At 42.1% G+C, this 58,129-nt stretch overlaps 2 protein-coding genes across 4 annotated transcripts; one reads left to right on the top strand and one right to left on the bottom strand.

The window, feature by feature from the left end:
* Positions 1-8,192: 8,192 nt before the first annotated feature.
* RBBP7 (RB binding protein 7, chromatin remodeling factor) lies at positions 8,193-17,016 on the top strand. Of its 3 annotated transcripts, XM_074605702.1 has the most exons (13): positions 8,435-8,655; positions 8,931-9,075; positions 10,146-10,274; positions 10,973-11,216; positions 11,679-11,852; positions 12,163-12,278; positions 12,892-13,052; positions 13,486-13,612; positions 13,707-13,784; positions 14,367-14,443; positions 14,887-14,944; positions 15,719-15,829; positions 16,626-17,016. In XM_074605702.1, the coding sequence occupies exons 3-13, from the start codon at positions 10,236-10,238 to the stop codon at positions 16,692-16,694; spliced, it is 1,254 nt and encodes a 417-aa protein (XP_074461803.1). In that variant the 5' UTR covers positions 8,435-8,655; positions 8,931-9,075; positions 10,146-10,235; the 3' UTR covers positions 16,695-17,016. The 3 variants fall into 3 exon arrangements, with proteins under 3 accessions (XP_074461796.1, XP_074461813.1, XP_074461803.1); XM_074605695.1 differs by lacking the exon at positions 10,146-10,274 and having other exon boundaries at positions 8,193-8,655; positions 11,074-11,216; XM_074605712.1 differs by lacking the exons at positions 10,146-10,274; positions 14,887-14,944; positions 15,719-15,829; positions 16,626-17,016 and having other exon boundaries at positions 8,427-8,655; positions 11,074-11,216; positions 13,707-13,880; positions 14,367-14,425.
* Positions 17,017-26,642: 9,626 nt separating this feature from the next.
* On the bottom strand, positions 26,643-54,115 carry TXLNG (taxilin gamma). Its single transcript, XM_074605728.1, has 10 exons — positions 53,738-54,115; positions 42,392-42,704; positions 41,600-41,691; positions 38,074-38,244; positions 37,128-37,322; positions 35,610-35,729; positions 34,467-34,541; positions 31,610-31,702; positions 30,995-31,090; positions 26,643-29,958 (listed from the first exon to the last, which is right to left on the bottom strand). The coding sequence occupies exons 1-10, from the start codon at positions 53,900-53,902 to the stop codon at positions 29,638-29,640; spliced, it is 1,641 nt and encodes a 546-aa protein (XP_074461829.1). The 5' UTR covers positions 53,903-54,115; the 3' UTR covers positions 26,643-29,637.
* Positions 54,116-58,129: the final 4,014 nt, after the last annotated feature.

The raw sequence follows: 58,129 nt of genomic DNA on the forward strand, positions 1-58,129 counted from the left end.
TAAGAAAGAGGGCAGAGGTGTTACGTGAACAGTCTTCACTGCTCTACTGTTTCCCCAGTGTACCTCACAGCAGAGACTAAAGGAAAAATACAAAACAATAAAGCCAAACGTTAGCAGTCCGGGCATGTGGCTAGAAACTTGAGCTAAGATTACCAGTCAGCAGTTCTGATTCCCTAAAATACTTCAGCCAAGTTGCTTAGGCCCTGTTTACATTACATTTCTAGCTGTATGGAGAAATAGTTCAAATGTGAAAGCACAGATTTTTCTAAAGCCCCCAGTGTTAGGGATTTCCTCAGTTGATGGATGCTTAGTCTCAGACACATTTTAAAGAGGCTCTCTGCAGCATTTCAAATCACCAGATGCTTTTAAAATTCAGGTTTTATTTAATTTGATCCAGTTGTGCTGCCTCTCAGCAAAGCAGCAATTTTGTTAAAACCTTTTTCCTTTAAAAAACCTCTTTGAAGAGTATTTTAAATGCATGTCAAATAAGGTCTCAACGGTGTCACGAGTCCCTGTACTCATATTTAGCTCAGTTGTCTCCCAGTGAAGTTCTAGTTATATATCCCACCTATACCAGTAACTAAGTAGAAATTTAGAGCTTTCTTCCCATGCCAGCAAATGAAAGCGTGTGAATGGAGTTTTCACCTTCTTTCTCAGTTTCCTCATCCTCAGAAGACAGACAAGTGGCAGAGACAATACTACTAGCTGGCTGTTTAGGGAACTGAACGCTCCGGACAGGGCAGTGAACTAGCAGTAAAGTGCTAACGCTACTGACTTGCATGGCCTGTGGTGCAATCTCACGCTTGGGGCAAACTAATCTGAAACCAGAGCCTGAACGGAGCCGTCCCTGCTCTTGCCCTTGGCCACGCACTCCCCTTCATGCCAGGTGCAGGAAGACATGCAGTGAGTATGCTCAGCTTGATCATCTGGCTAAAAACCAACTTTGCTAAAAAAAATAAATCAATTAGATTGGGGACCTGATTCAGCTCCCCATCGACCATGTGAATGGTAGCGCTGACACAAGAGCAGGGGCAAAAGAGGGGCTAGCAAGAGGGAGACCAGGTCTACTCCTTTTAGCTTTATTATGGTCTTAGACTGGCTTCAGCTGTTCATAAAAACATACTCTGAAATGTATTGCAAAATGGCATTAACAGCATGATGAACTCTGAACTGGCCCATAGGGATGTAAGACAGACTGCTAATTGCAGAACACGTTCAAGTACAGTTCTGACCTGACAGGGCAGCGCCGCTATCTTTCTTTTCTCCCATTTCTGAACGTGTGGCTATGCCGCTTTAGCTGCAGACACCACTGGGAGTAACCTAGCACAAACAGCAGTAAAGTTTATTTGCTGGATACTCCTAAGATTCTTGGGTACCCATCAGTTTTAGAACTGACTGCAGAAATGCAAACAGGCACCAAGCCGGTCTCAGCAGATTTTCTATCTACCTACCTTTTCCTTCTTCCCGTATATGATGTCCTTAATACACTGTGACTCCACAGTTAATCTGGCCCCAGCCTCTGCCTCCCAAAGTAAAAAGCTGTACAGTCATCTGACCTAACACCTATCCATTACTACATACACTGTGCAGTACTGTGATTCTCAGTACTCAAAACACTTGGAAAGAAAAGAGCATATAAAATTCAAGATCTCTAGAGCTTCTGAAGACTGCAGCTGAGGTTGTCCTGCCATAATGACTGAGTAAATCAAGCAGAACAAACAAAAATCTTCATTACCGTAGAAACTGATCAGTGAGCTAAAACTGCTTGTCACGGTTCCTGTCTCAGTGGATTCACCTCTGAGATATCCAGAACCTTGAAGATAAAGCCGTTATCAATTGCTTCAAGTCTTAAAAGAGTAAGAGTGAAGAACAAAGAAAGAAACCATATGGTGACCTCAGAGAAGTCTCTGAAAAAGGCCAGGCAGCTCAGGTGGGGAGAGACATTCCCAAAGATTAGAAGGCAACAGCAGAGATCACTTTCCTTCACTGAATACTTGCAGAGGCTTTTAAGCCCTAGAGTGGAAGATGAAGAGGAAATGGATTACAATAAACATCTCCCTTTCACCTTCTTTGGCACGGAAGGCTTAGACTTTCCTGTGCTTCATGATACTTCGGCACATCGTTGAGAGCAGCAGTTTGCCTCCACTCCTTTCCATACAACTGAAAACAGCAGCTTCTGGATTACAGTCTCCTCTGGTTCCTGTGACCCATGCACAGGCTTGGAACTACCCCATTCCTGCTCCCCAAGTTCCTCTGAGATCACAGGCAGGGAGGCCAGGGCAACAGGCAAAGAGGAACTCCACTGAGCCGCATGCTGGAAGCTTCAGATGTCTCCTTCCATTTTACTGAAAATCCCCCTGTTGGCACTCGTTTAAGCATTTATACCTTTAGGAGAATAGATTGTTTGTTGAACAAATTTGCATGTCTGTTACTTCTGTCAAAAAGCCAAAGTATTTTCTGCCGAGCAAAATATTCTCTGCCATTTCTTTTAATATCCTATAGGTCTGCAAACTCCACATATGGGCAATAATCTGTCCAGGCCAGTAAGCTGCAGAACTACAGCAGACTATACAATGAAAGCACATCTGAAATCCTCTTGGAAATGTATAGCATGCAAAGCAGCACATATCGCAGCACTGATTCATAAGATGACCTGTTAAAAGCTACTCATATAGGCCCCCTGCTCCTCAGCAATTCCACCAGTTCCACTACTCTGTGCAAAATCAATAAAAGCGTACCAAGCCAGTTACGCGAATGTTGATATCTACATCTCAAAGATGTAGAGACACCTGTAGAGGTATCTACCATTCTATATGGAATTATTTAAAAAATGCATAGAAAATGCTAAGCAAATACTGCAGAGCACGGAAATAGCCCAGCAAGCCTAGGTGTTGAGGGAACGCTGCCATGTCCATGGCGAGCAACAAAAAAGTGTTCAGCAGGGGTGGATTTATGTGTCTGGGCTTAGTGGAGTGATGTTGTTATTTTGGGAGGGGAAGGAGAGGGCTTGTTACATGAGAACAAGCTTAGTTTTTAAGTTCCAATGTAAACAAATTCTACATCAAAGGTAAAACACTGTATATTCCTGAATACTAGAGGAACGCTCAAGACTGCCGCAGGATTCCTTCTCGTTTACAGCATGAAGTTCAATACAAGCTATAATGGTTAGCTGAAAGTGCGATAAACGGCGCTAGTTATCCAAAACATGCAGATCATGAGTTCCCACTACAGCATCCCAATAGTGGGAACAATTCCACCTAGAAGGCTGGGTGGGAGCACTCTTCTGCTACTCTAGGAGCAAGAGGAGTATTTGTCTACAATGCTGGAGCAAGTCATGCCTTCCCCTATGTACTGACGTTCCTACGAATGTATTTTATTCGCTGCAAAGCGAAAGCTATCATTTGCACATGGCTATGCAGCATACATATGTTGCATATCAGGACAAAACACAGCCAAGCCTATTTAGAAGTGAACCGCCAGAGACATGCTGCCGTTAGACAAATGCCAAACTGCATGCCACACAGAATAAGAAAGTCCAAGGCACTGCTACACTGCTACAGCTCAAGATTTTCTGTGGCAGCAGGGTATCGGTCAGGAGTGATTTATACTGGGGAGATAATAATTGTTAGGTAAATACAAAGAAATAGTGGATGAGCAGTGGGAAAAATAAACACGGTCACAGTTCAAGAAATTCTGAATGGATGTTTGCATCAGCTAAACTGACATGTGCTTTTCCTATCTGCATGTTTGATGAAAATGATGCTTTATTCCAAACAGGCTATTGAGGCTATGCAATGATAGCAAATATATTAGAGAGTAATAAATGCTGAGGCTGCTACTCTACTTTTCCAATGGGCAATTTTGAGGTTTTGTGCTGTCATGGTTTCAGCTGGGATGGACTTGACTTTCTCGCTGGCAGCTGGTATAGTGCTGTGTTTTGGATTTGGGATGAGAATAGTGTTGGTAGCGCACTGTTGTTTTTAGCTGTTACTAAGCAGTCACAGCCTTTTCTGCTCCTCTCGCCACCCCACCAGCAAGTAGGCTGGGGGAGCACAAGAAGCTGGGAGGGGACACAGCTGGGACACTGACCCAAACTGACCAAAGGGATATTCCATGCCATATGATGTATTGCTCAGTATATACAGCTGGGGGAAGAAGAAGGAAGGGGGAGGATGTTCAGAGTGATGGCGTTTGTCTTCCCAAGTAACCATTATGTGTGACGGAGCCAGCTTTCCTGGGGATGGCTGAACACCTGCCTGCCCATGGGAAGCAGTGAATTAATTCCTCGTTTTGCTTTGCTTGCGCACATGGCTTTAGCTCTACTTACTAAACTGTCTTTATCTCCACCCACAAGTTTTCCTTACTTTTCCGATTCTTCTCCCTATCCCACTGGGGAGGGGGAGAAGTGAGCAAGCTTCTGCATGGTCCTAGTTGCTAGTTGGGGTTAAACCATGACATATGAAAACTTGATTTTCTTTAAACAATTTTCTAATTGAGGTGGTCATTCACAGTAATACCTACACCTACTTGCAGAGTTGTGCTATGAACATCCATCAGCTCTGCATAATGTATAAGAGACATAAGCATCATCAAGCCAGCTAATTCTTTGCAGGGTAATAAATCAGCATATGTGTCTTCAAGCTGAAAATTAGTAAGTGCATATAATTCTTCATAAGTGTATCAGGTGATTTGAAGCATGATGCGACACATACAACTGAGAATACAGGAGACAGATTTTTTTTTGCTGAAATGAGAATGCAATATTTCATGCTTCACTTTAAAGGAACTATAGCTTAATAAAATAAAGCTTATGATTCAAGTCACTCTTTTACTTCAAAACTAATTTATCGTGCATTTTACACATACTGCAAGTGATGAACAACAGCCTGGGATAATTACTTTCCTTACAAAGTGTGGGAATCAAAGGATGCGTTTTAGATGTGTGGTCACAGATATGACTGTGCTGACAAATCGCAAATAACCAACCTAAGAGTCGATGATGTGCTTTCTTTGATCACTGTATTGTTTATAAATTGTCTTTTCCATTACAGTCTCAATGGGAGAAAAGCACTTAATACTAGGATTTTTAGTGTGTGGATTTAAATTGAAACAAAATTTGTCTGTGTGCAAGTGTAACTGCTAGCATGGAGAAGAGAACTGTGCTGGTCACTTACCGACTATTTTGATATGTAGGCGTGACAGGTTTTGTTCACCAACGCTAGTACTAGTCCTGGCAGCCCAGTAGAATCCAACTCAATTTGCAGACCCTAAACAGAGTCTGCAAAAATTTGTGGAGGGCTGGGGAGCAATTCCTCTCTTTGCTTATAATTTAGCCAACCCCTACATGACATCATTGAAGGACAATTTTGTTTATCATTTTCCAAAATTAATTCACATTTTCCCCACCATATTCCAGGTAAGCTGTGTCAAAAAATACTGCTGTTTACAGGAAAAGGCACAAACAGCATCCCACCTAAATGCTCATACAGGCTTGGTCCTTCCAAGGGACATGTAATCACCCTTCAGTGAGAGTTTAGAGAGGTCACTGAGAGCTGGGAAGCCTGACAGAGATTTCTTTTATCCAGTATATGAGGTTTAAGTGATCAACACTCTGTAACAACACACAGACTCTGAAAGGTTCAGTCTTCACTCTCCAACATTTGAGGAAAGCCTCAGCACTTTGCAGGAGCGGACACATACTTGGCAGCAAATACCAAAACAACTAGTAAGCATTGCCAAAGGCAAGCCGGTAACACATCTTGTACGATCAAGGTTCTGCGTCTGTTAACACACTCGTTCGTGCACTAATATGTAATGGATTATTTTGCAGTTTCCAATTAATTTGACAAGATTCCCATTTTGAATAAGTAAGCCATGCATAACTTCAATTCCAATTTGTGCAGGTTTGAGAAGAAGAGTAATATATAGTTATTTAGCTTCTTCACCAAAAGATTTCTGCTTTTCAGCACTCTGGCCAAAAAAAGCAGTGGTTCATTGGGGAAGGCTTCCTGTTTGAGGACCTGGCTGCCTACCTCAGCCTTCTTCCCCAGCTCCCATGCTGCAGTCTTCAGCTGCTATTACCAGCCCCTGACTCTCCAGCCTCGCCTAGATGTAAGCATTTTCCATAACTGCATTCCTTGTTTGAAAAACTGGAGTTCAGACCATAGAAGGCTCAGCCCATGAAGAGACAGCTGAAACAGAAAACGGAAAGCCTGGGCGGGCATGGTGGCAAAGATATACATTTGATTTATGCGTGACTACTGAAAAGAAGCTGTGTCACTCGCCACAGTAGTCAGACAATACCATTGACCCTATTAGACAACAATAGGATTTAAAACTCTTGTAAGACTGACTGATATTATGTGACTGAGGATTCAATAATGCAGTTCAGTGTCTTCCATGCGCTAATTGCAACTAACAAATAGTTCAAACATGCATTTCTTTTAGAAAATCAAGCAACATTCTGTTATCTTCAGCACCATTGATGAAAAATAGTAACTATTCATCTGTTGCCTCTGTAACCATTTTTACTTACAGATTTCTTCACTAGAGGGTGGTGAGACACTGGAACAGGTTGCCCAGAGAAGCTGTGGATGCCCCATCCCTGGAAGTGTTCAAGGCCAGGCTGGATGGGGCTTTGAGCAGCCTGGCCTAGTGGGAGGTGTCCCTGCCCATGGCAGGGGTGTTGGAACTAGATGACCTTTAAGGTCTCTTCCAACCCAAACCATTCTCTGATTCTATGATCTCTAGTTGTAAAGTGCAATTAGTAGCTAAGTTTTTAATATAATTTAGGGTTTATTAGTTAAGACATACTAAACACAGGTCAACTGCCATTCTTTGCTGCTAAACCTAAGTTCGTACCAAATGCAGACAGGCATCTCCAAGAAATTTCTATTCTACTGCCAAAGCCCCAAACCTCCACTTACCATGGAGCATGGATGAGAGAGACAGGTTGCGGTGGTGGGAGCCTGCGCAGCCCCTGCACCAGGGGCTGAGCACAGCCCTGCACCACACCCCTGGCACCCCAGCCCTGCATGGCCGGCTGCAGCACTGCACAGCCCTGCTCCCCCTGACCCTTCTGGGTGCCCCCAAGTCTCCTGGGCGTAGCTGCCTCTGCTTGTTTCCATGAGGCTGATCTCTAGTCTTCACTCATGCCAGAATAATTTTTTAGCTGATGTTAAAGACGTGGGCTGTTCTTCTCCCTTTTAATGGGTAAATTATTGTAATTTCTGATTGGTGGCAAGAAGTATCTTGCATTTTGTATTTTGGATGCTTCTGCAGAAAGTAATTTGTTCTCATTTCCCTCTTGTTGACTGCACTGTCCCTCCTTTCTGAGGGTCATGCTCCTGAAAACTAACAAACTATTTAAGTAATAACAAAATGATTCCTGCTTCCTAATTTCTACTTCAAACGTGCAATGACTGATGGCCTATTTGGTAAATCTGCCTTAGAGCAGCAGTAATAAGTAGGGTAGTTTAAAGAGCAATGTTGTTGTTCTTCACCCACTGCTGAGTGGTTTGGGGGATTTTATTGAACACCTCTTGAATTTTGAGTTTTTATTTTATCCCTTTGCAAGGAAGAAGAGTATAAAGGATACTTGCCGGTAGCATTTTTGGTACTCTGATCTTCCCCAGCAGCACTGATAGGAGTGCTTCCCAGTTTGGTGTGTGACAACACCCCGATGGTAGCACCACCGTCTGTGTAATTAATTACCCGGGGACAGTGCTCTCTGCAGCGAGCGTGCCTGTCCCCGGGGATAGCGTCCAAGCACATAAACTTGTTATTAAGGCCGCTGCGATGTGCCTGGCTCCGTACAGCTCGTGTAGCAGCCTCTCGGCCTCCCTCATGCCCTGCTGCTAAACCGGGATTTTACGGCAATGGCAAAATTTTGGCGAGCGGGTCACGCTCATCAAACCCGGACGCCTAAAGCGTATCCCACGCCTGAGCGTCCGCGGTACGACCTGAGCTCGCTCCGGGTGCCGTGAGGTTTCTGGGCCGGGCTGGCAGGCTGCCGCCGGGGGTAAGCAGCACGAAGCCCGTTGGCTCGCTCACCGCTCCGGTACCCTCGGCCGAGCCGCTTTACCTACAGCCCCACCTGGCGGCACGAACGCGCCCAGGCCCACCCACCTTCCGCCCACCCGCCTCTGCGGCCGCCGGAATCACACCGTGATTCCCGGGGGCCGCCGCATGGGGGCCGCCGGGCGCCGCGTCAGCCCCCTCGGGAGGCCGAGGCCGGGCGCTCCCGGGGCGGGGAAGGCCTCACAGCCGCCGCCGCTTCTCCTGCTCCCGGCCGTTAGGGCGGCCCCGCGTGGGCCCCACGCGCGCCGGCGCCTGATTGGAGTGCCCCGTTGGTGTTGGCCGCCCCCGCCTGGAGCGCGCGCCCTCGCCGCCCGCCCCATTGGTTACCGCTGTAGGCGGCGGGGGGGGGCGCCCTGCGTGCGGCGCGTGCGCGGTGGCGCGAGGCGCGGGTTGGAAGGCGGCGGGTCGCGCGTGGCGGGGCGGTGGCGGCGCCACCGTTAGGGCCTTCGCCGGAGGCTCCTGCACCGGCGCCCCTCGTTGACCCCCTCCTGCTTTCGCCTTCTCCGCTGCCAGCCGTTGCTTCCTGCGCCGCCTCGCGCCTGTGCGCGCACGCACCCAAAATGGCGAGCAAGGAAGGTAGGAGACCTCCCTCGCGCTCCTCTCTCCCTCTCTCCCGTGGGGCGAGGACGTGTGTGCCCCGGGGGCGGGGGTGTGTGTGTGTGTGAGAGAGACTGAGGCCTCTCCGGGCCTCCTCCCCAAGGAGCTTCCGGGGGGATGGCAGCGGGGGCGGGGCAGCTGCAGTTGTACCCCCGCCAGCCGCCCGGGACCCCCTCTCCTACCCCGTCCCCTCCCTAGTGTGTAGCCCCGGCCCATGGCGGGAGCCCCCGGTTCATCTCCCTCCCTTCCCGCAGTGCTGGAGGACACAGTGGAGGAGCGCGTCATCAGCGAGGAGTACAAGATCTGGAAGAAGAACACCCCCTTCTTGTATGATCTGGTGATGACACATGCGCTGGAGTGGCCCAGCCTCACCGTGCAGTGGTTGCCTGATGTGACCAGGTGAGAGAAGGGAAGAGAGGCCTGGAATGATGATCCAGGGAGGTAGAGGGCTCAGCTGCTGGTTTGCTTAGTTTGCAAAGCAGGAGCCGAGGCTGTGTGCAATTGCATGTTCCACTGCTCTTCCTTTCTCTGCTAACCATGTCTGCTAAGTAACGTGAAGATAAAAACCATGCAAGATGAGAATAATTTGTGTTAGGCTGCTCTTTGTGAGCTTGCAACGCTTTATTTTGCTTACAACTTTAAAAACTGTTTGGCTATGCAGGAGCTTTGAGGAAAAAAGTCACAAATTGATACTTTACAGAACTCTAGCTTACCTTAGCAGAAGATGTTATGAGGTGTGAGGAGAGAAACCTTTCTCAATTTATTGATATATAAGAGACCTAACACTCTTCTGTAGTTAATTCAGATCAGAGAAATGTATGTACCAAATTAGCTTTTTCTTGCAGACTCTTTTTCCTCATGTGTGTTACAGGTTACTATTCTGTAGAAGCTATAATATCTGTCTCCAATTTTGTTTTGGTTTGTTTTAAGCCTGGATTTATTTCAGAGAGTATTGTTCTAAGACTGGTGCTTCGTGTCCTGGTTCTGTCCCTGGCTCACTGTTGACTTCATGTATCGTAATTTTCCCATTCTTCCACCTCCCCCTGAAAATTGTAGGCTCACTGGTTAACTTGTTAAATAACTTTAAAGGTGGAGATAGATTCTGTTCACGTGCTAGCTACTATAGAACTTAAATGATCGTAGTAACCACTCAGGGCTCCTTTGACGTAGTGGACAAGAACCAGGTCCCTCACATTGTTGTAAACTGGATACAGCTAGGTTTTCAAATATCTTATGTGTAAAGTTCATGCAATAATCAGAGGATGGTCTCTTTCCTCTTTAAAATTTCGCTTTACATATGTGATGTTATACTTGGTGGTTAGATGGTTTCTTAATTTTATATATGAGAATGTTTGGGGAAGGTGTTGAGAGGTGTGAGCTAACTAGTCATGGCATAGAGAAAATTAAGTGGGGATGTGAGGGTGTGGAGCCCTTATGAGGAACACTTCTGCTTGCCTCATATTTTGCAGATTGACTTAATATTCAATTTAAAACCTGGTATTTCCAATTATCCAGTGTCAAAATATGTAAGCCATTTGAGGCAAGGACTGTCTCTTTGTATGGCACCTGACATGATGGGACACCTGTTCCTGATGCAAGTAAGTGTGTGTGCATTGTGTGTTTTGTTTTGTGTTTTTTATTTTGTTTCATATTTTTCTTTCCCCTTCAAAATGTATGATGATGGCTTAGAAGTGGTGTAGTAATACCCGTGGTGATTGGTGATTGCCCAAATGATTCCTGTTTGCTTGGATTCAAAAAGCATAATTAGTTTGTTTTCAAGAATGCAGAAGTTGCTTAGGTTTGACTGTTCAGATTCTTCCTTTCAGAGATAAATGTCAGTGTCCATCCAGCCTTTCACTTATTGCTAAATGTTGAATTTGACGACCAGAGGAGAAATTTTATCCTAGTTAGCTAGGATTTGTGCAGTGTTTAAAAACGAGCTTCTGAAATAAAATATTAACTGGTGCTTCCGAAATAAAATATTAACTGGTAAAAGCTTCTAAGAGAAGTAACTAAAATAGGTTGCCGCTTGTCCTCGGTATTTGCATTGTATAGCAAGTAGTATTGATTGTTTTCTGATTCAATGCTGTGCGGCTGCCAGTGGAATTAAAGACAGAAGTAGGTATTAATGTCATCTTTAACTACTGTGCAAATTGTAATTGTCCCTTTCAAGCCATAGTGGCAGGGTTTACTGACTTATATTCTTTGGCTTGCGTATGTCACAGTCTGGTTCACTTTATTGCACAAGCCCCTTGTGGCAAGGAAAGGATCACTTAAACTAGTCTCTCTTTTCTAGCTCCCTGAAGAAGTTTGGATCTTCAGTGTTGTTGATGCTAGCTATCGAACTTCTGGAACCAAGCACATAATTTTATTCCATGCATTTATTACTCTAAACAGGCCAGAAGGAAAGGATTATGCTCTACACTGGCTGGTTTTGGGAACGCACACATCCGATGAACAGAACCACCTGGTTGTTGCAAGAGTCCAGATTCCCAATGATGACCAGTTCGATGCTTCTCAGTATGACAGTGAGAAAGGAGGTGGGCAGTGCATGCATTCTTAAATTATATTTTAGAAGTAGCATTAATAAGTGTTCAGTCTAATGGTATTCTAACTTTCTGTTAAGTACTAAAGCTGATATATACTTATCGATTTACACTAATTCTAGGTCATTAATTGTGCCTAAAAAGAGGAGACTTAGAAGAACTTAGGTAACATGATGTACAATCCGTATAGCAGTTTTGCCAGCTCTGTCAGTTGTGGTGAAAACTGATACTTTATCTACCTCAAATAGAGACTAGAGCTCTGAAAGAGTTTGTATCATAGAGGATGCAAAATATCTAAAGCATTAGTGCTGTTGTGTTACATGATGCTAGTCTTTCATAAGCTTCATGATAAGATGCTTACCACTGTTTCTTGGAGTGGGGGAGATGACATGAAATGCTGTTTCACCTGCTTAAAATAGTTGATGTGATAAACTGACTTTTCTCTGACAAATGTAGAGTTTGGTGGCTTTGGATCTGTGACTGGCAAAATTGAAACAGAGATCAAAATTAACCATGAAGGTGAAGTAAACCGTGCTCGTTACATGCCACAGAATCCCTGTATCATTGCTACAAAAACACCGTCTGCTGATGTGTTGGTATTTGATTACACTAAACATCCTTCAAAACCAGGTGGGTCAAACTGCTTGAATTTAAGCAAAATGCCTCTTGTCATTGAGGGATGAACTTGTATTTAACTGTAGTTGGGAGGAGAGGTGGTAGGCTCTGGAATCCAAATAAGAAGGTCCATATCTTCGTTCACTATAATTGCCTGGTTATATTCAATATCATAAGAGAATCCTGATAGAAGCAGCGCTCTTCTAAGAGGCTGATGTATAAAATATGATTATTGTAATGGAAACAAAGTTCTTAGGTGATAATGATGCTCTTACAGATTGATGTACAAGGTGAAGCTAAATGGAAGGTATTTCCTCTCTTTCAGACCCAAGTGGAGAGTGTAATCCTGACCTTAGATTAAGAGGGCACCAGAAGGAAGGCTATGGCTTATCATGGAACTCCAATTTGAGTGGACATCTTCTCAGTGCATCAGATGATCATGTAAAACCCACATCTTTTCCCCTATTTAAAAAAATAAAAAAACCCAACGCTATCAAACAACCCCTCCTAATTTATGCTGTAATAGATAATTAGAGGAAAAACTGGGTTAGTGTAGCTGTATACTGTTATGTGGGGAAGCTCTCACATATTGTAATTATATTTCTAAAGGCTGTCAGTTGACTTTAGGCTGTAATCAACAATCAGTTCTATGTAACGTTCTTGATTAAGAACAGAATGTTTTTATAGTTGTCTGCTGGAAGAAATTGTTGTATAACAATCCTTTAAACTGGCCTGGGTCTGAGACCATAAATTAGTAAGACTCTCAAAGATCAATTGAACTAAAAGCTTATATATTTCTTTGTGGGCTTTAAAAGTGTAAATTGCTTCTGTGACCTTTATAAGTAATCCTCGGACCTTGAATTTGCAGAAAACTGATTGATAACTTAGCTCACTTCTCAGTTACGGCATATTAAGTGTTCCTTTTCAAAAACAAAGAACTGTTTCAGGAGTGTCATCTCTCTGTTTATATGTAGAATGTGATTATTTATTTATTTATTTGAAAGATGATACAGTCAGAGTCTGTGTAACAATAGAATATGACTCTTACTTACAGACTGTGTGTTTATGGGATATAAGTGCTGGACCAAAAGAAGGCAAAATTGTTGATGCGAAAGCAATCTTTACTGGACACTCTGCAGTAGTAGAAGATGTGGCATGGCATCTGCTTCATGAATCTCTGTTTGGATCGGTGGCAGATGACCAGAAGCTTATGATGTAAGTTGGGCTTAAATGGTTTCTGGATAGTGTCTGCTGTGTGCTGACAGTGGACCAGTCCAGAGCACTTGGATAAAAAAAATTTGAATTATGGAATGGTCTAATATAGCTCTCTGATGCAATCAACTATGGTAATGCTGCAGAATCACTGAAATACGCATGTGATTTAATGCGTTCACATGATTTGAAAATAAGATATAATTAATATGTATGTCAGCTTCCTGGTGCAAACTGCTCACGTACAACAGACTACTGAATACTGAAAGGTAATGGCATAAAAACTGTAGCTTCAGACTTAGGTTTAGTGATAATGTAGTCTCTTAAACTAATGTGTAGTGTAGTGAAAAAGAACCTCCTGTGAAAATTAATATTTGTTCACTCTCGCTCTCTCTTCCCTGCCCCTCACCCTCCCCCAAACCCTTCATTGCAACAGTTGGGACACAAGATCTAATACCACGTCCAAACCAAGTCATTCTGTAGATGCTCATACAGCTGAGGTCAACTGTCTGTCCTTCAATCCTTACAGCGAGTTCATTCTAGCAACTGGTTCTGCTGACAAGGTTTTTATTTGTGTATACTTTAAATTCATAAGTATTCTAGATGATAATTCTATAGGCATTGTAGTAAAAAATTATTTCTTGTTAATTCTCCCAGACGGTGGCTCTATGGGATCTTCGAAACTTAAAATTGAAACTCCATTCTTTTGAGTCACATAAAGATGAAATTTTTCAGGTGGGTAAACTTTTCTCACAAGCTGTAGAAAAAACTAGAAGAGTACTGATTTGGACAAGAACATACAGATTTTCATATGATGACCAACCACAGTAAGTAAGTCTGTTCAACATTAAATAGTGAATTTTCGTTCATCAAATACAGACAGTACCACGTACTTGTTTCCCTGCTTGACTCTGAAGCAAGTAGTCAACCTATTGCTAAAAAGATACTGGGACCTTGCAAGTACCTTCAGTGCAGGTGGAAGGTTTCGCTAAAATGTCCTGCTGTAGGGAGGACTTGGGTTCAAACCTAATTTTGTGAACTCTGCCTATTTAGTAGGGTGCAAGTAACAGTGAATTTTAGACAAATAAATTTCATGATACGGAAATCTCTTAACAGTCAAATGATGTTGGCTGTTCAACTTGAGTAATCTTAAGACTTTAAAGCACTCTATTTGAGCTATAGGATATCCTTTGTGGTGGAAGAAACTGATGTATTGAGTATAGTTATTGAAAATTAGTGGCTGGATGCTGGTTATCTAGGATATGCTTTTAGAAATCAGTAACTCTTGCTTCAGTGAAGTTGTTTTTCTCTCAATAGGTTCACTGGTCTCCTCATAATGAAACAATTCTTGCTTCAAGTGGTACTGATCGTCGGCTTAATGTGTGGGATCTGAGGTGAAGAATACTTCCTATCTTTTAGTACATATGGATAGATAGGAAAAAAAAGGGGGGTGTGCAGACCTGCTTTATTTGGTAGACTACATTGGTGCTGTTCTGTATCCTTCCTTGCTTGTTTAACTTGGGACCTGGTCTTCCAGGTATGGAGTAGAAGCAGCGTGGTACTCCTAATGTTACTTCTCTGCAAGGGTTTCTTGCTGGTATAATTGTTTTCTGTTGTCTTTAGTAATAAGTGATTCCTGTGATTTCTGCCTCCATGTGCTTCACAAGTTAGATTCTCTTGATAAAGCCAAACAGTTGATGTTTTATACCTGAGGCTTATGGTTATTTCACAGTAAGGAAGGGCAAATAGTGGAAACAAAGGTTAGGAACTGTTAAGTTAAGCTGATATAGAATGCAATTTTCATTATTAATAAAAAGTATAAACTACTTTCTTACAGTAAAATCGGAGAAGAGCAGTCTGCAGAGGACGCAGAAGATGGGCCTCCTGAGCTGCTTGTATGCTTTTTTCAGGTTTCAATCTGTTGATGTGCTGTGTGGCAGTTTGATGCCTTATGACTGTGCTACTAAAGCTGCAGCAGTTCTTAAATCTCTTCACCTTCCCAGTTTTCAGTCCATTGCTCTAACTTGGCAGTAGGTTTCCTCTGTTCAGTTCTGAAAGCAGTGATTTTTTTCAAAGCTGTTCTGGACATTATTTACACATCTTTATTGCTGAACATATTTACGGTTCAGCCATGTGTTGTCTGTACTCTTTTATAACTAAACACGTATAAAGGCAAGGCCTCAAATTATTTATCTTGCGTTGGACCAGTTAGGTCCCATATAACTAACCTTACTGATGTAGAAAGTACGAAGGCTTATGTGTTGTTTTGCTTCCTTAGGAAACAATTAAAAATGTTTATAGTTTGGTTTCTCCATCATTTCCTGTGTATAAGTGCTCATTTAATGAGATGAGGTAATGGATATAAAATATGGCTGGATTTCACAGGCCAACCTTGTGTGAAGTAGCACCATTCTGAGGATGGCAGTTGCTACAATAAGATGAACTGTTGGCTTAAATGCTGTCTCAGCAATTGCATCCGTGTCCATAAGCAACGAACGGAATGCACTGTTTCACACACGCCTTCTTTACGTCTGTATTGTGAATCTCTAGTAGCAAGCTTTTCTTCTTTCTGTAGTCAACATGATGAATTTAGCTTCTGAATCTTGAGTTTTAACAGATTTCTCTCTAGAGATGAAATGGCTTACTGAGGCTTGTGGCTTTTTTAACAGTTTATTCATGGAGGACACACTGCCAAAATTTCAGACTTCAGTTGGAATCCTAATGAGCCTTGGGTAATCTGTTCTGTATCAGAGGACAACATCATGCAGATCTGGCAAATGGTGAGTGTCACAACAGCTCTTGAGTTGCTCTGAAGCTTGGTGCGTGAGTGAAACCGACATGGCTTGTTCTTAGGGCAGCTTGTGCCTTCAGTGACCGAAAGTAGCCTGTTGCCTATACTTGTCACACTGTTAGGTTGGAGAGTAAGGCTTTCAAAAGAAAACAAAGACTAAAACAACCTGAATAGATGCAACTGTTAGCTAAATCTTTGCTCCAAGTCTTAGGTACTAGTTTTAGTAAGAATAAATGTGGCAGTTGCAAACTTATATCCAATACTAGCCAAGACTTACTCTTTTTTATTTTTTCCACCCCTGCATTTTGACTGTGAAGCAAGATGCCTTTTAACTCTCCAGTTCATATTATTTTACATTGCAGGAATTTGACCAGTTATCTTATAAACATAGAATAAAATCACTTGAGAATAACAAGTTAAATGTAGCAGACTTAAGTAAGCGTCACGAGTCAGGCTTTCAGTTTTTAATACTTGTTCTTTAACTTGTGTTGCGTGTTCAGACTGAGGTTGAGATAAGTCCAAACAACAAGATGTTCATGGTAAGGAGTTAAATGGCTAAGGCTTATCCTGCTGAAATAAAACAACACAAGAAGACAACTGCTGAAGTCTAGCCACTGTATGCACATTCCTAAATTTGGCTGCCCTTTAAGAAGAGGCAGGGAGAGAGTCCCTTTGAGGAGGGGAATGATGTCTGTGTTTTCTTGATATTACGTTTTTTTTCTGTATAAAGCGTAGATCCTTTAAGAACAGTTGTGTCTACCACTTGTAATGTTTTGTGTCTTCAGGCAGAGAACATTTACAATGATGAAGAACCAGATATAGCAGCAGCTGAACTGGAAGGTCAAGGAACGTAACTTTTTGTCTTTAAGGAAATACTGGGTGTGACATAGTAATATAATTTGACTACTGTATACATTTAAGGGGCGGGAAAGAAAAAAAAGGCTCCCCCCCTCTAAAAAACAAACAAACAAAACAAAAAAAAACCGCAGGCACTGGGCAGAAGCATTACATCAAGATGATAATATTCTTAATTGGGCACAAAAAGCTTGTGTAGTCAAATTGTCATGGGATACTCTTGGTTGTTTGGGCACTTTGAGATATTGTATACTGTACAGCAATTAGCTTTTAGGGAAAATAAGAAGGACTTAATAGCTATGTCTATATTTTTAAACAAACTTAGTGGGTTCCTGTAAATAAAACAGTCAAATTCTCACTCTTCCCACACCAAAAGTATGCAAAAAAAAAAAAAAACCCAAAGTTTTTATTAATATGTAAAAAGAGCTTTTCACTTTTACACACTTTTGGATTGGCTTTGCATAAATAAAATTTATTAAATAAAATATTTGGTGTGTTTAATTATTGTGTGTTGACATAAAGTGAATTCCTTCTTGCCTGAATATAACTTTAGTTTCTGCGTGGTAATAAAGATGTGTAGATTTAGTTTATAACTTACCCCATGATTGAAGGTCTGGGGAGATGAGAGTTGTCTTGATGCGGAGAACTGGGATCATTCACGAATAGAATGGGTGTAGAAAGAGGTTTGCGGAATACATGGGGATGACCAGTAAGACTCCTGTAAAGTTCCAGTATAAATCTTGAGCAGATTCAAGTAACTGTTGAGTTGGAGTTTGAGTAGGTTGGGTTTTTTTGAGTGGTGGTGGAAGAACTGTCCTTTAACCTTTTCTTGTCTCGGGGGATAAGATGGCAATGTGGTCTCAGTGAACTGGTATCAGTTGTGTTTAGTTAGAGCCCTCCTGTAGCTTTTTGTGTTTAAACTGATGTCAGGCAATCAGCAGGTGTGTAAAATACATTAATATCTACAAATACAAGACAAACATACGGTTCTCCTCTAAACCTCTGGCTGACTGAAAAGCTGGAGAATTTGGACCATGTAGAGGTAAAATATCTCCATGTTTATCATGGTTCTACAGACAAGTTATTGATCACCTTGGAGATGTCAGTCAGACAAATCTAAGTTGGTGTCTAACTTGAGTTTAAATGAAAGCTTTTAGTTACTTAAGACAGGCATCAAGTAAATGAATTGTTGGCTGTCCTTATCTTTCTGCTTGAACTGAAAAAAATAGAAGACTTTGTTGACTGGTACTGACAGCGTGGGTTTTTTGGTAATATTTTGAAAATATTACTTCCCTTGACATGTAACTTGTCTTTACTTGACTTTGACAAGCTAGTAGGTTACTGGGCTCAAGCTGTGTATCTTAAGGTGCCTGTACTTGGTCTGCCTGGGATGGAGGTCACTTCCATCCAAGACGTGGACATGGTGCCGTGTTTTGGATTTATGGCTGGAAGGGTGTTGATAACGCACCCGTGTTTTGGGTGTTGCTGAGCAGTGCTTGCACACCGTGTCAGCTGGGGGTGGGGTAAGAGGTGGGGAGGGGACGTAGACAGGACAGCTGACCCAAATTGGACAAAAGGGGATATTCCTTGCCATGTCATGCTCAGCAATAAAAAAGGGGATTGAGGAAGAAGAGGGGGGTCTTCCATGGTGGCTGTTGCTTAGAGTCTGGTGGAGCGTGGGCCTGCTGCTGAGGTGGCAAATTATTATTATTTTTTTTTTACCACTTCACCCACCTATTAAACTCTGTTTCATCTCTACCCATGAGACTTTTTTTGTTCCTGTTCTCTCCCCTGCCCTGCTGGGGTGGGGTGTGAGTGCTTTGCTGCTGGCCAACCCACCACTCTGCCACTCACAAATGGAAAGCTGCTATTTGAGGTAAATATTTCCATTTTTTAGGAGTGAGAGTTGAATGAGTAAAGAGTTTTGATTTAGCTCCTTTTGTGTTCTCTGTGAGAATTTGGTAGGCAGGACACTCCCTAGGTCTAGTATCCTAGGCCGCATCAAAAGAAGCGTGTCCAGCAGGCCGAGGGAGGTGGTTCTCCTCTGCTCCGCTCTGGGGAGACCCCACCTGGAGTACTGCATCCAGCACTGGAGCCCTCAGCACAGGAAAGACAGGGACCTGTTGGAGCGGGTCCAGAGGAGGGCCATGAAGATGATCCGAGGGCTGGAGCACCTCTGCTGTGAGGACAGGCTGAGAGTTGGGGTTGTTCAGCCTGGAGAAGAGAAGACTCCGGGGAGACCTTATAGTGGCCTTCCAGTACTTAAAGGGAGCCTACAGGAAAGCTGGGGACGAACTTTTTTGCAGGGCCTGTTGTGATAGGACAAGGAGTAACGGTTTTAAACTCAAAGAGGGTATATCTAGACTAGAGATAAGGAAGAAATTTTTTACTCTGAGGGTGGTGAAACACTGGCACAGGTTTCCTAAAGAGGTGGTAGATGCCCCATCCCTGGAAACTCCAGGTCAGGTTGGACGGGGCTCTGAGCAACCTGATCTAGTTGAAGGCTCATTGCAGGGGGATTGGACTAGGTGACCTTTAAAGGTCCCTTCCAACCCAAACTATTCTATGATTCTAGTAGACCAATGTAATGTTGCATCCCATTCTTCAAAGCATTGATACTTGGGAGTGGGGTGGAAAAGAACAAAAGATGACTTTGGCAAGGGAGGTGATACACTGTCATGAGACTACTACCATGTACTAGTATTTTAGTACTGATTAATGTTCAGCCCTTTCCAGGACAGAGGTGGTAGTTGGTAGCTGGCACTTGGCTCTGGAAGCTTGTGGTTCAGCATTTTGTTCCTCAGGAAGGTGCTCACCTGTGTGTCGCAGAGATGGCCACCTTCCTTCCAGCATGCACCCCCTGGTCATCGTTTACAGCAGATGATCCCTGTGCTGGTGCTGTGAGGGTATGGCCAATGAAGCTGGAGAGCAAAGGTATTGCCAACTTTCCTGTTTGGCAAACGGTCATTCAGCTAAAAGTCAACATCTGTTGACAAAGTCTTGGTGGGTGTAAGCAGGGCAGCAGTTTCCCTTGCCTCACAGGAAGGCCCCCACAGTCATACCAAGGGCAACGCGGGCTGCTCTGGATGCCAGTTTAATTTGCAAGCGGCAGCAAATGATAAGTATTAAACATGGTGAACTTGGGACGGTTTTTGGTCAGGTCCTACTTCCTTTTGACATTCATTCTGACATATGCAGCTCTCGAAAAGTAGGAAAGGAAGAGGTCAGTGGCCTGACTGATTGATTGTCACCGGAAAAACAAAAGTGCTTCCCAGAGAGCACGGTGGCGGCTCTTCCTGGCACAGCTATGGCTGCGGGCTGTTGGACGACCCCTGCCGCTGCTGGTGCTCCTCAGCGCTTACTTTGAGGGGACCTTCTGGCTTCTTGGCACCAGCAAGTGGTTTCAGCAAGTGGGTCTGTTATGGTTGGGTTATTAGTACTTAATTTTTCTTGCTGCCTCACTAACTAAGTGACAGAGGGGGAAGGAGGGGTGAACTGCTAATGACGGCTCTTTTCTCCTTGCTCTTCTTATGCTGTTTGTTTTTAAGTCCCTGCCTGCTGTTACAAGGACGCCCCGTGTTGCAGGCACTGGGTCGTCATGCGTAGATGCGTCTCCTTCCACACCTTTTTCCAGAGTGGTTCCCCAAAAAGCGATGCAGGAAGGTGCAAAAGCACTTGAATATTCCCGTGGAAGGCAGAGATGCTGTCGGTGTTGAGCAGGTGGGCGGCAGCTGGAGGTGATGTGATAAACGGCGTGAAAGCTGCTGAAGGAGAGCTAGGCCACCACACAACTAACCGTGCTTCCGTCTAGCTGGTCTTCAGGCGTGTAAAAACGCTAAAATGCCGTATCCAGGAAAAGGAGATGAGTGCGTTCTCTGAGTGTGGTTTTGGTTTGACCAACAGATAGGCAGTGGGGGGACCTGCTGCTGAAGGCCTGAGACAGCCGGTGCAGCTGCTGGGCTAGCAGTTTCTGTCCCTGGCTGTCCAGAAACATCTCTGGCCCCCTCAGGAAGCTGGAAGCTGGTGACTCAGTGTTAGAGGCCCTCATGACAGAGAGCCCCTCTAACTTTTCCTTCAGATTCTCTGAATTCATTCCTGTCAGAAACAGGGTCTCCCGCAGAGTGCAGAACGCCTGCCGAAGCACCGCCGTGCCTGGCAAGGCCCAGGCAGGTTGCCAGTCCGTCAATCATAAAAGCCTAGAGACATTCTGGTTTTTTAATGACCGTGTTTTGCATCCTGGTTAACTGGATGAAGTTAAATTCTTGCAAAAGCGTACCTATCTATCTGATTGATTAGCGGCGTACTCTCAAGAGAAATTTTAGCGCTGATACAGTGCTATTGTACAGACTCATCTCTCTTTTAAAATAATGGCTGTCAGTGTTCCTGCTTTCCTTTACTGAAATACCAAGCTGGCAGCTCTCTTGGGTCACTGGTGCGTGTCTTCAATGTCCCTCAAAGCCCTGCTCTTTCCCTGTGGAGCATGGAAGAGGGAGCGAGCTGGGGCTTGGGGGTGCTCTCAGTGCCCACTCTCACACAGCTGAAAGGCAGCAGGATGGAATAATTTATTATGGAACAATAGGAGAGCATAATTTCATTATCTTTAATATACGTGTAATTCAAAGTGCTCCAGTAAATACAACCTCTGTACTCATTTCTTTTCCCCGAGTCTTAATTGTCTTCCGCAATATACGTGCACACACACACACACACCTTCCTTCAGCAGGGGCAACCTTGTACAAGCCTTACTTCATTAGCTCTAGGACAGCTTGGTCCCACAGCATTTAGTTTAAGTTAGCCTACATCTTGCTGACACACCAGAAGGCTGTGCTACCCTTCAATAAGACATGAACAGGCTCGAGTTGGGGAGAGAGGAACCTAATGAAGTTCAACAAGGGCAAGTGTAGGGTCCTGGACCAAGGGAGGAATAACCCCATGCACCAGTACAGGTTGGGGGCTGACCTGCTGGAGAGCAGCTCTGCAGAGAGGGACCTGGAAGTCTTGGTGGACAAGAAGTTGACCATGAGCAGCCAAGAAGGCCAATGGTCTCCTGGGGGGGCATTAAAACGAGCGTGGCCAGCAGGTTGAAGCTAGGCCACTTCTGGAGTACTGCGTCCAGTTCTGGGGTCCCCAGTTCAAGAAGGACAGGGGACTACTGGGAAGATCCAGCAGAGGGCTATGAAGATGGTCAAGGAAATGGGGCACCTCTCTTATGAGGAAAGGCTGAGAGACCTGGGTCTGTTTAGGCTGGAAAAGAGAAGGCTGAGAGGGGATCTCATCAATGCTTATAAATATCTACAGGGTGGGTGTCAGGAAGACGGGGCCAGGCTCTTCTCAGTGGTGCCCAGTGACAGGACAAGAGGCAATGGGCACAAACTGGAACACAGAAAACTTCATCTCAACATGAGGAAAAACTTCTTCACTTTGAGAGTGACAGAGCACTGGCACAGGCTGCCCCGAGAGGTGGTGGATCTCCTGTGGAGACATTCAAAACCCACCTGGATGCATTTCTGTCTGACCTGCTCTGGGTGACCCTGCTCTGGCAGGAGGGTTGGACTGGATGATCTCTGAAGGTCCCTTCTAACACCCACCCTTCTGTGACTTAAATCTTTTCATTACTGAGTGAGATTGTGCTGCTGTGGGACCATTATGGTTTTTTAATTTGCATGTCCTATACATTTCTTTATTGCCTGAGTAGGTTTGTGAAACATTGGAAGGTCATCATTTTTAGGCCGCTTTGTCTATCAGGCTGCCTTAATATTTTTATTTTAAAAACTGGTGACCTCCATAGTAAGTAGATACTGCTTAGATGCTGCAGTTGGTAGTAAAAACAATGGAATTTGAGGTTTAAAAAAAAAAAAAGGTCATAAAATAGTTGACCTGAACAGCAGCTACAGCAAGATTTTTATTTATTGCATTAAACTATGGTTACTTTAGGTGTACTTACAGAGTACTTACAGAGTGTACTTAATAGGTTACTCCTGCAGGTTGGTACATGCTGGGGAGAGGAAAAAACCAGCAAGCTTTCCATCCGCTGGCCTTTATTTTAGAGGGAAGTATGTACAGAGGTTGGAGACCTAGCTCTTTTGTATTAGTTATTACCAGAAGTGCAGGCATAACAAAAACTACAGAAGGTAACCTAAAGTGAAAAATTGCCAGTTTAGGGTGATTTGCTCGTTTGTTCTCAACACCTACGTATTTGATGCAATTTTTCAGTGCAAAGGGGATCTTCTCTCACTAAGGTTTTCAGCCTGCACTGAGGAAATCTAAATTCTTTCATCTTTGTGCTGAAATAAACCATGAATGGTAGCAGAACTATAAACTACGTTGAAAACCTGCTATTTTATTCTGTCAGACCCGTGTTTCCAGAAGTTGAATGACAAAAATCTTCAGCCGTGCCATCTCATCAGGCCGCTCGAGCCCTTCAGAAGAGCGGTGGGTGGCTGGAGAGCAGCACTCGCAGGCTTCCAGCCCCGCGTTGTAGTGGTGGTTCATTACTAATAAGGCCAGTGCACATTACCGGTGCGCATCACAAATTATTGTTCCCACTGTTTTCTTCTCTAAGAACGTGACCGTGTGCACCACCGGCTCCTCTGAACGCAAACTCGAACAGCAGAAATGTTTCTGTGAGGAGGTGGAAGTGGTTAAGGGTAATTGATACTGAAATATTTTGGAAGACCGATACCCATACAACAGCAAAACTCGGAGAGCGTGTAACATTCCTGCATTTTGCCTCAACAAGACAAAAAGCAATGTCAGGGCTTTTCCTTTACTGCGTATGAAGAACTGCATTTGCTTTACTTACGCTGCTTTTACTGTCACACGCGAAGCCCTTAAGGGTATCAGCTGTTGGATGCCAGGTCATTTTTGTCATTTGTTTTATGCCCTTATCCATACTATACTTGATTAAAGTGCGGCAGTTGCACTAGCTGATCACAGTAGGCCCCTTCCACCTGAAATACTCTGTTACTGGTGTGTGTGCTGTACATTTTCACTTCGGCACTGCAACAGCTGAGCAACATGCGCGCTTGTTAGCTGTGTCAACTCCCCCACCGAAAACGAGAAGTACTTGGTCAACACCCACTTCAACCTTTTGCTTTCCAGCCACTAGAAAGTCCAATGCGGTCGATTCTCTTAATTCTCTCAAAGTCAGCTTCTGTCCCGCGAGCTGGTGCTTCAGATAAATGACTTTCAAACCCAAAGCTTCCCCCAGTCCAGGCATGGCCCAACCTGCATAAGAAATGGTAACCTGGTTGACTAAAACATCAAAATGTGTTTGAGAGTTGTGTAACTGCGGTTCCCCTTTAGAAGACAATGATTTCCTGCTTTAAACATCAAGTCTGCGTAAAAACCACATCCCGGAGAAAAGGGTCAGGAGCAGATTCAGTAACCTTCTGGCAGGAAAGAGCAGAAGTGCAGTCAAAGCCAGCAAAAGCTTTGATGAGCAGGATTTATAAAATAGGCACTATGACCAGCTCAAATGGCTTTATGTGAATGCTGCTGGGGGGAAAAAACCAACCAACCAACCTCAACAAATTACATGGATTAAACACCAGTATCGTATCTTGGACTTGGCAGAAGCGAGGTTGTTATTTTGACTCTTAACACCAGGACATCAAGTTGGTGGAAGTGACAGGGAACATCAGTACGGAATATCTATTACACAGCCGTAGTTAGAATAAGGTTAAAAAAGTGGGACTTCTTGAATTCTTTTCCTCATCTTGAGCAAGTATCACAAGATGTAACAGGGTAGTTAAATTTTTAGATGCTGAAAGTGATTACTTTCTTGAAGTAGAGCTTTGGGAGCCATATTCTTGGCATAGTCACGAATTATGCACAATTATGCCTGCTTCAAGACTCAACTGTCACAGTCCATAAGGCAGGCAAACCCCGGATCCTTGTTTGAGTGGGAAATCCAAAAGAAACATGTGACCTAAATGTTCTAACATGTTCCACCTCAACATGAGGAGGAACTTCTTTACTGTGAGGGTGGCAGAGCCCTGGCACAGGCTGCCCAGAGAGGTGGTGGAGTCTCCCTCTCTGGAGACATTCCAAACCCGCCTGGACGCGTTCCTGTGTAACCTGCTGTGGGTGACCCTGCTCTGGCAGGGGGGTTGGACTAGATGATCTCCAGAGGTCCCTTCCAACCCTATGGTTCTATGACCTCAAAGATGGAAGATAACAAACAGTTTTGAAGGAACTTAAAATAAAGTCTTTGCAATTAGCACAATATTCTTAAGTTACTTAGAGGTTCGGGCTAGATGGGTGCCAGTCAGCGAGATCAATAAGAGCAGCGTAGTGAGATGAGGCTGAGTTAGGCTGTTAGAAGAAAATACATCCTGTGTTCAAGACAACACGTCTAAACAAGAGGGAAAAGGTTGATAATAGGAAATTTAAATGTAAAAAAAAAAAAAATATTCAGAAAGGAGAAAAAAAAAAAGCATCTGTGAGGAATAATTTATTAAAAGTCTAAAAGCAGGATTCTTTTCCAAGCATATCAAACACACCAGCCCATCTGCCAGGGAGACGAAGCCCTGGCGGCAACAGGCTGAAGGGCTGGGAATGCAGCTGGTGAAAGAGGTTCTCGCATCAGAGCTGCTCTGCACAAGGAGAGTTAAGTATGGACTCAAATGCGTACGCACATGTGTGCATGTACGTTAACAAAAGAGACTTAGCACCTAACAACAACAACAAAAAAACTTCAAAAAATATCAGACCTCCTCAGCTACTAACTGTGATGTATAACCAAATTCCTCTCCAGCAAAAGCTTTCAAATCGGCCCATTTTTTTTGTAAGGAATTTGGGAAGACCGGGGAGATCCATGGAACTATTATCAGTAGATTTGACTCCTGTATCAACTTACCAGATGTCTGCTGGAAATACAATACAGCCGAGGGAAGAGTCTGGGAGGTTCCTGGAGTGTTCACCCTAAGAGAGGACAGAGATATCAGAGATGCTTATACAGGGGCAGAGGCAGTGCCTTTTGAGGAGATAAATCTCAGATGTGAGGCAATACTTTGAAGGAGCAAACAAGTACAGCAAGGATGGCAACCGAGACCTGGTTTTCCAAAAAAATCCAGCACTTGGATTTCCAAAATACTCGGCACAAGCTCTAGAAAAGGCTCAGGGGTAGGAGGACCTACATTGCTCGGCTTTTATGAGATGGGTATCTTCAAACAAGTGAACAATTTCTGTATTTTTTTTAAATTAAAAAAAATTAATACTATCTTCAGAGTCACAGAGCACATCATAGTATATTGCTCTAAAGAGTTCTACGTATTACCTAGGAAAAAAGTATACGTAAAGGAAAACTGAACCCAAAACTGGTTCTCAAATTTAGGGAAGTTGCCAAATGGTAGGGAATATGCCAAAAAGGGCAGACAGAACACTGATGGCGTTATTAGGAAACCGGAGGCAACTTGTACCTCAGTAACAAGTGACCCCACATCGTATGACGATGCGGAGCACTTGATGAAGTTGCTAGACAACCTGCTTTTTAAGAGGAAAAACCCACATTTTTTTCCACGCTGCACCCAACTGAACCACGGTAGATAAATTTACCGCAGTAGATAAATTTTTGGGGTCAGAAGCAGAATTCAAGACAGGCAGCCACAGGCTGAGCCAGAACCCCCGCTCTCTGTGGTGCGACGCGCCCTCCCCCTGACCATGCCCCCGGACGGCAGCCTGCGGGGCGAGCGCAGCAGCTACAGCATCTCTCTTACCATACGCTGCCGGCGTGGCTTGTACTGGCCACCACCAGTAACACGCAAGTCATCGACACGACCCTGTAACGCCACCCTTCTCGGGGCATTTCACTCCGACAACACCCTTGGACTCCAATTTCACATCTTTTAATTTTCATGCTTCAGCGTTCGAACAAATACAACGAGCTCTGTAGGTCCAGTTAGAAGACAGGAATATGATGTTAAAGAAAAACTCAGAGTCCAATATATTAAGCATACTTATTTACTTAATCTATACAGAATCGAGTAGATAAAATTTCAGATTCACATTAGTGAAAAATCTCTACAAAATGTTTTTGAAAAGCAAAACAAAAACTGCCTGTTCATTTATAATTTTTCGTCATGAAAGCAGACATGGGTTGTAAAAATAAAGCAGTGTGTTTAGCACAAACTAGATTTCTGCATCACTTTTTTCACAGTTATTTCCATCTACAGTCCAAAGAGGTAGATTTTCTGCAACACCTGAGAATTGAACTGTAACGTAACCAGGTGTAATGAAAGGAAGGACAAAACGTTAGAGATACAGCCCTAACTTACTTGTGTACACGTATTTGGGTCTTGCATCACGTATCATTTAGCTTTTTGCAGCTTAATCATGGTGAAACTGTCAATCAGGCCCCAGAGTGTTGACAATTAGACGTACTTATTTCAGGCTACATCAGTTTACAGCCCAGGTTCAACAGTTTATGGTAGTGGGAGAAAGGCATTAATACAAGTTTACTTAAAAACCCTACTGGAGCCAATTTGGCTGCAGACTGGCAGTGCAAGAGCCCGCTGTACGGCAGATCAGTCCGAGTGCTGAGCTTATCCCTTATATAAATTTGTATTTTTTATTTTCTTTTTTAAACAACACTCTTGAAGCAATGCATGAAACTGTATTGACTGGTTTCAGGAAGCAAAGTACAGCTCACCTTGGCCAGATAAACTGATACGATATGGGTATGTTAAGGGTAGGAAAAAGATATCCCCGTTTTAAAAGCCTTTCACTTGGGGCGTTCTGCTTCATTTACATATTAAGTCAGTAGCAAATATGTTTGTATTGCTGTTCTATACATCTGTCGCGTCTCTAAAAGCCCTTTAAAATATTCTTGCAGCAGGATCCGAAAAGTCACTCTTGCCTCCATATAGAACAAGCACTATAGAAAGAATTGTTAAAGATATAAATGTCCAAATAATAAATTGTAAAAATAGAAAACTGCATGTCCTACCTTGCCAAGGGTACGATGCATCAGATAGATACAAAGTTTTTCACTTTTCCTCAGGAAAATTACTTCACGCTTAGTGTTAGCTGAAAACCAGTTCTCGCAACAACTATTTTTTTTTTTGTTTAAACAGTTTGATTCTACAAAGCAAGTCATTTGAAAAGCAAGTCTGAGATACTTCTTTCCAGTAATTTTTTTTATGCCATATGGTTAGCACGATTAACGTTTCAAAGCTCTGAGTCTAACTTGACCGACTGCTCGTCGCTACCTTCTTTTCACTCCTGCGCTGTGCTCGGATGACACGCACAGAACCCGCACAGAGCCAGGAGAACGACGGCCAGCTCCCCCTTTGCTCCACCATTTCAGAAGTGTCAGTTTTGCACAGTTCCTCTCAGTGGTATGAGCTACAACACGCTTATCAGGCCGTACACAGCCTTACTCTCTTTCAGAGACAGCTACATTATTCCCACGTACGTTACTACAGGAAAAGGATTAGGAGCTCAGTGCAGCCTGAACATTCAAGTAATTTAGCCACTAAACTGTCAAGGGCGACGAGGGTGGGAAGCTCATTGAGAGATGTGCTTGATTCAGAAATCCCCTCCCAAGTAAGTGCAAAGAACTTTAAGTACCAGAAAAGGCTACACGTTTGTATTCCTTAAAACGACAGCAACCACAACTAGAAAGTAAGCACATGGCAACTAAAGTTAAGGGTAACCTGTCGTTATTTCACACGCTGTCTTGCTGAAGAATAAGCGTTGGTCCTAGTCTGTCTTGGGAAAAGTCATCAAAATGAGGATATCAATTTATTTTTTTTAGGAAAAGACTATATGGTTTACTGTTAACAAGGGAGCTTTGCTTGTGGTATGTTACTACAAGAATTTGAAGTACCATCTTTACCAGATAACCTAACTGGGAAGGCACTCTGCCAACTGGTACAGCTTCGAGGCTGAATGTGCAAGAAATTCCATGTTGTACTTAGGAAAAGTATTTGAATCTACATGTTCAATTATAACCATTATACTCTTAACTAACGCTTAAATACATCGCATACAAGGCTATTAGAGAAAGCCTATATGCCACACACTCGCGTCTTCTACATCTACAGCAGTAAATGTCTATTCTCCAGCCCTTCAGATAATCCAGAGATTTGTCTATGGACAGTAATGGATTTCTCTAGTCAGGAAAACCACGTGACGGACACCCTGCAGCCAAGAGGGAAGAACGTGACCAACACCTGTGCAACAGGCTACACAACTGCAAAATTCCACTCGGTAACGCTGCTGTACATTTTCTCACACATTTATATTTAACATGTTCACAGGTAGGGCAAATAGTCCAAACTAACCTTTACAACACAACCCTGAGAAGTCTGCAAGAAGTTGTACACCCTGTTTCACCAGCTGCAAATTAATGTATTTCAAAGCTGTTTTTTCATACCACAAAGTACATAAAACCCTTTAAACATATCTTTTACTATATTCTGGACCTTTACTTTCGCATTCATATATATGAAAACATACTAGAGGGGAAAGCTGACTTTTACTGGCCATCAGACATCCTTATGTAGATTAATTTACTGGAAAAATTGTTAATCTTCTGTATGCTGAGTGTCAAATCAATGAACAAAACCAGAATGCTGTTCTTTAAACCAATGAAGTGACACGCTGTCACTACTTTCCCCGGAACGATGATGTATCTGTACACGGTCTTCCATGACAGTGATTTGTGTTGTGGGGAGGAAACGCACATGCATCCTTTTATGGAAAAATATTTTCTTTTAAAAAATGAGGCAGATGTGCAACACAGTTGTGGAAAATTTATAGTTTAAGCTATTTAAAGCTGCTATGCAGCTTCCTGTACCACATAAGTCCAGTAGTTCTAAGAAAATACAGATATGGTAGAAAAAGTAAGAAAATTTTCACCACAAAACCAAATAGTTACCACCAACAGAGAAAGTTATACACAAAATATATCTCTCAATACAGTGTTTACACTTCAGTTTAGTCTACAGATTCAGTGCCAGGAACAGGACTTGTTGAGACAGTCTTTTCAGAATTATTTGCCGCACGTGATTCCACATCAGGTTGGATTCCTGGTTCCGTGTCAGTGGGAGTTCCCAGCTCCTCGTGGAAATTGAGCGTGCAGGACTGCAACACCTGCACAGCTAGATCCACATCTGCTTCTCTGAGAGAAACCTGCTCCTTAAGGACTTCCACCTTCTCATTCAGCTCGTTCCTTTCTGTCTGAAGAGCCCTGCATAGCTTCTCCAAACGCTCCAGTTTTATTTGAAAGCCCTTGTATTCTTTATCTCTTACTGTTTTCTGAAGGACAAAAGAAAATAAAAGCTCTGTGATGCAACTGTGGGGTGTTTTTTTTTTCCTTAAAGAATCACCACCATTTAATCCAGAATATTAAATCTTAATTAATCTGGTAGGTCAAATTCCAGCTGCGCTAGAGCAAATTTGCTCAGCATACTTGACCATACACTTCAGACAATCTAAGCTGGAGTAGCAACAGCCACCTTTAGAAACAAGCAATGAGAACTATATAACTACATAATGCTAATTCTAAGTGAGGGCTCAGTATCAGTGAAGATCCTGATAATGAAGTCCCATAAAGCAGTCAGTTAAAGCCCAAACAACGGCAACTATAGGGAGCAGAAGGGCATACAAGCGGGAAATCTACAATCCAGCAGCAGAATCCAGGTCAGAAGGTACCATACTGATGGTGGTCTCTGTTTTTGTAAGGAGGTAGTTAGGAAAGATAAGCAGTGCTATAGCAGAACCTATGTAACCTAGCACATGGTTTAGCAAGATCACACCTAATGAACAGACATTAGACAGTGAAGGCAGAACTCTGTGCTTATGGCTCGTGTGAAAACTGTTTTAGCTCCTCTCTTGCTGGACCACAATTAAATAGTGGCATCTCATGACCTCAAAAGCAGCAGCACTGCAGCAAAGTAACTGATGCCTTGCGCATGGGTTATTTCCTTCATGTCAGTCTTGTATATTTAAAATAGATTGCTATTGCAGCACAGATTGAACTTCGCTCAGCATATTAAAATATATTCAATTCATTCGGCTTGTATGATTTCATACACATCATTCCACCAATTAAACAGTAAGCAAGGAAAGACGAGGCTGAGTATTTTGTGCGTCATGAGTTTAGATTTATACAGCAGCTTTTTATTTTCCATATCGGAGGAGATTTACATTTACACAGCAGAAAACATAAGGCAGACAATCCAAGAGGAGGCTACTGTGTATTATTTCCAATTCTCTAAAACTGAAAAACTGTATGACTTTCTCTAGGACACAGACTCTAGTTTAGCCATACTGCTGTTTAAAAGATAATTACCTCTTCAGCCATTTGCAAGAGAGCCTTGTTGTTGTTTTCCCATTTTGTACGCCACACTATGGTTTCCTTTTCCAGTTTCTTAATCTTCTTCGTCATCTACAGAAGATAAATAGAAGACCTAATTTTGTGGCTTGAGTTGCAACACTTGGGAAGTACTGTTACTTCCCAAGTCCAGTTTGAACAAGTTATTTTACAGAAAAGCCTTTCTGCACGAAATCAATCCCACAAATACAGATTCAGCATTCAAAGAAAACAAGACTGATTGTTAAAAGAAACAGACTAGCAACCTTCAAGTACAACTAATAAAAATCTCCAGGAAAATAAGTTTTAAAACAAGCACAGCCAAAAAGACCAAGAAGTATTGTATGCCTCTGATAAAACACTGAAAATGGGATTTAGGTATTAGGCAACTATGTCAAAAACCAGAAAAAAATTACACTTCTCTTTCCATAATATGACAAATTCTTATGCCCTATCTTATGATCCAAATTAAATGTCCAAGTACTCCATGTATTTTCAGGAGGCAAACACTGTTATAAAATCTGAAGTGCATCCCGCTAAGACCACACATTTCTAGATTACTTTTAATGAAACTCTAAGTAATCCTGTAAGTACCTTTTCCATTTCTTGCCTGAAGGTTGTAAAGAGTTCATTACTTTTTGCCATGGTGGTCTGGAATTCTTCAAACTTGTCCATGTAAAGAGAAAGCTGTTGGGAAAGAGGCAGGAACTTTAATCTGAACAGCTGTATACAACTACAAAAACATTAAGGTACAAGGGAAAATTAAAATAGTAGAAGATGAACTTCTTTTTATCTTTTTTTATACTATCCTATGATTTCCATTTGAGAAGCATGCAAAACTTGTCTGAAAACATGCTACTCAAATTACATATGAAGAGATAGTTCTGTGTTTATAGAACAGTAATATATTCTAAAGGAAAATATATCCTATGTTTAATAAAATGCTGGAAGGCATCACAGTTCATCACAATCTCATTTTTGCTTCCCAACCAAAAAAACTGCCCAAACACCTCTGGACACTAATATACAGGAAATTCAGCCCATGGTTAGTGAAATTAAACTTAGAAAAGACCTACCTTTCCACCTTAACCAGCCAAAGCTAACAACCAAGGCTGGGACAAAATAAACGTGATTGGTTCCAGAAATCAAAATACACATTCACAACCTATGAAAACTGCCTAGTGACCAAAAATCATGGAAAGAGAATATTGACAAGAAATTAATTTAATAGTGAAAAACATTACATTTTAAGAAGTGAAGGGCACTAATGTTTGATGACAGAAATTTTTCTTGCCCTACACTACAAGGTCAATCATCAAGAAGGAACTGCAATTCCTTGCAGTTGCAAGGTCAATTAATTGCAATCAATTAACATAGTTTTTCCACAAAATGCATATTAGGTTATGCTTCTTATTAAGAAAAAATTACACTACCAGTGTTGTGGGTTGATGTTCTGAGAATAAATGACCATTTACCAGGAACTTCTTACTCTATTCTGAAGAGTAGTCAGTTCTCTCAATTCTTACATTGGGGGTTGCAGGACAATACAATTCAGAGCACAGAAATACTGTACTTTCCTCCAAGAGTAGAGGAAATTTCACAAGAGGAATTAGTGTACCTTGTCAACAGCAGATCATGACACTCTGCCATTTTTGTGACTGAACTTTCTAGCTCATCTTATTCTACAAAAAAAGTAAGTTGGCCCCAGGAAACCACAAACCATACCCATTGTTACTATTAAAAAGCATAACAAAAAGGCAGTAGGATTTTAAATAAAGGGAAAACAACTTGGAAAAAAATCATAAAAGTCTTAAGTGCAGCAAAAACCTATTTGGGAGAATCTGGATATTAATGAGTCCAAGTCATTGGACACCCTGCTGTGTGTGTGTATGATTACATTTAACTACGCATATACACACACTTTAAATGTAACAGTTGGAAAGCCCGGAAAAGAATGAGGTACATACACCAAGTGTGAAAAAAGGCCACGAAACAGAGCTTGCAAGGAGACTTGATACAAAACCTCACAAAACTGAAGCAATAAGAGGTATATAGTAAAAGGAATAGCTACTGCTTCTCAGATGCTATGTTAGTTTAACCTATCATTTCCCTTTGCCTTACGTGCTGAGCTCATTTGTGGCCAATGACTGCAGGTGATCCAGAACCACAGCACAGAAACTGGAGACCATCTCTCCACTCTCAAGAGAGGATTTTGCTGTAGCATTTACAGCACAGCCACAATTTGAATATAGTAATTGTTTGTGGATAGAGACACTAAGTTTTAGGTTACTAAACCTCTGTCATGGCTTAATCCCAGCTGGCAACTAGGGCCACACAGTCACTTGCTCACGCCTACACCCCTAGTAGGGTAGGGAGAAGAGGGAGAAAAGGAAGGGAAAAGGAAAAAACCCTCATGGGTTGAAATAAAGACAGTTTAATAAAATATTATTAAATATTTTATTACAGAAATAGGAAGGAAGAGGAGAGGAACGTAACAGTAATAATAACAACAACAATAATGTTAAAAGAATACACAAAAAAGTGATGCAATACAATTGCGCACCACTTCATGATTCACTGCCCAGCCCATCCTGAGCTGTGATCCCGGATTCCTGTCTCCCTCCCCTGGCCACCCCCCATTTATATACTGAGCATGACATCTGTGGTATGGAATATTCCTTTGGCCAGCTTGTCCTGTCTGTGCTCCCTCTCAGCTTCCATGGGAAGCTGAAGAAGTCCTTGACTAACATAAACATCACTTAACAACAACTACACACAATATGTGTTATCAAATTATTCTCATACTAAATCCAAACACAGCCGCTACTAGGAAAAAAGTTAACTGTATCCCAGCCGAAACCAGGACAGCCTCAATAACAACAAGGATAAACACGACATTGCGTGCTCCCAATCCTCCACAACAGAATGGGATGGAAACAGTAAGGAACAAATTCCAAAACCTGCATGAGTAAAAATCCCCACCCAACTCTTTATAGTCACAACAAAGGCCTCTCTGGTCCTGAACAGCTATAAAAAGAAAATAAAAATATCTCTGGAAGCGAGAACAACAGTTTCAGAGAAACCAAGGAATGGTGAAGAAGTAGCCTCAATGATAGATTCTTAAGCTTTCATATATTCTATTCTTTGTAATATTAACACTATTAATTTAAAAGGATACTAGGTCCAGCAACTCAATATTTAGCATCTTCCAGTAACAGTACACTTCAGATGTATTAAACAGCAAGTACAAAATGTCAAGTCTTTATACTTCACACTTCACTGCTGAAGAGTTACTGATTTAAGACTTAATTAAAAAAATAGCAAGTACTTTTCACAAGTAGTATATTGCATCTGATGAATCATAACACATAGTTCATTACAACCACAAATATCTTATTTTCTTTTCAGAACAACTGTTATTGAAGAGCACTCCATTAAAAAAAAAAAATACCTGCTGCTTCAGCTGAGCTTCTTGTTGCTTCATTTGTTCACATTTGTGTCTGGACTCAGTAGCTTCTTTTAGCAGCTAAAAAAAAAAAATTGCAAAAAGACACATAATGAAGAAAGTACTCCTAAGAATGGCTTAAAGAACTTGATCTACGATGAAAAATGAACAAAGAATATCACCATCGAAGGGCCATTCAATCATGTTTTCTCACATGGGTTTTTCATTACTATACTATACTTTCATATACACTATTCAAAGCATGTGCTGGCATGCAGAAATTATTTTTACTGAGACATTTTTCTAATTGGTAGCATGAGTCAATGTTTCTATTTCTGTAGCAAGTTTGAACTGCCACACTTATATGAGTAATTCATTAAAGAGCTGTATGTAATTTATACCTGTTTTTTAACCTAAATTATTTTCCACCTCCATTTTGCCAGTCACTAATATCACTTTCACAGACTAGTTCGATTTTGCATCAACTCGACACCGTTTTGTACATTCATCTTTGAAGATATTTTCATCAGCTTATGATTCCAAAATTATGTTTTAATAATACAGAACAATCCAACACTGGGTGATCATTTTAAGATTTTAGGCAAAAGCCTTGCTCCTCTTCTTTCTTGCTAAGTTACAGATACATAAGGAGCATAAAAGAAATCTTCACTTGAGCATTATTTTTAAATTGGAAGTTAACTTCTTGGATGACTGCAAGTAAATTATTGATTATCAACATACAAATAAAACATCAGGTGCAGTTTTGGGGACAGAAAGTTCAGAAAAGCATACACTTTATTCTGCTTTTCTTATTTCTTATAGCATAAAACCAGAAGTTACAACTACAAGACAGCAAGAAAGTACCTTTGGTGTTTCAGTTCAAAGTATTTGCTAGTCTATGGAAAATCTAAATGATATCCAGCACGTGTGCTGAGAAAATGGAAACAGTAAAAATACTTGCCTGTGAATATGACATTAATATTGTAGGGATCATACAGACATACACAAAACTCAAGTCTTGATGTTGAAATCTATCCTAACTTTCAGAAGACAGACAGTCCCCTCAGTTTGCTTCATTTACTTTAAATAATGAAAAATCTGTTTTGGTAGGTTTTGTTATTTCTCTTAACATACATAGAATTCACTTACAAACTCCCTTTCTCGCTGATGTTTTTCTTCTGCTTCTTTAATAAGATGGGTAGTTTGCTGAAGTTTGGCATCCACGAGTTGCTGCTGCAGTTCTTTATGTTTGAAGACTTTATCAATATGCTAGAGGAAGACAGAAAATCATATTAGTCAAATATAAAGAGTGCACGGGTCAATTAAGATAAACGTACACGTGTGGGGAGATGCATACTGTTTACAAGTTTAATTCAGAAGAAAAAGCGACAAAGACTGTTTTACGTGCTTTTTTCCTCCTGTTATTGCCATACATTAGAGCTACACACTTTTTGTCTTTCACAGAAGCCAGATGCAGATTTTATTAAAGTGGTACGATACTGTCAGTCATTTCACACCAGGTGTTTCAAAAATCCTGTAACAAGTAATCTACATCCTTTTTTCTAAAATTCGTGTATCTATCTACCTCTAATCCTAATTGTACTTTGTTACATCTAAAAGCTCTAGTCCTCGTCATTAAAAAGGCTCAAAATTAGCACAATTTGCAAGTTTATTTGGCCAACAGAATTCTACAAATCATTGAATTTTGCAGTTTTACTTCCATCCATAAAGCAGCACAAGGCAGTTTCCTACCTTGTCTCTTCCCCAAGTTATAAATATTCCAAGAGCACAAAAAGTGGTGAACTATAGTGTACAGAGAGCTTTCTAACTGATCCAGATTTAAAAAAAAGGAACAAAACCAGTTGAGAAATTATATTCCAAACCTATGCCAACTAAGACCTAAGCTGTAGAACCCCTTGAAGCTTAGTTCTCTCTGTGACAAGGAGAATTGGCTGTTTTCCATTACTGTAGTTTAGACTGGCTATCTCACATACTGGTGCCAACTAAAGCTAGCTCAGTTAGCCCTAAAATACAGTCTTTTCCGTGACACCAGTCCAAATATATTCTTAAAGCATGATAGCTTATTTTGATTCCATGCCAACAAGAAGAGCTACATACACAAAGGAGCTTGCCAAAAACCCCCAACCTTAATGAACCAAAACAAATAAGACAGAGAATAAACCATATGCCCCCTCCCATTATAGTGTGAAATTATAATTCAGAAGAACTTCAAATATTAATACATATTTATGTTGGAAATAACCTTTGGAAGCCATTCAGTCCACTAAAACTAGGGTCAACTTCAAATTCTGATCAGGTTGCTCACACCTCGCCCACTTGAATTCTGAATACCTCTCAAGACAGACTCCACAACCTCTGGACAACTTATTTCTATTTGACTGCTTTCACTGTGCAAGACTTTTTTTCCAACGCACCTTGAATTTAGATATGCAAAACCAGACAGGAAAGGCAGGTAGGGGGCCAAACAGCTACTTAATTATTCACAGCAGTGAAGTAAAAAGACTAATTTTAAATATATATATATATATACACACACACACACACCATGGCTGTAAAGTATTCGGGTTTTTTCTCCCCTTTAAATAATTATCAGATCCTTACAGTCAAGGAACTAATAGAATCCCATTAAAAGTATAATGTAAGCACCTCTTCTCGCAATGCATACTGCTCAATGAGTTTCTTCAGTTTTTCCCCCAGTTCAATATTTTCCTGACGGAGCTTGGCATTATGCATATCGTGCTGTTCCAGTTGAGCCTGAATTTCATTCAGCGTAATCTGGAAGTGTGCAGTTCCTTCTTTCCGTTTTTCTTCATATTCACGCGCTTGACGCATGTTGTCTTCCTTTTATGAGAGAATATTAATGTGTTCAAGCCAAACCGTGCACTTTTTTCATATTTTTGAGTCAGAAACAACGGTAATAATTCACTTCTGTAAAGTTTCAAGTTCTAGAGTGCTAGAGTTAATATAAGCCACAATCATAATATGCTATGCTGACTACCCATATGAAGCGCATGGAACGAAAAACCTAGAAATCCCAAAGATTTTAGAGAATCTTGTCCTTATCACTACCAACATTACTTAGAGGCTGGTATTGTAAGATGCTACATGAATACCTTTGCAAGCGTAAGAGTTACCCAGATGTTAGAAACAGCACTGATGAAATTAATGAAGTTTTCTACAGTGATCACAGATAAGACTCTCTTGGCTCTCTTCCATTTCACTCCTGTTCATTATATTCTGTCAGAATTAAGCCTTTTCTGATACCCTGCCATTTCATACTACTGTTATTTCACTTGTGCTATTTTTTCCAACAGTCATCAGCACAGGTCCCAGAAACAAACGTGGCAAGATCACATACTGCAAGTAATATGACCTATGAACCAGTCTGAGGGGAAAAAAAGATTAGCGAGTTGAACTATCCCCATATTCTTTACCTTAAAATCAGGTACACTTACACCACATGACACATCCTCTGCAGGTACAGGTAATGGACAAAGTGGAAAGTAAAAAGCAGCGGTCCTGATTTTAAGCAGTAATCAGCAAGTAAGATTTCCACCACTACTCACACTGTAATTTATGTAAATAAACTAACCTTCAAAGTCTTGTTATGACGCTGAAGCTCCCGACAGAGAGATTCCAGTTTGCTGCGTGCCAAAATGGCCTTGCCATGCTCACTCTGCAAGTGGACTTTCTCCTTCACAACTTGTGCTTGCTTCTTCTGCAGTATCTTCATCTGCTTTTGAACATTCCGGCTCTCCTCCAACTAACATTAGAGAGTGTATTTATTAAACAAACATAGGTGAAACTATCTTTATGCATCTAGATCAGCAGACTGAACAAACTTTTAAACATTTCAGATGAAAGCAAGGAAGTCAGTAATTTCATTAAGATCCCCAAGTTGATCTTAAAGAGCAACTCCCATCATCCTACGGAAAATTTGAGATGTGTAAGGACACAAGATGAGAACATACAAATTGCAACTTAACAGACATTTGGCTTTAAGGAACAGGGACCACGGACCTGTTGACCCTGGGCTATCATCTTGTGTTCAGCTACAGGGATAGGGCTAGCCTTGAGAAAGGAGGATGTAGCAGATACAGTTAAAAGCTGACTGAGACTGGCTTTTCAACAAGTCACAACTTTTTCCACTCTCTTGTCTGTAAGGTACATACAGCTGTTTATCCAACAGGTCTTGTTTTTACTATCAAAAAGAAAACCCCACATGACTGTGTACAGAGTTCATTCTTGTCAGCAGGAGCTCCTACCAAAGGAAGCAGTAATTTATACAAGTTTTTAAAATGCTAAGGTATTTCAGAAAGGAACAGATACAACTAGCAGCCCTGATAAATCAAGTCAAATACTATTAAAGCTGCACAGCCCAGACTTTGTTGACTTAAGAGATCTGTAGTCTCAACCATTTGAAGAAAAATTTTTATTTTGTTTCCTTTAGGCTGCTTAGATGGTAGACAACAGCGTTAAACTTTCTACATGGTGTCAACTTCAAAATCTATTCTATGAATATCCAGTTAATGCAAGAAACTTCTATTGACATCTAGTTGAGAGTAAGTTCCATTATACATGATTTTTGGGCTCCCCGAGAAACCGTGGTATTTAGTCTGTTCTATTGTAAGAAGGTAACAATGTTAAATGCAACATTGCACCTTACTAGATAGTGCCTCAGCACACCACAGGAAAAGAAGGCCGGCAACAAGGAATACCGCCATGACAGAGAAGAATACAATGCTGGTTTTCTGAAAGAGCTCAAAATAATGCTAAAGCATAGAAGAAAGAATAAATAAAGTTAAGGCCCTCCACGACAACAGTAAATTAAATGTATATTTAATCTAGTTTAGAGAAAAGGAGCATTAAGGAAATATTTGACATCCAGACATAAAAAAGCCCTTTTCTTGGGTGGCCATAAAAAACACTTCAAGTGGCTGTGCTGTTTGCATACCTATGAAACTTCAGGCCCGTAAGAGTATGCCAGTGTGAGACATATCACCAAGGACACAAACCTTCCTGCATCATAAATTGATCTCCTGATAGATTCCAAATTAGGAAAAAAAAATTGTGGAAGATCTTTTGCCAGGAGAGAGGCATTCCTACCTTTATTGTACAGTCCTTTTCATGAGACACCACTGAAAAACCTGACAGTGAGCTTTAAAGATGATGAATCTTTAAAAAAAGAAAAAGAGCATTGTAGGTGCACTGTCATAAACAGTTCAAACCTCTGCTGGCATTAAAGCTGACACCTATGCCAGTGGTTCACCACCACTACCATGAAGAAAAGAATGCATCTTAAAAGGAATACAACCAGATCCAACCTAAACTTTCTAAGGGGAACAGAGTACCTCTAAGACTCACTCAGCTAAAACAGAGCTACTGTTACACCCGGACAAGCTCCCACCCAACTTCCCAGCAGTTCTGAGCATCATGCGGAAAGCAACTGGTTTTCTACGATGGTGAATATCTGTGGACTCTGAATGCTTACTCTACCGATAAGACTATGGATCCTCTTCCTGGCAGGGGAAAAAAACATAACGTGAACCCATCTCTCCTGATTGCCAAGCTTCCTGAAGGAAATTAAAAATAATTTTGTCTAGCTGTTACCTAATTGTTTTGAGATCCTTCCTTCAACAAGAAAACTCGAGTGAAGATGGTTCAGACTGTTCTCTTTCTGCAGAAGCAGGGAATTCATGCCAACCTAGCTTCTCATGCAGGCCATCAGGATCACCATTGATTTGACACAGGAGCTGTTCACTCAAATACTTTTCTAACAGACATGCACAAGCAATTGTTCATAAGAACTAACTCATTTACTGCATTTTTCTCTCACAAAAATCAAAGCTCATTTTTAGGTGGGCTCCCCATTCTTGAAGTGCACTATTGATTTAAATGAGAAACAGTAATACTTATAAGTGACTTCTTAGAGAAGCTGCCGGTTTTGAAGGATATCCACTCATGTGAACAAGAGCATGCATGTAAGAAAACATGAGGAAAACAAAGCAAAAATGTAACAGACCTCCAACGAGGACTCAGAATTTCCTAAAGAGAACTAATCTTAATTTACTTTTAGTGGTAAGTATTGCCTCTTGTGAGTGAAAAGACTACCTGCTAGCTCATCCACAAAACTTTGGAGACATTAATAATCTCAAAGGAAAAATAAATTTATTTCAGAAGAGTTATGCCATGTTGTGCAGCCATTATGTCATTTTCATAAACGTTTTCATATATAATACACTTGACATTTACAGAAGGCAAACCGTATGCTTTTTTCCAAGATATTCAGTTATCTCTTCAGGTTTGCATTCATTTTATATCTACAAACATGGTGGGAAAACATATACATGCAGTATTCCTAGTCTTTCCATTCTTGTCTGTCCCTGTCTCAAGATGAACAAGCATTTTTGTCTCCAGGCACATTCTTATGAGCCTTCCACACACTTCCCCCCCTCCCAGTTTTGCCATCAATTAATTTAGAGAATAAATTATCATTTCTCCTACTTGGGGTGGGAATATACTTCATGATTAATCGCTGCAAACATTTTGCCTTTTTGGTTTGTTACTGAAGAAATGTATACTTTTCTATCCATTGCTTTGCATGATCAGAAAACACAAAGCAAAATTAAACCTAGATCTTTCCAACTTCTCCTACCCACCAAAAATCACTAAGGACATGAATACAACTGACACTTTTTTTCCAATCTCTCTCATTATCACAATACATCCTTTCCCTTTATCCTAAAGGATATAAATTATAAAATGCTAGCACAAAAGCATTATCAACAGACAGCAACTAAGAAAACAATTACTCCCAAAAGATACTCTTAGCTTTTCTGTTAATCCTAATGTTATGCTTCAGCACCAAGTTACCAAAAAGTTATCATAACCTATTTTTTTCTTTGGATTTATGCAGTCACGTAGAAGTGAAATCACTACATGCAAGTTTGGCTGAAGCAAAACTCATAATAAGCCTAAGCGTGGGTTTTTTTTTTTTCCCTTCTTCCTATCAACACTGTGAGACACTCAGTCATTAACTGTCCTGTATTAGAAGTTCCTGCATTCCACAGTTAATATTAACACATGAATAATTCGTGCTATCTTTACAAATTACTTACCAGATCAGCATACTTCTTGCACAATGCTGCCAGCTTTTCCTCTGGCGTAGAAAGTGTGTTCAAGGCTTTCATTAACAACAGCACTTCTTTTCCTATGAATTGGATGAAAGACAACCATATTGAGAAAAAACAAAGCAGAAAAGAACCATGAGATATTAGTGTGAGTTAAGTTGTTCTTTAAATTGTTAAGCTGCATAATCCTAACAGATGACAAATGGTAAATCATCACAGGAAGAGTAAATTTGTCTTGCCTATGTGCCATTACACAACTTGGATAGCAAAAACTTGGATTACTTTAATCTTAAACCACAAAAATATTTTTGTTTTCTGGTTTATAATAGCACAGGAAAAAAAAAATGAAAGAGTGAAATTTAAAAGGTTAAGTTTTGCTAATAAAGGATACTCACACAAATGTTTTTACTTGTGTGTTAATACACAAATATTTAAAACCTTGGGAATTTAAATATTGGCAGTGCTTTGGTACCATTGAACACCACAATCCCAAATTTAGAAGTTAATCCCACAACTGGAAAGTTTAAAAAGTCAATTTGTAATTAACACATTATTATTATTATTATTATTAAAGTTCCAGTAAGAATAGCGCTACCAGCAGAATTCTTATGTATGCATTAAGAACTATTTTTTCCTAAGCAGAAGTACACATTTTCTCAGGACATCCTGGTAAAGATGACAAGTTTTGGCTACAAAGTAAGCTTGAGACAGAGAATATACGTATTTATTTTACAAAAACATTAAAGCCATTTAAAAATCAAAATGCCAAAGAGAACATACCCAAAGTTTTTTCTTTGTTTTTTTCACTCTCTGGATCTTGTTGGCCATCAGGTGGATCAGTACGGGCTTCTTCTCTCCCAGGAGTCTCCTCCCGAGACTCTTGAGAGCAGCACACGGACCCTGGGTGCTTTCTATTCTTTGTGATATACTCAGCTTCTTCCAGTGCACCCGTGTTTTCCAGGCCGTAACAGTTGGACTGCATATGCTGCAATGCTGTATAGGACAATTCATTGCACTTGCTGTTCACCAGCTGATCCTGGTTATTCATTCCCATCTCCTGAGATCCAGCTTCTTCCATTGCACCACCAACCAACTTCAGAAAGGAAAGGAATAAGTGGAAGTACATGGTCAAGCAACTGTATTTAAAATGAAAACTTAAACCTTTCTTTTGCATAGACAAATAAGAATAAAAGACGGGTATACAAATAACTATACAGAGAATAAGCCTAAACAGCGATAAAGAAAACAGCACACACCAGCCCAAAATATTAATTACTCTATTATGAACCAACCTTGATACCTTGTCATTGCAAAAATGTTTATGCTCTAGAAATTAGAAGTTCACACAGAAATCTGTTCTTAAAGCTCCAAAACAGCTACCAACTCAGCTGTTAAAGCACACAATCTTTAGTGAAAACATTTCTCCTTCATAGTTCTTAAAAAAAAAAAAAGTATCTCACAAATCATCGCTAAGTATAATAAATGTAAAACTCAGCAAGAGTTTAACTAGCTTTATGTACTGTTATTTGAAAAATAAGGTACAGAAATTGAGACAGGAGGACACCATTATGAAAAACAACTTTATTACACGTTAGCTTCATAAAACCGAAAGACATCAGCTTTATAATAATTCAAGAGACATACTTCAAGAAAGAAGGGGAGAAAATTAACCTGCTAGGAAGTCTAAAGAAATCCACAGAAATACACTGTTTTGATAACGTAGAGGGTTAGAGTTTAAACTACTTCAATCAGAATGCCAAATATGATTGTCAGGTAATGACTGGGTAAAGTCTGTTGTTATAACAAGAATGATAAACAGGACTGGGAGCACGTCCATTTTTGAAATGTTAAAATTCACATCTATGAAATCATCACAAAACTGACTACTAACTGGCTTCAGATTTGCACCCTATTACCTATGATTTTTAATAATACATCATTTCTACTCAATTAAGCAAAACTTTCCTGAAAGATCTCTTAAACCCCAAAATGTTTACTCATTTAACTAAGAAGTTAAACATCACCAGTTTTAACACCGCAGTGGTATGTCTGTAGTTTGGAACAGCACACCTGATGATACTCTATATCTTATGAAGCAGCCACACTACCAGACTCCCCTCTCAATCACCAGAACAACATTCCCAATTTCTAGAAACACTTCTGAGAACTTCAGTGGTGTTTGGTTGGGCATTTTTTCTGTTTTGTTACACTACAGAGGGCGGGACTCGGGACAATACTTGGAAGTGATTGGGTATTTTTTTTGCTGTCCATTTACTATCCTACTATACAACATACAAGTTAAAAGCAGATAAGCAGAGCTGAACTGACGCTACTGCAAAAGCAATGCGATCATTCTCATCGATTTATTTCCCAGGAACTGAAAGTAAATTTCCTTAACAAGTCACAAGGAATTATAAAAACAGGGCTTGTTTATATTCACAGTTATGCTGTTTAAGCACAAATTAATTTCAGATTATCTTATATTTTAATATTAAAAATTTGCTAATTCTTAAAGCCAGGAGTTTGCATTGGGTTTTATATTCTGCACAGATGGACCCTTTTCCTCTTCAAAAGGAATTAGCCAACATTGAAGGAACGCAGCCAACACTAATAATACATCGTGAGATATATTTCAACTCCCGATTTGTTCAGTATACTTGGAAGAGTTATTTAAAAAATCATTAAACAAATATGCATTAATGTTGTAAAAAAACCCATCTAACAGCTTAGTTGTCCTCTATACTTAAAGCAAGTCTCTTGCTTTAGACCTTTATCTCCAGGCAGATTCATTCTTGAAAAAACGGAATTCATACGATACCTTTCATGAAGGACAAAGGTTTTTAACTGCAAATAATCTATATAGACATAAAGGAGCAATTTTTGACTTATTAAGGAAGATTCACTTTGCACTGCTCTTTACAAGTGTGGAAATGATGCACATGCTTTACAGAAAAATATAAAAGCACTGCAGTTTTATCATTTTCCAGTCATGTCAGACCATGTACTTGATCAATACCTTGCAAAGGTAACGCAGTAATAGAATTGCTGTAACAAATAACCAACCCCGACATTTAACAGTTGACATTTTAGATCAGTAAAATGCCTATTTTTTCCTTAAACTGTGGGGCTTCCATTGGCATGGGAAAGGCTTACCCCTCCAAGTTTAGGGTCAGCTAAATAACCAAGAGATGCTTCTTAAAAAAGGACAAGAGATGTGAAACCAGTAGAGCTCCCTTAATCTTTTTGCAGGTACCAATGGTTGAAACCATGCTACAGATCTTCCCTAAAACACAGGATTCATACAGAAGCTCAAGACAGTGCGTCACATTACATGGACAAAACAGGAACGATCAGAGGTATCTGAACACAACATGATACCAAAGTAGAACTGCAGTACCAACACAACTACTAAAGCTTGCAGGTTTTCCATCACACAGAACGTGAACTTACAATTCAGATTCTCCTGCCTAAGAAGCTCTCCAAAAGGTAGGGAAAGTCAGCTCTAAACTCAAAAGTTTCTGGGTTTGCACAGTATTTCCAGACTTACCAAAATCCATAAACAGACTCAGAATTTTCTTTTTGAAAGCAGAGCACAAAATTGCCAGGAACTCCAACAAGCAGCTGAGAAGGCCTGACTGGCTGCGGCTGTGGTTACACATTGAACAGCAGCGGTGCCCAAACAGCGCTCTCGCTATCATTTCATTCCCCTTTCTCATACCTGCCTCTGTTGTGCTAGCAACAATGTTCATGCAACTTGTTCTCACACAGTTCATAGCCAGATCAGTACCTCAGCCCAGTTCACTGCACAGCAACAGGCAATCCTGCCAACCAGAAGTGCTAGCACGACGGTTGGAAAGAAGCCAAAGCACGAGAGTCACTAAAAAAAAAAAAAAGTCAGTCTAATCACAGACAGAGCACAAGGAACTAAAAAAACACCTTATCCTAACCACAAGTACGTAGCTAACATTTGACTACTGAGGTACTGAAACACTGTCAGCAAGAAGACATTCATGAGCAGCACTGCTTCAAATTTAGGCAACCCAGAGATTTCTCATATGAGAAAATTCTGCCATTTCTGGGGAAAAAAAGAACAACTACTGGCAAGGGCATACATATGACCAGTATGTCACGAAATGCCCACCTCTATTAGTAAACCATCATAGTAACCTAAACGTCTGTCAATTCAGAGCTGGCAATTAACATGCATATTCTAAAGCATGTGGAAGTTCCACAGAGTGAAAACCACCACCTCATTAATTCAGCAGAGCTTTTTGTAGAAGTCAAATGAGGTGTCAGTCCAATTCTTTACTGACAATAATAATTTCTTAACGCTGAGTATTCTCTATCCTTTGTCAAAAAAACCCACAAGGATTTTCAGAACTTCTGCCTTCTCTGTTAGTCTTCAGAGAATGAGTCTGAAATAACCTTTAAAATACTGAAGAAGAAGGTTTGTGTACAAGTGTCTTGTACATCTCAAATATATGAGATATACCACCTGCTGTGGGTGACCCTGCTCTGGCAGGGGGATTGGACTAGATGATCTCCAGAGGTCCCTTCCAACCCTATGCTTCTATGAAATTTGAAAATAACAGCAATAGTGAAAAAACTATAGAACTTGTCAGCCTTCTCTTGGTTTTCCAGTGAACATGGAGCAAATCCAAGCTTACTGACAAGCAAACATGTTCCCTGCAAAACCAAAGCTCAGTGTGGCAGTAGACAGTTTTTGTAATAATATCCAATTGCCTCAAATACAATTAAAAATTGGTGACCACAGGCTAGAATACTGTATTTAAAGAAACGGTTCTACCAGCAACTAGAACAACTTGATAACATAGAAAAATAATTACAAAACTCCCTACCAAATAGTCCATAAGTTTTGTCAAAACTGACAGTAGTGGCACAACATACTAAAATTCTAGTGTATTTAACCTACATTAGAAAGTGTTTTTTCCATTTTAAGCAGAGAAATGTGCTATTGCCTGACAAAGGCCACAAACACTAATAGCTAGATGACTTCCTGATTATGACTAACAAAGAATTTTCTACATTAGCTGTCACTTTAGATATTAAAAAAAATAACCAGAAGTCTAAAGAGCCTTCTTAGACTCAACTTTATTCTTAAAATGCTTTAACTACAGATAGTTTCAGATTTGATCTGCATCAAGCTTCAAGGTGGAGTATAGCAATAATAAGCATCACATTGAGAATGGTTAAGTACTAAACTGTATTAGTATCATCAAAATTGTCCCGTTCCCCTCCCCTTATTGAGACAACGGTCAGAAAAATTACAGACCCCAACTATTACCTCTATCTTTTCAAACGTATGCTCATCAGACGAGTGAACTTCTCAGTTTAACATTCCAGCCAGAACAGAGCACTTCCAACAGCACATTGTATAACAGTGCTGATTCAGTACTGACTGAATAAAAACAAAACAAAACCACCCCACCAAAGACCTTCTACTGAAATCACCGCTACCTTTTCTAGCTGCTACCGTGCTCTCTCAGCTTCTAACTGGCTTCCAACCTCCAGCTTCTAACCAGCTTTAATAATAGGTACCTTATAATCTGACAGACCAGAATTAAGATTTTTACATACCTAGAAAGATTTTCAGTGAGAAACAAAAAGAGTATGTTGCACAGACATGCCACTTCATAAGATCACAAAATTATTTATCAAAATTCAAAACTACCATTAAAAAATAACATACTTGCCACCTACCTAGCTGTAAAACCAGCTATTACAAGACGCTTACATTTCTGAATAAGCATATCATCTTCAAGCTACTTAAGATAGAGTTACCGGCCAAACAACTCCAGGATGCCTGCAGGAAAATTACTGGTAACATCTCTCCTGCTCACCCCAAAGTTTTCATTCACTCTTCGGCTTTATTCTCTCAACTTGTACCTTGATCAAAAAAGGTGCACATCAGGAAAACTCTACCTTACTTCATACCTAAAAGATGAGAGTACAAGAGAGGTATCTATTTATGAAACTGGCTATGATCAAAAGAGCCTAAGCCAACTTTACTTCAAACGATACTGCTTCAGTAACATGCACCACATGTAAGGACACAACAGGCACCTAGGCAGAACTAATCAGGAGCTAATCGGTGCCACTGGAGGCAGCCTGGGCTGCAGTGATCATGCACTGCTGGAGTCTGCAGTCCTGTGAGGGTTAGGCAGAGTGAAGTCAGGACCCTGAATTTTAGGAAAGCAAACTTCTACTTTTTCAAAGAGTTAGTCAATAGGACCCCCTGGAAAACTACCCTCGGGGACAGGGAGCAGAACAGAGCTGTCAGATCTTTAAGGACAGAGCACAAGAGCTCTCAATCCCCAAGTGTAAGAAATCAGGAAAGGAAGGCAAGCAGAAAACACGCAGGCAGTGGTGGAAGCTGGGGCAGGTATCCTGGTAAGATTACAGGGATGCTGCCTGGTTATGTAGAGATAGGGTCAGGAAGGCCAAGGCACTGAACTTAACAAGGGACACAAAGAATAATAAGGGCTTCTACAGGTATGTCAGCCAGAAAAGGAAGGTCAGAGAAAGCATACCCCCCCGATGAACAAGACTGGCAAACTGGTAATAACAGACAAGGAGAAGGCTGAGGTACTCAACTTTTTTGCCTGACCTGTCACTGGCAACCTCTCTCCCCACACCTCTTGAGTGGATGGACTGCAAGGCCAGGACCGGGGAGAAAAGTCCCTCCCACTGTAAGAGATGATCAGGTACATGACCACCTGACGAACCTGAACATACAGAAGTCTATGGCACCTCATTAGATGCATCCCGGAGTCCCAATGGAAATGGATGATGTAGTTACCAAGCCACTCTCCATGATATTTGAAAAGTCACAGCAGTCAGATGAAATCCCTGGCGACTAGAAAAAGGGAAACACTGCACCCACTTTTAAAAAGGGTAGAAAGGAGGATGCTGGGAACTACCAACCTGTCAGCCTCACCTCTGTGCCTGGGAAGGTCATGGAACAGATCCTCCCAGAAGTTATGCTAAGGCACATGGAGGACAAGGAGGTGACTCAAGACAGCTAGCATGGCTTCAACAAGGGCAAGTCCCATCTGGCCAACCTAGAGGCCATCTATGACAGAATGACTACATCAGTAGACAAGGGAAGAGCTACACATGTCATCTGCCTGGATTTCTGTAATGCCTTTGACACGGTCCCCCACAACATCCTTCTCTCTTCATTTGAGAGATATGGATTTGACTGTTCAGTGGATGAGAAATTGCTTGGATGGTCACATCCATAGTGTAGTGGTCAACAGCTCAATCTCCACATGGAGATCAGTGACAAGTGCTGTCGTTCAGGGGTCTGTTTTGGGACCAGTACTGTTCAATATCTTCATCAATGACATAGATGGTGGGATCAAGTGCACCCTCAGGAAGTCTGCAGACAACACCAGGCTGAGTGGTGCAGCTGACACACCTGAGGGACAGGATACAATCCAAAAGGACCTGGATAAGCTTGACAAGTGGGCCCACGTGAACCTCATGAGGTTCTATGAGGCCAACTGCAGGGTCCTGCACCCAGGTCAGGGCAAGCCCTGGGGCAGGCAACAGGGCACCCAGGTCAGGCAACCCCTGTATCAATACAGGCTGGGGGATGAAGGGATTGACACCAGCCCTGCCAAGAATGACTCGGGGGTGTTGGTGGATGAACAGCTGGACATGAGCCAGCAACATGCACTCACAGCCCAGAGGCCAACCTTATCCTGGGCTGCATCAAAAGAAGCATGGCCAGGGGGCCGTTGGACCTGTTGGAGTGGGTCCAGAGGAGGCCACGAAGACAGTCAGAGAGGTGGAACACCTCCACTACGAGGAGAGGCTGAGAGACTTGGGGTTAAGCCTGGAGAAGAAAAGGCTCTGGGGAGACCTTATTTAAGGGGGGCTTATAAGAAAGATGGGGAGAGACTTTTTAGCAGGACCTGTTGCTATAGGACAAGGGGTAACAGTTTTAAACTAAAAAGGTAGATTTAGACTAGATAGGAAGAAGAATTTTTTTTTTTTTTTTTTTTTTTTTTACGCTGAGGGTGGCAAAACACTGGGACAGTGTTCTAAGTGTGACAGGTTGCCCAGAGAGGTGGTAGCTGCCCCAATCCCTGGACACATTCAAGGCCAGGTTGGATGGGGCTCTGAGCAACCTGATATGGTTGAAGATGTCCCTGCTCATTATAGAGGAGTTGGACTAGATGACCTTTAAAGCTCCCTTCCAACAAAAACTATTCTATGAACTTATCCTACCATGCCAAAATGCAATATGAATGGACTTATTTTTTTTTGTTTTACTTCCTACAAAAGTCTGTAACATGCAGCATTACCTAAAATATACTTTGCTTGTTATTGGTACTACACATACTAAAGTACCTATATCTTATACTCCTGTGCATACACACATTCAGTCTTTCCCTAAAACACCTCTCTGTACCTCTTACGAGAAGAAACCATAATTAGTAGCTACACCAACATCCTTTTCTCCTATATGTTAGCAAATTACCCTAAAAAAAGCACTGGCATTAAACTATCAAAACATCTACATTCCCCATAGTAGCAGTTGGCCTGTACTTGAATTGAAAAAAAGACTTGGAATTGCTAATACTTTTTAAAAATATCCTGGAAGCATTAGAACAAGCATGAGTATATAAAACAGATTTTCACAACTGTAAGACAACCTAAATATACAAGTGTCACTGTCTCAGATGGGATGGAGCTGGCAGCAAAATTTTTTTTTGCTGGCAGCTGGTATAGTGCTGTGTTTTGGATTTGGGATAAGAAATACTTTTGATAGCACGCTGGCATTTTCAGTTGTTGCTAAGCAGTCAAGGCCTCTTCTGCTCCTCACTGTCCTACCAGTGACCAGGCTGGGTGTCCACAAGAAGCTGTGAGGGGACGCAGCCTGAACAGCTGTCCCCAACTGACCAAAGGGATAGTCCATACCATATGACATTGTGCTCAGCATATAAAGCTGCAGGAAGAGGTGGATGTTCAGAGTGATGGCATTTGTCTTCCCAAGTAACCATCACACTTGATGGAGTCCTGCTTTTCTGGGGATGGCTGAACACCTGCCTGCCAATGGGAAGCAGTGAATGAATTCCTTGGTTTGCTTTGCTTGCGTGCACGGATTTTGCTCTAGCTATTAAACTGTCTTTAACTCAACCCATGAGTTTTTTCTCACTTTTACTCTTCCAGTTCTCTCCCCCATCCAAACTGGGGCAAGTGGCTGCATAGCTCTAGCTCTGCGCTGGGGTTAAACCACAACAATAAGCGAATATGTCATCATTCACTCAGCATCAGGCTCCAGAAAAGACCACTTGAATAACACTGCTCAGCTGACTACATTTTCAAAGTTATCACACATGCAACTGGACATCAAAGCCTTATACTCATTATCCTTACCAATTGCATAAAAAAAATCTTGTATGTTATATTTATCATAACTGCTTATGGTCTATAACAAGTTTTAGGCTTCCTGCATCTCAACAATTTACTTTTACCTATCAACACAGGAAAACTTACTTTGAAAACATCTGCAATATATGTTTCCTCAGTGCAGATACTCAAAAAGACTTCATTTAACATAACTGTATTGTGCTGAAAAATCAGTCATTCTTGGTAGTAATTTTATTCATGACTTCTCCATAAAAACTAGCATTTGTGGATGTCACAAAATTTGGGTTTGAATTTTATAGCAGATGCACCTTCATCCACTCGTCTAGACACAATAATTCAGGTGCTTGTAACCACAAGACTAGCTTATTAAGATTATTTCTCCATGCAGTATTTCTCTATACTGTGCTCACTGACCTGAATGATCATGCAGTCTAATTATACCTTTCTGAAAACCTGATGGCCTCTGAGGTGGCTTACCCACTGAACTAAAATCTTAGTTGTAAGATCAGAAAGTCATTTCAAACAAACACCTCACCCTGTTCTGTCATTACCTTAAAAATTATGTTCTGTGCACTCATTTATCTACTTTCAAAATACTGGACTGAGGCACCTGCAGTATTGCTCATCATTAGTTTCAAAGCATTGCAAGGTTAGAAGTCCCAACACAGCAGGAGGACGATTAACAGATACCTACTTTGGAAATCTGTATTTTATCTTTATAAAAGTCAATACGGAGTCCATGTTAATAGAATTCCACTATTAATACTGCCGGCCTTACATTCAAGATATGGTATTTGGTACTGGTTCAGACGCTTTCTCACGTGACCCCTTATGGTCCTTACTTTTTTCTGTTACCCTTCCCATGCTTCTTGCTCTGTCTTTCAATGGCCTTATGACACAGACGACATTCCTGCTTTTAAAAATATTTATTTTTTTTTTCCTTTACCTCAAACATAATCTCAAAGAAAAAAAAAACATATTGGTTTTGCATCATTTTTCTTCTCTCTGCTCTGAGAAAAGATTAGAAAGATCTCGTCCCTGCTTTAGCTCAAGACACTAAAAACAGTTACTGTAATTCTAGCAAAAATTTCACTAGAGGAACCCAAAGCTTAAATGGAAACTTTCAGTGAATTTATATGCAGGGCAAAGTGCTGCACATTTCACCATCCCTTTTTTAATGCAAGCATCTGAGACAGGTGCTAATTAAGAAAACACTTAATATAGCATGAATCACTTCCGCTAATGAGGTTTCACTTCCTCTTTACTCTAAACCTAATAGTTTTCTAGTCATCCACAGTACGTTTCTGGAAAAAGCAGGGTAGACAAGTTCTGAATTCCCAATGCAAACAGGTCACAAGGAACCTAAAAATAAAGAAGCTCCCGTGTTCCAAGGCAGGGGGAGGGAAATCTGCAAGAGACCGCTGAAGGATTTTTAATTCACAAAAAAAGTTCAAAGTAAAATTTGCTTAATACTCCCTGACATATTTTGCCTTTCTTAAAAATGAAATTCTGTTTGACAGTGGGTATATGAAATACAGAAGATGCTGGTTAGTTTGATGATTTTGTTGTGTTGTTGTTTGTTGTTTTTTTTTTTTTTAAAAACATCATCATCATCTGCTTTCATAGCGGACACTAAAGTTACTTAGAAGCCACTTCCTAGTAAAGAACTTCAGAAAACACGCAGTGGAAGAGATGTTTTTTCATTGAGGAAAACTAGCTCCACAGCCTCCTAAATCTCGCTCCACCACGAAAAAGTTACTATTTCTGGGATGTTATTATCTTTTGTAACACAGAAAAGAAATTCACCACAAAAAAAAGCCACTTGAATTTATGTAAGGACACAGGATGAGATACTACAGAGGCACATGAGACTACCAAGGTAGTTGTGTCACATAAAACACTGTGTTGGTAATATTACATACAGCAGCTGAATTACAGCACATTTTGAGTCTTTGCTGTTTGGTGCCCAAATACACATATTTTAGACTTTTCCTATGTAAAAACTCAACCAGAAATTACTGTCACCGAGGACACCAGGACACCGTTGCCTTCAGCGTCGTTTCAGTAGAGAAAGGGAAAAGAGAGAAAAGGCCGTTTTTACTTATTTCGAAGGGTAAGGAAAACACTCCCGTCGCCGCCCCCGCCCCCCCCACCGCGCTGGAGGGAGGCAGAGCCACCCAGGCACGCCTCGCACCTCCGCCGCACGGCTCGCACCGGCACCGGAGTCGCCCGACACTGCTGGGCCGCGGTCCCTCGGCCGGACCGGGGAGGGGAAGACAGACAAAGCCGGGGCCGCCCGGCGGAGCCCCCCGGGGCCACCCAGACCTCGTCCCCCTCCGCATCCCCTTCGCCGGGCCCCGGCCACGTGCTGCAGCCGCCAACGGCCCGCCGCGCGCGCGAGGCAGGGCCCGCCCCTCGGGGGTTTGGACGAGGGGGGGGGAAACACCCGCGGCTCCCCCGGGGGAAGGCGATGACGAGACTCTCCCCCCCCGCCCACGACACACAGCCGCGGCTGCAGCCACAGGTCCGGGTCCAGCCCCGGGGGGGGAAGCAGAGAGGAACCTGGCCTGCTCCCCACAGCGAGGCGGGGGGGAGCGGCAGGGGCCCTGCCTGCCCCAGCACCCGTGCGGGCCGGCGGCGGCGGAACGCGGAGGCCGCATGGGGACGGGGTAGGCGAGGAGAGGGAGCGCCCTCCCGCCGGGCCCGGCTGCGCGCCGCCCTCACCTCCGGGCTGCCGCTCGGGGGGGCCGCCGACACAGTCGCCGCCGCCGCTTCCTCCTCTTCCTCGCCGCTCTGGCTCGGCCGCCGGCTCCGTCCCGCCGCGCTGTTGCTGCTGCTACCGCCGCCGCTGCCTCCTCCGCGCGCTGCCTCCGCTCCGCGCGTCGCCATGATGTGACGGCAGCATCCAAACAAGCTGCCGAACCGAGGGAACACCGGAAGCTCTCCCGGCCGGCCCGCCCCTTCTCACGGCGGCAGCCAATCGTCGTGCAGTCCCCCCCTTTCAGCCCCCGCCCCATCTAGGGGGGGACTGGCGCCCTCCCCTCCCGCGGGCTCCCCGGGAGAGAGGCGGACTGCGCTACCCAGCCTGCCCTGCGCGGGGGCGCGACCGCACGGATCCAGCGTGCAGCGCGCGGCTCCCCTGCGCTGCGGCCGCGGCAGGGCATGGCGGGAGCGGTAGTCGGGCCTGCCGCGGGGGGTGCCGGGAGACGTAGTCCCGCTGGGCCGGGCCGGGGCCGCGGCCGCAGGCAGACAGCGTTATTAACGGCCGGTCACAGAGTCACAGAATGGTAGGGGTTGGAAGGGACCTCTGGAGATCATCCAGTGCAACCCCCCTGCCAGAGCAGGGTCACCCACAGCAGGTTGCACAGGAACGCGTCCAGGCGGGTTTGGAATGTCTCCAGAGACGGAGACTCCACCCCCTGTCTGGGCAGCCTGTGCCAGTGCTCTGCCACCCTCAAAGGAAAGAAGTTCCTCCTCATGTTGAGGTGGAACTTCCTATGGTCAAGTTCGTGCCCATTACCTCTTGTCCTGTCACTGGTCACCACTGAGAAGAGCCTGTCCCCATCCTCCTGACACCCACCCTGTAGATATTTATAAGCATTGATGAGATCCCGTCTCAGTCTTCTCTTCTCCAGCCTGAACAGACCCAGGTCTCTCAGCCTTTCCTCATAAGAGAGGTGCTCCAGTCCCTTGATCATCTTTATAGCCCTCTGCTGCACCCTTTCCAGCAGTTCTTTGTCTTTCCTGAACTGGGGACCCCAGAACTGGACGCAGTACTCCAGCTGTGGCCTCACTTCAACCTGCTGGCCACGCTCTTTTTAATGTCCCCCAGGAGACCATTGGCCGCCTTGACCACAAGGGCACATTGGTGGCTCATGGCCATCCTGTTGTCCACCAGGACTCCCACGTCCCCCTCTGCAGAGCTGCTCTCCAGCAGGTCAGCCCCCAACCTGTACCGGTGCATGGGGCTGTTCCTCCCCAGGTGCAGCACCCTACACTTGCCATTTGAGAGTAGCAAGAGAACCAGGCAAACATGCTCCAGCTTATCCCAGGATGGCTCATGCATTCCTTAAATAGGGCTTTAAGATTACTTTTAATTTCTCCCAAGCATTATTTGAGAGTGTGTATATATGTAGCAAAACATAAATTATTTTTTCACCCTCCTTCCCCTCCCTAGATAGGCACTTTTTGGAATAGAAGGAAGATTAATTACAAATATGAGCTAGTTTGAGAGAGAATGGAACAAAGAACCACAGAGTTCTTGCTGGCTGTAAGCCTTTACTGTAATAAACATAATTGTGAGGCCTATTTTGGTGAATTTGGGTGCCAGAGAGGTTAGCACACACTGTGCATCAGAAGCAGGCATGAGGCCATTCCATCAAGGGGGACAAAGTTTTCTTCAAAAACTACCAGATGTTAGAGCATAGATTTCCAGCAGTAATTCTTTTCACACTTGAACTGGCGGGGTTTTTTCTGTTGATACAGTGACACAGATCAATTATAATAATTTTGTGAATAAAGATACTGCTTCCTAGTAAGTAAATTTTTACAGAAGTTTAGGGTTTTTTGAGGATAGCTGATGCGGGCGGAGTGAGAGAAGTACCATCAGCTTCCAAACTCAGTCACAGATCTCTGGTGCACAGATTACTCACTGTGCTATTGTCCTCTGAAGAACACAAATGTGAAATTGAACAAAATAGCTACTTTTACCGTTTTCAGCTACATTTATGGTTGTCTCTCTATGTCTCTTTACGTGGTTTTGTGAACTGTTTTCCTTAAAAAATGCATTTACCAGCAAAGTGCATATCAACAATACTGGAAATCCATATTGCACTCCTGCAAGTAGGTACATGTACTGCCAGGAGAATGAGAACATATTTGCAGTTGTGCCCTGTTAATGACCCTGCTGGGGATTCCTTGTGCGAGGGAGGAACAGTCGTGGACTATACAGCAGGAGCAGCCAAGTAGATAGTCCACCCAAACGGCCATTGCCAAGAAGCTACTTAACTGTTGCCCATCAAAAGTATTGGTCTCATGTTTTGACAGGCAGGAAGCTGAAATTTGAGGAAAACTACTTCTCTTTTATCATTGTTCTTATTTAGGATATAACTAAGCATCCATTGGTAAAAATCATTAGTCATCAACTTTTTATACATTTTCAGGGTAATCTACTTTTACGGACTACATCCAAGTTATGTGGTTATTACCATACTTAAGAGTAGTCTAACTTCATGAACACTGTACGCTTAAGCAGTCAATTTGACACCTCTCTGGAGTACTTCACTGCCTTCGTTGGGGTGAGGACTCCTAGGCAACATGGTGAAAAATAAGTTGCTTCATTATTTTTTTAAAAACATCACTAGGGTGACAACTAGAACAAGATGTTTAAAACTCTAAACAATGACAACTGAGAAATTATGAAACAAAGATAGTATTTATTTTCTTACAGCATTGTTATAATATGCAAGGCAGTCAGGAAACTATTGGAATGCAGCACCAAATTTAATTTTGTCCTTTTTATCATGATTACTATGATGACTGCTTTCAACAAAATTTTCAAGAAGCTTTGGACTACCAGAGCTTTTCTTGGAATGCTTTCCCCCTGGTACTCATAGAATCACACAATAGTTTGGGTTGGAAGGGACCTTTAAAGGTCATCTATTCCAACCCCCCTGCAATGAGCAGGGACATCTTCAACTAGATCAGGTTGCTCAGAGCCCCGTCCAACCTGACCTGGAATGTTTCCAGGGATGGGGCATCTACCACCTCTCTGGGCAACCTGTGACAGTGTTTCACCACCCTCAGCTTAAAAAAAAATTCTTCCTTCTCTCTAGTTTAAATCTGCCCTCTTTTAGTTTAAAGCCATTACCCCTTGTCCTATCGCAATAGGCCCTGCTAAAATGTCTCTCCCCATCTTTCTTATAAGCCCCCTTTATGTACTGGAAGGGGCTCTAAGATCTCCCTGCAGCCTTCTTTTCTGCAGGCTGAACAACCCCAACTCTCTCAGCCTGTCCTCCTAGGTAGGTGCTCCAGCCCTCTGATCATCTTCGTGGCCCTCCTCTGGACCCACTCCAACAGGTCCCTGTCTTTCCTGTGCTGAGAGCTCCAGAGCTGGATGCAGTACTCCAGGTGGGGTCTCACCAGAGCGGAGCAGAGGGGCAGAATCCCCTCCCTTGACCTGCTGGCCACGCTTCTTTGATGCAGCCCAGGATATGGTTGGCCTTCTGGGCTGTGAGCGCACGTTGCCTGCTCGTGTCCAGCTTTTCATCCATCACTATCCCCAAGTCCTTCTCAGCATGGCTGCTCTCAATCCCTTCATCCCCCAGCCTGTATTGATACTAGTGGTTGCCCCAACCTGTGTGCAGCACCCTGCAGTTGGCCTTGTTGAACTTCATGAGATTTACATGAGCCCACTTCTTGAGCCTGTCCGGGTCCCTCTGGATGGCATCTCGTTCTTCAGGTGTGTCAACCGCACCACTCAGATGGGTAGGAACTGTAATTCTTCCAGTGTTACTTTTCACAGGATGACCAATCAAAAATGAAAATGAAGGCAGGAAGGAAACCGAAAAATACAAACCAAGCAAATGGAACAACCCAAATCACCGCTCTTGTACTTCACAGAATCCTAAAATTAAATGATGGCTACTAGGGAAATCGCCTGGGGCCCAACGAGGACAATATTGCAAACATGTACTGGCTGAACCTGAAAAATAAAAAAACCCAAGATGTCAGAGTACATAAGGAATGATATGAGGAGTAATACAGAAAATGGAACTAGCATGTGTCAGCTGGGTGGTGTGTTCTCCTATGTGCCTGTTGCATGTATCACATCTCTCTCCCTGAAAATGAACTTGGAGTGTAAACGTGCTTTAAGGAAAGCTGTCACAAATTATTGGGGGCTGTCCTGTTTTCAGCTGGGATAGTGTTATTTTTTTTTTCCTAGTAGCTGCTGTGTTTGGATTTAGTATGAGAGTAGTGTTGATAACACATATTGATTTTAGTTGTTGCTAAGCGATGTTTACATTAGTTAAGGACTTTTTCAGCTTCCAGTAGAAGCTGAGAGGGAGCATAGACAGGACAAGCTGGCCAAAGGAATATTCCATACCACAGGCGTCA

This window comes from Larus michahellis, chromosome 1, assembly GCF_964199755.1.
Source record: "Larus michahellis chromosome 1, bLarMic1.1, whole genome shotgun sequence".
Classification (NCBI taxonomy): domain Eukaryota; kingdom Metazoa; phylum Chordata; class Aves; order Charadriiformes; family Laridae; genus Larus; species Larus michahellis.

Bases quoted from the DNA above. Each gene is read 5' to 3' on its own strand.
- RBBP7 (XM_074605695.1), top strand. The intron at 12,279-12,891 runs GTAAAACCCACA...TCTTACTTACAG, and splicing joins TCAGTGCATCAGATGATCAT to ACTGTGTGTTTATGGGATAT. The intron at 13,053-13,485 runs GTAAGTTGGGCT...TCATTGCAACAG, and splicing joins GATGACCAGAAGCTTATGAT to TTGGGACACAAGATCTAATA.
- TXLNG (XM_074605728.1), bottom strand. From the start codon at position 53,902: ATGGCGACGCGCGGAGCGGAGGCAGCGCGCGGAGGAGGCAGCGGCGGC. The intron at 41,692-42,391 runs GTATGTTCTCTT...TCCAATTCATAG, and splicing joins AAACAAAGAAAAAACTTTGG to GAAAAGAAGTGCTGTTGTTA. The intron at 31,091-31,609 runs GTACTTACAGGA...TATCTTCTGTAG, and splicing joins TCAGGCAAGAAATGGAAAAG to ATGACGAAGAAGATTAAGAA.